The sequence below is a fragment of the Gobio gobio genome, assembly GCF_949357685.1.
Source record: "Gobio gobio genome assembly, chromosome: 9".
Classification (NCBI taxonomy): Eukaryota; Metazoa; Chordata; class Actinopteri; order Cypriniformes; family Gobionidae; genus Gobio; species Gobio gobio.
The window spans coordinates 19,364,191-19,436,279 of NC_137115.1; the positions used below are offsets into that span (position 1 = coordinate 19,364,191).

At 40.3% G+C, this 72,089-nt stretch overlaps 2 protein-coding genes across 2 annotated transcripts; both read right to left on the reverse strand.

Annotated features, from left to right (window-relative positions):
- Positions 1-20,838: 20,838 nt before the first annotated feature.
- LOC307131638 (uncharacterized protein) lies at positions 20,839-26,188 on the reverse strand. Its single transcript, XM_079825392.1, has 2 exons — positions 21,331-26,188; positions 20,839-21,147 (listed from the first exon to the last, which is right to left on the reverse strand). Exons 1-2 carry the CDS (start codon positions 21,976-21,978, stop codon positions 20,857-20,859), a joined length of 939 nt encoding a protein of 312 aa, XP_079681518.1. The 5' UTR covers positions 21,979-26,188; the 3' UTR covers positions 20,839-20,856.
- An 8,940-nt stretch (positions 26,189-35,128) lies between these two features.
- LOC307131639 (uncharacterized protein) lies at positions 35,129-56,683 on the reverse strand. The gene is made up of 9 exons (XM_079825393.1): positions 56,487-56,683; positions 49,543-49,599; positions 48,943-49,003; positions 48,672-48,734; positions 48,522-48,578; positions 48,353-48,406; positions 48,088-48,150; positions 39,132-39,258; positions 35,129-38,522 (listed from the first exon to the last, which is right to left on the reverse strand). The coding sequence occupies exons 1-9, from the start codon at positions 56,609-56,611 to the stop codon at positions 38,251-38,253; spliced, it is 879 nt and encodes a 292-aa protein (XP_079681519.1). The 5' UTR covers positions 56,612-56,683; the 3' UTR covers positions 35,129-38,250.
- Positions 56,684-72,089: the final 15,406 nt, after the last annotated feature.

A 72,089-nucleotide genomic window follows, 5' to 3' on the forward strand; every position in this document is an offset into this window, starting at 1 on the left:
GCCAGCAACTCCCTATTACCAATGTCATAATTACATTCGGCAGAAGATAAACGGTGGGACAAAAACGCGCAAGGGTGCATCTTGTCATCTGAGAGAGAGCGTTGCGATAGAACTGCACCTACCCCCACCTCTGATGCGCCGACCTCTACCACGAACTGACGTGATGGATCAGGGGCGATAAGGATGGGGGCCGAAACAAAGCGGCCTTTCAGTTTGGTAAATGCAGCTTCAGCTGCATCAGACCACCTGAACGTAGTTCTGGGAGAGGTCAAGGCGGTCAGAGGCGCGGCTAGTTGGCTGTAGTTGCGAATGAAACGCCGATAGAAGTTGGCGAACCCCAGAAACCTCTGCAGGGCCTTACGGGAATCTGGACTTGGCCACTCTACCACAGCCTTAACCTTGTCAGGGTCCATACGCATTCCCTCAGACGAGACGATGTATCCTAGGAAAGGAACAGACTGTGCATGAAAAACGCATTTCTCCGCCTTGACAAAAAGCCCATTCTCTAGCAACCTCTGAAGCACTCGTCTGACGTGCTGAACGTGTTCCTGGAGAGATGAAGAAAAAATCTATATGTCGTCCAGGTAGACATATATGAACTGGTCGACCATATCTCTCAGCACGTCATTGACGAGTGCCTGGAAGACCGCTGGGGAGTTGGATAGCCCGAACGGCATCACCAAATATTCAAAGTGCCCCCTGGGGGTATTAAAAGCGGTCTTCCACTCATCCCCCTTCCTGATGCGAACCAAATGATAAGCGTTACGTAAGTCCAGTTTTGTGAAAACGGATGCTCCCTGCAACCTCTCAAAGGCTGAAGACATCAGCGGCAAAGGATAAGTATTCTTTACCGTGATGTTATTCAGCCCTCGGTAATCAATGCAAGGTCGCAGTGAACCATCCTTCTTTCCCACAAAAAAGAACCCCGCCCCCGCTGGAGAAGAGGAAGGTCGGATGAATCTGGAGGCTAGAGAATCAGAAATGTATTTCTCCATGACCTCCCTCTCAGGAATAGAAAGAGAGTAAAGTTTGCCTTTAGGCGGAGACTTACCTGGGAGTAAATCTATAGCACAGTCATAGGGACGATGCGGAGGAAGAGAAGCAGCGCGGGACTTACTGAACACCTCCTTCAGGTCATGGTACTGGGGGGGCACGTTAGACAAATTCACCACCTCACTCTGAAAAACAGGACGAGACACAGACGAAACGGCAGACACCAGACAACACTCATAACACTTATTACTCCAGGTGGAAACTGAATTATGTCCCCAGTCGATCCTAGGGCTGTGCTGGACCAGCCAAGGATGACCGAGGACAACGGGAGCCAGGGGTGAGTCCAAGAGTAGGAATGAAATGAGTTCCGTGTGGTTGCCAGATGTAATGAGTGTCAATGGTTGTGTGGTGAATGTAATACTGGGAAGTTCTTGTCCGTTAAGTGCGTTGACCTTGATACTGTCCTGAAGTGTAGTGATGGGTATACCCAGAGTGCGTGCCAGTGAAAAATCCATAAAATTACCCTCTGCTCCGGAATCCAAAAGTGCCTGACAAACGTGTGACTGGGCTGCCCACAGCAGTCTTACCGGAAGGCGAGTAGAGGATGAGGTCTTCTCCACGGAGATCCCGCCCGACAGTAGCCTCTGGTTTACCGCCGGGCATGGTCTTTTACCGGGCATCTCTCCAGGTAATGTCCTGTACCACCGCAGTAGAGGCAAAGACCATGGGATCTCCGTCTCTCTCTCTCCTCCCGGGAAAGCCGAGCCCGACCCACCTGCATGGGCTCCAGATCAGCACTGGAACTGACCGCACCCCATCTGTTGGCTTGAGAGCACTCGACATTGGCGGCTTGAGTCCTTCCTCTCGACGACTGCTCCAGGCGACTGAGGCGACTATCCACCCTCAATGTCAGCTCGATAAGACCGTCGAGTCTCTCAGGAAGGTCCAGGGTGTAGATCTCTCTTTGGATGCGGTCAGCCAGCCCATGCAGGAACATGTCCCGCTGTGCCTCCTCGTTCCAATGGCACTCAGCGGCGAGGGTGCGGAACTCAATGGAATAGTCTGAGACCGAGCGGTTGTCCTGACGAAGATCGGCCAGCTGACGTGCTGCCTCTCTCCCCGCCACCGCTCGGTCAAACACTCGCTTCATCTCTTCTGAGAGTGCCAGGAACGAGGAACAGCAGGGTTGACGATTCTCCCACACCGCCGCTCCCCACAGCGCCGCCCGTCCGGAAAGCAGAGTTAACACGAAAGCCACCTTCGCCTCCTCGGTGTGAAAGGTCTGTGGTTGGAGCGAAAAAACCATAGAACACTTGGTCAGGAAAGGTCTACAGAAATTCGGCTCACCGTTGTAGCACTCAGGACTGGGTAGGCGTGGCTCGGGATGCCGGATCGGCTCTGCAGGTGTGGGGGGAAACGGCGGTGGGTTGGGCACAGCAGGACTGGCGAGTTGTTTGATCCTTTGGGTCAGCTCGGACACCTGTGCCACCAAGGTCTTAACCGCGTGTCCCGTGATGTTCAGATTCTCTTCCTGTTGATCCATCCTCGCAACACTTTGCGTCAGAAACTCACTCAGGTCCGATGAACTTGCTGAATCCATGTTATGGTCAGAGCGTTCTGTTACGTCCGGAACTAAAGAAATGGTCGGATTCAATAGCAAGTAAAAGATGTTTATTTTGAGTGTGACAAGAAGGTCTGGACACAGCGAAGATCCTCCAGGAAGACACACTTGGCGGCACAGGGACTCTGTGGACAGCAGCGATCTCCCGTGAGGTGAAGTGGTGAAGACGGTGATGGTGACACAACCACAGGAATCGGTGAAACACGAAGATCAAGGAGCACGGAGAACAACGGGGTGAGGAACAGGAGGGCAGGCAGGAAACAAACCGGACGACATCCAACAACGCTCTGACAATGACATGACAAACAGAGAGACAATAAATAGGGTGCGCTGATCAACCGCAGCTGGAACGCTGATCATCGCAGCAGGTGTAATCAATAATCAGCACACCCAACTTACGCACGCACAACTCATTCAATCAACCCACACACACACATTCACTCATGCGCCCACGTAAAACGTACGAGAGTGAGATAGTGAATTCATGAACCGTGACAGCCATAAAGGCACCAGTGGGTAATGGCATTACAAATGGAAATTATTATTTTTTCGAGCCACAAAATGACTCTATTTTGCCTCTTTGAATAAGAATTCTCTAATTTAACCTTAATTACTATACTAATTCTAATATAAATAATAAAAATATTAGAAGAAAAACATTTTAAGTGGTCATTAATGGACCATAATTATTGCACAAATAGTATATAGTACCAAAATATCTCAAAATATTCAATAAATAGCCTATTATTGAACTAAAATATAGAACATTTATTCAATTGAAAAATAGTGTATGGAAATAGTCAATAGTGTATGGTCACATTTGACCATCAATGTGTATGAGTGTGACCAATTAGTAGGCTAAGGAATACCTGAGGGCTAAATACAATAAAAAACATTAACATTATGTTAACAATGTTGCATCTCCATGATCACTCTCCATTATAAAACGATCCCAGACCTGCCAACCTTGAAGAAACTTTATGAGTACACCCCCCCCCCCCCCACGGGCCCCCCGCGGGCCCGATAGCCCACCGCCAATGTAAGCTCCACCGTTGTCCACCCACCAGTAAGAAATCTATGAGATACCTAACACTAAAATACATAATATACACAATATACTTTCACCAATTACGATTTATTAGTTACTCCATAACCAAATACAAGTAGACCATAAATGTTATACAGTTACTGCACACCCATCCTTGTGTTCAGGATATTATAAACAAAAAACACTGCATGAAAAGTGGGATTTTCGTCAGTATGTGACACTGTAGATTGCCATGAAACTTCAGGTTTACGACTGTGCACGGCAATTTGCAGGCAACACCGAAAACTGCTGTAAATTGTCTGAAATTGACGTGGGCCTTGCTTGGCAGTTTTCCCCCCATGACCCCCCCTCCCCTTAATTCTAGGGGATGCTTTATCATGTAAATGAACATGCTGTGAGCTACACAAATGCAAATCAGAGTAGCAGCAGGGGGAGTTTTATCTAGGTTCTGAATTTTTTTGACTAAAACAAGTTTAAAGTTTAAGTTAAAATGTTAACTTAAATTTAAGTTAAATGTACTCGTTTTAGTACACATTACTAAATTTTTAGGGCAACCAGTTTTCTCCAATTTTTTAAGTAGATTCAACTTGTCCGGGCTCACAGTGTAGATTAATTACTCTGTATGTCATTAGCAATAACCAATGTTATGTAAAAAAAATAAAAAAATACAGGACAGCAGTTCATGTCTTCAACCTTTAGAGAGGTTATGTGATGCAACAAGACAATGAACCAAAGCACACAAATAAATCAAGTAAAGCATACAGTTTACATACCAACATTAATTTTTCCACCCTGCACTGTGAATGATTTTTTTAAATGGCTATTAATCATAAATGTGAAAAGTACAAGTTTGTGTGTTTATAGTTAAGTCAGATTGTGTTTTTCTGTAATTGTCATTTAAATTGAGCTCACACAACATTTTATGAATTATCAATGCAGATTTTCAAGAGGTGGTTTCCTGGACAGGGTTTAAATTATGCCAAGAGTAGGCCTTAATCTATTTAATCGTGAGTTAAAAAATTGTTGCCTGGAACAAAGATTAAGCACAGATTACTAACACCTGGACTATGAGTCCTGAACTAAAATAAACTGGATTCATTTACAGTTTTATCTAATTGCTTACACACAATTTCTGAAAATATGGCTCCATTTCTTGTAACTCTACACACAAAACATCAGACATCTCTTGCAAAAGCAACACTTTGTGCAAAACTATTTTAACTATTTCCAAAAATGTTGTTTTTGCATATATCTAACTACACAATGCACAACTGAGGAATTTACAGTTGAACTGAAATCAGCTGAACTGAATCAACACTGAAGTCACTTGAGCTGAATATTGACACTATATTGGCTTGTTAGAGCCGGTTTACAGCAGAATTTGTTTTGAACTTGTTACTGAAGCTGCTATGAAACAATATATTTTGTTGTATGCATATTCTTTCTTTCTCAAACCTTAGTTTTGATTTCTAAGTGATCAATTTATGTATAAGTGTTTTCACACATGATCATTGGCTGTATGGGTCCTCAGTAAATGAATGTGGCATTTAAATGGCAAAAGTTATTCTTGTCTCTATAACTTATGGCTTCCTAAAGACACGTTTATGGGTAAATAAAATATTAATAATATAAATAAAATGAATATCAAAACATATTTTAAATATAATGAAGTCATTTTATTATAGCACTCATCAGATGTTCCTGGAAACAAAACAGAGACAGAACAGTATAAACAAACTATACAACAAACTAAACACCAAATTACAAAAACATTATTATGTGAAAGTGAATAAAGTGGTGTGTGTTTTCAGTTATAAATATGTGCTGTGTAAATTAGCCTATACTTTTAGAAATTATATATAGCCTAACTTTAAAAAACAAACAATAACCCATATAGATAAATTATAATAATTGTATAATATTAAGCATTTACTTAATATACATTGTAACATTAGGCTACTTTACTCTAGCACAGTAGTCAGTTAAGCAATTAATTAATATCTTATATTAATATGTATGTAGCCTAGGCTACATCTAAAGGTAAGTCTGCTTTAAAAAAAAAATATTACACTTCGACATGTACAGAATGTGCGCGTTAAGAAACACGTTCAAATGTGTCTTCTTAACATGTTAAAACTGTGCGTGAAGCGGAAAACAGGGCGTGTTGAAGGTTGAAACGATCATAAGTCACGCGTTTCGTATAAAGAGATTTGGCCCCGGGCGCGTTCCATATCAGAGCCCTAGTCCAATGAGGTGCGAGGTCGAGGTCATGGCCATGACGCGTAGAAGACGAGCTTTAAACTATTTTTTTATGTTTTTTGCTGCTTTCCTTTTTCGTGATCAACAATGACAGGACACCGTCTTCAACTCAATCTCTGCATGGACGCGACGAACTTTTTGGACTCATTTTCAGGAGGCTGTCTTCGTCTTCATAACTCTGAGGCAAACTGCAGTCGCTATGAACCAGAGCATGGGTAATGTAACGTTACGATTTAAAGAATATGCTTTTATTCAGCTGTATAAGGAAATGGATGCGTTAATAGATCCAAGCTTAAAACTGCACATTTTGTTTACACAGACTATCCTCGCCTCATAACGAAGCCGTGAGCTCTTATCTGCTTGGAGAGATTTCCGCGAGTCCAGATTTAACCGCTGATCATGACGAAATTGTGTGTAAGTAACTTCTAATGTGTTTCTCATTCCTTGTTTAATTTTACCGTGACTGTTTTTATTAATACCAGTCTCATGTAATTGTTTTCCAGCTGCCTGTAAGACGTATTATGAATAGACACGCCGGAGCTTCAGATACAAACAACCTGAAACTGCGAAGTTTAGCTCGGAGTCGATCAAGAAGAAAAGGGGTAAGATTTATTATATTAGATCCGTTTTTTGTCAATGTGAGTATTTTTCAGGTTGCTTATTGTCTTTATGGATTGTATTACAGTTGCTGGAAGCGAGAGTGTGCTGGATGAGGTGGACATTTGGAAGTGCGCGACCATTGAACTCATGTCTGATGAGGAAGACAGCTTTGTTGACGGGGTGTCTGGATGGATTGTGCGGCCACCGCCCTCTCGCAGCCTGGAGCTCGACGAACTTTACATTACGAGACATTACTGCTGCACTGTACATAGTTGTGTGTTTAACAATAAAGCTCTTTCTTTGAGTAAACCGCTGTGTTTTATAAATTAAGCCCTTTCTTTGAATGAACAGCTGTATGCTTATAAATGAAGCCCATTGTTTGAATAAACGGCACGGTCCGTATAATTTGCCCATATATTCCTTGATGGTATGAATACTTCATAGCACAATAACATTAATATAAAACAAATTATTACAACATAAATTATATATTTATTATTATTATTGGGGTTTACATTTATAATGAGCCAGGGGGACCAATAATGATTGGTTTGCAGTGATCTGCCAACCAATCACGAGGGATTTTTCTTTTTTAAATGTAGTGGCTTCAGCCAATAGTGAGTGAGTAAATTCAAGTCTGGCCGTTGACTCTCTGGTTTCGCTGCTATTCATATGCAAATTAGAGGCGTCGCACCTCCGCGGGCTCTCAGCGGGGGGGCTCTCCACCTACGTCATGGTTCGTTTACGACAATTTGTGGCACAGACGAACGCGACGTTCGCTGCCTCTAAATTGTCGAAAACTGCCGAAAATTAGGGAGATTTCCAGGAGTATACAGGCGTTTATGGGGTCGAAAATCCCACTTTTCATGCAGTGAAAGGCTGATGATGGTTAAACGTCATACAAAAATAGAACAAAAGACAAATTAAACACAAATAGTAAGATTAATAACAAACTACCGTGTTCACTAGCAAAAGTGTTTGTTTTCAAGTAGATGGCAGCAATCTTCCACTAAACTATGGCACATTTCATATTTTCACTATGAATGAAACTGAGTAGTAGATATTTTATTTGAATATGACATAAAATGTTGCTATTATATAAATAGACTATTACAAATTTACATGTACATTTAATTTAATATTTAATCAAATTAAATATGAATTTTAATTAATAAATAAAAATGTATATAATTTAACACAACTACACAAAACTACACAACTGTAGAGTAAAACATTAATACAAAACTGATATTCCATGCGTTTAAAAAAATCTGACACGATTAAGGCAAAATCACACTGTCTGGTGCCTCTCTAGACAACCCAGCACAATTGCTAGCATAAAGTTTAAGGTAAAAATAACTGCCATTCATTTACTAGTATCTTAATACTATGCAATTTGATAAACTGTTCATTCATTACATCACTTTACCTCTGTCTTTATCCCCATTTTTCATCTTCCCTGCATCAGATGGCTTTGGTCTTTTTGATACTAGGGTAGGCTATGGCAGACCATAATGCTAATTTATAATGGGTCATGTGAATTCGACCATCTGTCACAATCAGGTAACTTTTTGTCTACACCTGGTGCGAGTTAAGCACCCTCAAACGAAAGCAATGCTTTCTACATTGAATGTGGCAAGACGCGACGCGACACAACAGTTACGTTAATTAATTTATACCAGCAGGCCTAACAAAATCATACAAGAAACTAATTATGGAGCTTTGATATTACAGAAACGCCAACTCTATTCATTCACTAAAATTTGCTGAAAGTCAACAGCACAACTGTGCAACGTGCATGTTCACATTTTAATTATCCACAACAACCCCAAAACTTGCCCGCTTGCCTTGCACATCTGCTAATAAACGATGGGCAACTTTTTTCGACTATTTTTCTTACCTTATTTTTTTTTTTTTGTTGTTGCTGTGGATGTTATTGAGCTTAGAAGTTTAGCTCTTGCGTTCTTCTGAACATCTCGCGTCGCGCTGCCATTGCCCGATGCCATTTTTATATCACTCCACAATCTGTCTATGTTTTAAATGCCTATTCCCCGAGTGGTAGACTACAATGACTGGCTGTTTTAAAATATCTACGAGAAGCTAGGCCTCCATACTGACAGCTGGGCTCATAGCTTGCAGGTTTGCTTAGTGCACTGTAATAATATTTAAGAATGTATATATTTTTTTCCATTTGATTGGTTCAACCGCCACTCGCCCAAATTTTTTTTAAATATAATTTTTCGTCAAGTCAACCGCGGCTGTAACCGCCAACAGCGCATCTCTGTGAGGCGGTTCAGCCATGGCATGCAAGCCTGCAGTTATCCGGCTTGCCTAGCTTGCTTGAGGCACTGAAATGAAACGAACGCGCTCGGCGCGGGCTTGAAGCATTGTCTAGGAGGGGCGGGCATGTAAGCGGAGGGTTAAAATGAAGCGCTCTGATTGGCCGAAAGCTTTTCACTCCACTTTCACGCTGTGTCTCAGCAGCAGAATCAACGTCATAGACTGCACTGAAACCGCCGAAATGCGAGATGCAACAAAATGCGTACATAGAGAGCAGCGAATCGTACAAGCGTACCAAAGGGTCAAAATGCGTGCCGAGTACGAAAAATGCGTACATGTTGGCAGGTCTGCGATCCTGTATGGTTGACGTAATAATCAATGCACACGATGCTGTACTGTTTACCAAAACTTGCTGCAAACACCTGTAAAGTGGAGCTGTTGTGTATCAAGCCATTCAAATGTATTGACACAGCGCTAGAAGGATTGAGAGCTCCGTGAAGCACGTGACTGCGTGCGCCCCCTTGGAGATGAGAGAGCGTCGCAACTCGGTTTTTCAACACTCTGGCTTTAACTGTTATGCCTTATTAACGCCAAAACACTATTTATTGTTTGAATTTCACATTAAAACTTAAAAGAATTTAAAAGCTTAGACTTTGTTTAATATCAAAAGCAGGTTTGGCAATTTGGCGTGAGATTAAGTTGGGCAGCGTGAGAGCGTGAGACTGAGCCTGAAAGCGTGAGTGTCACGCCAAATGCGTGAGAGTTGGCAACCCTGCTTTATTTATATAGCGCTTTTAACACTGCAGATTGTTTCAAAGCAGCTTTACCGTTTTAACCCCTTAAACCCGAAGTGTACTGGCCCCGGGCAAACCCCCCGCGAAATTTTTTTGCGGGGGGGTTACTAAGCAACCACTGAATGTAATAACATAAAATATGTATCATTTTAGAATTTAATCAAATAATGTAATCATGTAATCAAATCTAGAATTTCAGCTTTTCAATGCATCTATCCATGTTGGGATACTATAAACGAGTGCTGAGTTATTAATCTAAAACGGAGTGTACCGCCCGAGGGCGCCACCTAGCTGTGAAATAAATTAATTGTCATATTTTTCAAAACTACTGCATTGATCAACACAAAATAGGTGTCATTTGAAAGCTTAGAGTCTAAACTTTACAATGAATGTAGCCCTTATGAGTATCTCCAAAGTAGTGATGAGTTATTTGATGATAAAATCATAATTTATGGAGGGGGGTGGGGGGTGGGGGGGATTATGTTCTCTAATCAATCGCATCATACAGCTCAGATAGTCATGTGTCATATGTCATTTGAAAGGTCTCATGGAGCAGAATACAACAAGCCTAATTGTTTTGGGCTTTGACTAAACTTTTAGCGAGTTTTTGTAAGTTAAGTCCTGCAAGACCCATATGTAAATAATATAGAGTCTGGGAAACTACGTCATTGCGCATTGCATTAAGGGTAGTCGCCGCCATGTTTTAGGACACGCTCAGGAGCGTACAATGATAAAAAATGCGAATCACCAGAGGAAAAAACGAATGTATTTACTTTAATACTTTTTAAGAACTCTTGCTTGCACTCACTTATAATAAATTGACTAATATTTGAATCTCTTACGTACATGAGCGCTCAGTTGTGCGGCCAGGACATTGCACATATTCATCACGTTACATACAATGAGAAATCAGACGGCCGCCTTCTATCGCACCACACATTGGTTTGTCTTTTGCAGTTTATTTTTTAATAGCCTAACTAAAAAGTCTGTATCTGATATATAAAATAGTAAATATACTTATAGCTTGATCTCAGCCAGTGGATCATTTATTCAATCAACATAGCCTATATCATATCGCCCTAATTCCTTAACGTGCATTAAAGGATAACAGATTATGGCTCGTAATGCAGCTTTGAAATGATTTGTATTTGAAAGCGCTTTAGCCTACAGTACTAAAAAGTACAAGATTTCGTTCTACTGAGAGAAGCTGAACAATGAAGCATTTCCAGACGCGTTTCATGCATTATTTATGGTGTGAGCACATTCAAGCGGTTCAGAAAATATTAATCTGTAATATATCTGTTATAAATAATAAATACAAATTATAAAGACACATTTTGGCTAAGTTGTTTATTTCCGAGTGTTTTGCTGCCTTCGCGTGCTCTCGGAATTATCGTGAAGAGTTTCCTTGGTAAAAATTGCACATGAACGCCCTCCACTTTCGAAATATGAATGGGATGAGCTCGCTATTTAATTGAGATTGAGGTGTATATACCTCAATTAAATAGCCTACATTTTGAAAATAAAAAATATAAGGCTCAAACATGCGTGTTTATTTTAGTAGGCCTACTTCCGTCAGTGAAACAACATACTACAGCCTGTAAAACATTTAAATAAATATCTGTAAATAATCGAAATATAAATATAAGTTAAATATTAGTTAAAGAAATTTTTTTTTTATATTTCCCCACAGACGTGCGTCTTATAAATGCCTTATCCCTTGCGCTGAAAGGGATGACAGAAGCAGGAAAGAAGCATCGTTTTCTAATATCTTCTTGTTTTCTCCTGATGTTCCAAAACTGATAGGCTTCTTGTAGTAAAATGTGAAGAACGAAATTATCTTCCGCAGGGTCAAGAACGTAGGCTTTGTTTGATTATGCGCTGTGAGAGAAAGCGAAACTAAAAATCTCCGACGTGTATGAAATACGCTATAGGCTACACAAAAACCTGACCAAGTCTAATATCAAGCACAAACTGTGTTAAATAAAGTAAAGTTTGAAGTAAAATGTATCTGTCCTACTCCGTTTTCTATTTTACCACAGTAAATGATGCGAATATAGCCTACTCCTAAATACATCAAATAAGGAAGAAACGTTTAATCCCCTGTGAGAGAAGTAGCCTAAATGAGGATTTGGGAAAATAAATAAGAGATTCCTTGTCCAGTAGAATAAAATGGAGTAAACATATTGTTAAATTCGTGGAAAATCGTGTGACCAGATCGCAAAACGCAAGCAAACTTAAATTTGGCTCACCACACAAAGCTTCCTCTCTCGTTCAGCCTGAATCCATATGTTTCCATGGCTGTGATGTAACATTTAATTGCGAACCTATTATTTATTTTGTAAATAAAGCTTTGTGTTTCACTCGTGTCATACTATTCACGTAAAATAGCTTCACATTCAAAACAAAAAAAAAGTGTTTTGGCCGACCACCGCCGGTGCTCCTGCTTAGTTGACGTGCAACTTTACAATGTCCTATGCGCTGATTTACTAGCCCAGAGCTGCTGGCCCCGTTTGACGTCAGCTAAATATTTTATAATATATGTTTAGTAAGCAGGATTTTGTAGTATACTTGAATAACATGAGGAAACGTTTGTCAGCTCGTGAATCTTTACTGAACAAGGCAACATCAACGTACATCTAGCTCAGTCAACACCAGTGAACATGCTGGCCAAAAACCATATATCCCCCCAACAGCCACGCCCTCCCCAGGCTCTTAGCCTCTTAAAGGAACCTCACTATTTCCATAGTCAGTCAATACATTACACCCCTTTTCCCCAGTCCACAAAGTCTGAAAATCTTCTTGGAGGGTGATGCTCTCTTACAGGGTACCTCCGAGAATGAGGGGAAGCAGACATGCCCTCAATTCCAGCTCCAGTAATGTCAACATCAGGGTTTCCCACATCTAACGCAGGCGGCGGTAACTCAAGCATTTCAGCCCCTGGGGACTCAGGTGGCTGGACAGTATAGCTATCCGGCTCAGGCCTTGATTGGTCGGACAAGGGTGCCGTCCTGTCCAGCAGCTGATCAACATGTCGTCTGTGCATTTGCCCATCACCCGCTCTGACCTTGTATGACAGGGGACCTGTGACATCCACAATGATTCCAGGCATCCACTTAGAATCTCTGGAGTAGCTTCTCATGTACACCAAATCCTTAGGTTTAAACTCTCTGACTGTGCCAGGGCATTTTTCAGCATTCAGCTCCTGTCTGCGAAGCATATCACCATCATGATCAGGGTGCAGACGATCCAGTGCAGTGGTGAGTCGCCGATTCATGAGCAACTCAGCAGGACTTTTCCCAGTTGATGAATTGGGTGTGACGTGCTGTGACAACAAGAAACGAGCGAGTCTGGTCTGCCACTCGCCCTTGGTCATGCGAGACAGGGCCTCCTTGGTTGTCTGCACCATGCGTTCAGCTTGACCATTTGAGCTTGGGTGATAAGGTGCTGTAGTGACATGTCGAATGCCGTTGCGCTCGGCAAATTCTTGGAATTCTGCAGAGGTGAACGAAGCACCATTGTCTGACACTATAACGTCGGGCAACCCATGTGTGGCAAAAAGCAGTCTCAGTGTGTTGATGACGGTCGATGATGACATGGAACTCATCAGAGACACCTCCAGCCACTTGCTATGTGCATCAACCACTATGAGGAATATTTTGCCCTGAAAAGGGCCTGCGAAGTCAATATGCAGCCGGGACCATCTTTTTGTTGTCCACTCCCAAGGGTGAACTTTTGCCTTAGGAGGTGCATGTCGTGACATCTGACAGGTTTCACATGCTTTAACAGTCTCCTCAATGTCTCGGTCCATGCCCGGCCACCACACATAACTCCTTGCGAGTCCCTTCATGTGTACAATGCCCGGGTGCGCGTCATGCAACATAGCCAGTATTTCTCTCCTCGCCAAGCAGGGAACAACCACACGGCTTCCCCATAGCAAACAGTTCTTATGTGCAGAGAGTTCATGGCGGCGCAAAAGGAATGGTTTGAACCGGCTATCCATTACATCAGCCGGCCACCCATGCAGCACCCAGCGCATTACTCGTGCCATGACAGAGTCCTTTAGTGTAAGGTTAGCAATTCGCTCAGCATGCATGGGTGCTTCTGGCACCATTTCAAGTAGCAACACTTCCAATGGTGGTGGTGTAACAGCACCAGATGCAGGCAAGGGTAAGCGACTCAGGGCGTCAGCATTGCCCATTTGTTTGCCCGGTCGGTAGCACAGCTCATAGTCGTAAGATCCAATGATCAAACTCCAACGCAGCATCCGTGGTGAAAGGATGGCAGGCATTGGCTTGGAATGGTGCAGGAGTCCCAGCAGGGGTTTGTGGTCTGTAAAAATCACAAAATGGCGGCCTGCGAGATATTGGTGGAACTTTCTGACTGCAAAAACAACTGCCAATGCTTCCTTATCAATTTGGGCATAATTCCGCTCAGTGGTGGTCATTGTTCTGGAAGCAAAGCAAATGGGTCTCTCCTGGCCGTCACATTCTATGTGGAATAATAAAGCACCAAGCCCATAGGGTGAGGCGTCGCAAACTACTGCCAAGGGTTTCTTTTCATCATAGTGCACCAGCACTTTATCCGTTTGCAGCAACTCTTTTGCCTGAGCATAGGCCATCTTGTGCTTCGTTCCCCACTGCCACGTAGCAGACTGGTCTAGAAGGCGGTGCAGGGGTTCCAGGACGGTGGCCTTATTGGGAAGAAAACAGCTGTAAAAGTTAAGCAGCCCCAAGAATGCCTGAAGTTCTGTTTTGTTCTGTGGGGGCGGAGCATTTTGGATAGCTTCCACTTTCTCACGGGTTGGCTTGATGCCATCTTTATCCACTCTAAACCCCAAGAACTCCACTTGAGTAGCAGCAAACATGCTTTTCTCTTTTTTTAGTCGCAGCCCAGCTTCAGCGAGGCACTTCAGTACGGCTTGTAGCCGTGCGTTGTGTTCTTCCATGGTTTTGCCCGAAATCAGGATGTCATCCAGGTATGGCTGGACTCCTGGAATTCCTGCGAGCAAATTGTCCATAAATCTTTGAAATATTGAAACGGCTGTTGACACCCCAAATTGCAACCGTCGAGCCCGGAAAAGCCCACGGTGAGTGCTAATAGTCAGTAAGTCGGCTGCGTCATCATCCACTGGAAGCTGCTGATAAGCTTGTTTCAAATCAAGTTTAGTGAAAACTACTCCTCCAGCTAGCTTCGAGAACAGCTCAGATGCTGTGGGTATAGGGTACACGTCAGGCTTAACAGCTGTATTCACAGTACAGCGGTAATCACCGCAAATCCTCAAACCCCCATCTTTTTTTGCTACAGCCACTATAGGTGTGGCCCACTTTGCATGGCGAACAGGTTCAAAGATTCCTTGAGCCACCAGTTTGTCCAACTCCTCGTCCAGCTGGGGCCGTAAAGCAAAAGGAACTGGGCGGGCCTTAAAGAAACGTGGAGTAATTGTGGAATCAATGTCAATAGAGATCGGGGACAGTAGAGGGTTGCGTTGGGGCAAGCACTGAACGTAACGTGGAATACGTTTTTGCACCACACACACTGAGCAGCACGGAGCGTTTTTTTGCATCATCCTCAATATCATTTGCATGAAAAAAACATTCCAGTCGTTCTGTGTATTCTTCAAAAGAGTTACTCGAGCATTCGTCAAACTCTTCAATACGGCCGAGTGTAGTCATGTTCGCTTCCAGGTGGCAATTTATTTCACTCACTTGAAAAGTCGCACCATATGAACTTATCTGCACACAGTCGGTCCGAATCCGCTCGTCGCCAATGTAGTATACTTGAATAACATGAGGAAACGTTTGTCAGCTCGTGAATCTTTACTGAACAAGGCAACATCAACGTACATCTAGCTCAGTCAACACCAGTGAACATGCTGGCCAAAAACCATATATCCCCCCAACAGCCACGCCCTCCCCAGGCTCTTAGCCTCTTAAAGGAACCTCACTATTTCCATAGTCAGTCAATACATTACAGATTTGATGGCCGCATTCCTACACTTATAAAACGGCATTCAATGTGGAAGTAATCCAAGTATTCAGAATACGTTACTCAGATTGGCGCATGTAAACTGTTTTCCCTTATTCATTGTGTCAGGCTGTCTGTTGCGATGTGTTCATCGCGTGAGTTCATATCGCGATGACGATGAAAATTCGATGTATCGTTCAGCCCTAATTGTAACTTCCTGAAATGTTCTCTGATCGTTGAAAATGCACATCCTTATTTACAGCAGATTCTCACGATTAAAAAGAGACCAAGAACACCACAATCCGTCACTCGTATCAGAAAATATCACTCATTGAATTATTACACATTATAGCCTGACAGGAGCACATATACGCTAATAAACAGTAACTTTAAAGTCGCGTTTACGCTTGTAACTTCATGAAACTTTCTCCGATCGTTAAACATGGCACAACCTTATTTGCAGAAGATTCCCACGATTAAAAAGAGACCAAGGACACCATAATCCATTGCTTCGATCACGAGATATTCCTCACAGATGATATGGTGATCAGTGCAGTTTTGCAGAATATGGCCATTTACGTTAAATAGCAGCTAGGGGGCGCCCGCGGGCGGTACACTCCGGTTTAGATGAATAACTCAGCGCTCGTCAAGAGCATATAAAAAAATGATAGATTCATTGGAAAGCTGAGATTCTAAGCTTTAAAATGATACCCAATATGTTTTATCAGCAGTTTCTCAGCATTACATTGTCCAAATGTAATAATAATTTATATTTTCTAAAAATATTAAAAGTGTTTTAACAAATAATACATACTTTTTGACTCTCCTTGCTATAGTTTGAGTTATGTGTCTTTAAATTTGTGTATTTCACTCAGAAAACAACAGTTTTGTAAATGTCAAGGACTGAACAAAAAGGCTACCTTTGTTCTAAATGCTGTAACTTTTGATTACTTTATGATATTTTATCCAGATTCAGACCACATATAGGGGAACATCACCAAAAAAGATTTTTTCTGCTGCCCTATTTCCTTCCTGAGTTATTGAATGTTAAATAAGAAATATTTGTAAAATTATTTTAAAAAATATTTTAAAATATTCCCTTTTATCAGCAGTTTCTCAGCAATATATTGTCCAAATATAATACAATTTATATTTTCTAAAAATATAAAAAGTGTTCTAACAAATGATACCTACCATTTTACTCTCCTTGCTATAGTTTTGAAGTTATGAGTCTTTAAATTTGTGTATGTCACTCAGAAAACAACAGTTTTCTAAATTTTTTCATGGTGTCAAGGACTGAACAAAAAAGGCTACTTTTGTTCTAAATGTTGTTCTAAACTTTTGATTACTTTATGCAATCGCCACACAATTTGATTACAATTTGACTCTCCTTACTATAGTTTTGGAGTTATGAGTCTTTAAAGTTGTATATGTCACTCAGACAAAAAAAACCTAAAAATACCTTCAGGGTGTAAGGGGACAGCAAAATAATGAAACAGAATTTGATTCAGCTGTATAGCCATTCCGGAGAAAACGGTGATGTCATAAGTTCATTTCAATTATCATACAGTGACAGTGTGGGGTTTAGATCAGTAATTAGAAAAGTAATTTAGTTTATATGGTTATATGGTTTAGTTTAATAATTAGATTTATTTAGATATTTATTTGAAAAAATTAAGAAAAATGTTGTTAAATTTAGTGTCCCCAACTGAGCAAGCCAAGCCAGAGGCAACAGTGGCAAGGAAACCAAAACCCCATCAGGTGACCTAATGGAGAAAAATAAACCTTGGGAGAAACCAGGCTCAGTCGGGGTGCCAGTTCTCCTCTGGCTAATTAACAAACAGCGTATGATTATTATTCTGGCAACTTTACAGGTCAGAGGTCATAATAGATTGGAATATTCGAAAGATCAGAGGCAACACACCGGAGACGGGTTTATTGAGGATAATGTGTTGATTAAATAATTATTAAAGTGCAATATTCGAAGGATCGGAGGCAAACACGCCAGAGACGGGTTTATTGAGGATGCCGTGTCGACGAGATGGCCTGGGGATACCTTGGATGGCCTGGGGTTAAGCAGATAAATGTCAAATTTTCATTTTTGGGTGAACTATCCCTTTAAAACTACATCTTTGTACCTTTTTCACCATTAAAAGGTGAATATTAGTACCTTAGAGTAGCAATATGTACCTTAATGTACTATTATGAACATTTAAGGGGTAAAAAATGCACAAAATTGTCCTTTTAAGGGTACTGCCCCAGTGACAAGCTTTTGTACCCCTTAAGCCCGGGACACACTGCACGATTTTCAGCTGTCCCAGATGAAAGATTGCCATAGTGAAACAATCGTGGCGATTTCTGTGATCGTGGCTTCTAATCGGTGGTCCTATGTCGTACAATGAGAGAGGTTCAAAGACAGCCGTTGTCACAGTCTTGAGACCAAAGATAGCCAACAATTTTCTGAAAGTGTCATAAATTCAGCATGATCACTGCACAGTGTGTTTGCTGCTACGACCTACGTTTACTGACCAGCCAATAAAAATGCGACATGAAATCAACGCGACATAGCGCTAAAACTTAAAACTGCTTACCTCAAGCTCTTTTCCCTTTCCCTTTCTCTTTCTCTGCTTCCTCTTTTTTCAGCACACATAAAAACTACAACTGCCAAAGTGTAATTCATCATGGTCTTTTTGTTTACCACTATCGCATGCTGATGACATTTTATTCTTCTATAGAAACTTGCATTGTAGCCTACGAGTCAATAGGTGTCATCATTGTACAGTCTACATGCATGTCGTACCCAAGTTTAAAAGATCCATGTCGCACAGTGGGATTTATGATGATTTTAGGATTGCTAAAATCGTGCAGTGTGTCCCGGGCTTAAAGGTACAGTTTTTGCTATTTTTTTCTGAGAGAGCATGTAAGGTCCGTGAAATTGAATTACCTGAAGTTATTACTGTACACAGAATATTCAGCTCGTACTCCCAGAATTACAATCACATTGACTATATCTACTTCTGACGGCGTTACTATAATTGAGCTCACTGATGCGGTTTTCTTCCGAACAGGCTCTCTGTCAGTCGGACCTGCAACCCTTTTTTTTTTCTCTGGTTGGTTGGTGTGTGTGTGTGCAGGCGTGCATGCCATGCATGTTGTGGTACACATAACTGATGATGATTGGTGGGTGGGAGACAAGGTTGAGGTTGATAGGTTGAGTTCACACACACACACACACACACACCTATGACACACGCACACGCATATGCGCAGTCACACACACCATGAGTCAGAGCGATGGCAAGTCCAACGATTTCAAAGGTGCTTTCGCAAACTGGAAGTATAAGCGCTACTTTTCCCTCGTTGAGGTGAAAGGTAAGAATGTTTATGTAACGTGCAACTTATGCCCAGGAATAAAGAGTCTGGCAAGTTGGTGGCAAGTAATTCTAATCTAATGAAGCACCTCACATCACATGCCGCCACGAAATTAGTGGTTAAAAACCCAGGTGATAACGTGAGCTCCACTACCAAAAGGGTAGTATAGTACTGATAATATTTTCAATATTTACACTATATATAGGCCTACTGATAATATTTACAATAATGTATTGAATTTGATAGGTGTCTCTCACATTGTCCCACAGCAACATTACAATAGTGTACATCAGTGATTCTCAAACTTTTTATACCAAGTACCACCTCAGAAAATATTTGGCTCTCCAAGTACCACCATAATGACCAACATTAAAATACAGTAGCATAGTAGGCCTAACTATTCAACTACATCTCTGCACAGTTCAAAAACGAGGCAGTTTATAAATATTATTAATAGGTATATTTATTTTTGTCAGCCAATGTAACATTGTAAATACACAGTTTGTACATTAACACATACATTAACAGGTAAATAAAATAATGATTACATTAAAATGTGTTGTATCTAAAAATTTTATTAAAACTGTAATGTACTTAAATGTAAAAAAAAACTTTACTCAAATAAAGATTAAATTAAAATGTATTGTTTTAACATTAATTTATATTTAAAGTCAAAATTAAATATTTGTTTTGAGTTTGTCACACCACAGAAACATGTGTTATTAAATGTGTGTCAAATTTAAATTATAAAAAAAGCCAAGCAAAATCTTGAAAAAATAAGCAGAATACTCTGATCTCAAACACTGTCTGCGCTGAAACCACGCCCACTAGCGGGAACGTAGCAGTAAGCATACAAGACAACTGGGCAGTGGCACATACTGCAACGATGGCACCAGATGTTGGCGGGATGGGCAGATGAAGTCCTGTGTCGGTCCGGCAGTGGGTTATCAGTGAATCCCAGTTGTCTCCGATGAACGTTTGTAAAACTATCCAGTGTAAAACGATCACTGCAGAGGCAGGTGTTGGTGGTGTTCAAGGACTGTTCACAAAATTTATCCACATCTTCTTGATATCAGCGATTTTGTTTTATAAGCTTTTTATATCTTTTACAATTAGGTAATATGCATTTACGTGATGAAGGCATAACTAGCTAGCTAACTGTAGGCTGTAGTAACTAATGGTAGTGACAGCAACACGCGATTGAACGGGCGAACTGATGCGAATGCCCTCTAACATTAGTTTTTATAATTTTAGGGGAGGGGCCAGGCTCAGTGGCTCCAGTGCGTCATCGAGCCACCATTTTAGTACTACACAGTTCACAGTCTTTGTAACGTGTTTCAGCAATACATTTCTAACATTTATAATGTGTTTAGAAAAGAAACAAATTTTAGAATCGCCTTTATAGCGACTTTAATTTAGTGATTCCTCTGCGTACCACTAGAGGGAGCCTGAGTACCACTAGTGGTATGCGTACCACACTTTGAGAACCACTGGTGTACCTTAATGTACAATGTTTTATAATAATATTTTATTCTATTTAGTGTCCAATTCATTCATTTAACATATTTAATATTGGGGGCATCCAAGTTATTTGACATATTTGAACATTTGAAGAAAAAAAAAGTAACACAGTAGTTACTTTTCCTGGTAATTAGTTACTTTTATAATGATGTAACTCAGTTACTAACTCAGTTACTATTTGTAACAAGTAACTAGTAACTATAACTAATTACTTTTTTAAAGTAACGTGCCCAACACTGCAGACTTGTGCAGTGGATTTTATGGTTGACACTGGGTCTTCCGTATCTATCCTGCCTTACAGCACTTTTACATGCCATTTCAGTAATGTTGTGCTGCCGCAATCCACAGCCAGGCTGTAATGATATGACGGAGAAGATTCAGTTGCAAGTAAAAAGTATTTATTAAAGGAAGCAGGTCAGAGATAGTGAGAGATGGTGGTGGAATGAGGGAATTGGCCCTTGGCAGCACAGGGACACTGAGGACAGCCCTGACCTCCGGTGGAGAATGAAGGTGATGGCGATGATGAAGGTAATCCGGGAAATGGAGACGATGATCAATACCGGAAACCAGGAAGAGAGAGAGAGAACACGAGCGACTGAAGCACTGGACGAAAGACGAACACACAGGCACTGGTAACTGGCAGGAAACACACAGGAGACAGGCAGGAACACACGGGAACATCCAAGAACGCTCTGACAAAGAAAGGAGATAACAGAGAGACTAAATAGGGTGTGCTGATCAGCAGCAGCTCCCGCGCTGATCGGCGACAGCTGATGAACAGATCATCAGCTCTCTCTCCACACCAGAGGAGAGAGGGTGAATTCCTAAACCGTGACAGTACCCCTCCCCCTAGAGGCGCTCCCAGAAGAACTTACCTGTTGATTGTAATCATCAATAAGGGAGTGATCCAGAATGTCCCTAGCAGGAACCCAACTTCTCTCCTCCGGACCGTAACCCTCCCAGTGCACCAGGTACTGGAAACCGTGTCCCCTCCGTCTCGAGTCCAGAATACGATTGACCGAATACGTAGGTTCCCTGTCAACAAGTTGCGGCGGTGGGGGAACCGGCGGATTAAGGTGAGAACGAAAAACAGGTTTTAATTTGGAGACATGAAAGGTGGGGTGAATTTTCCTATAAGCCGGAGGTAGTTTGAGGCGGACTGTCACCAGACTAATGATCTTGGTGACAGTGAACGGGCCAATGAATTTGGGGTCTAGCTTATTAAACACGGAGCGGAGCGAAATGTTCTTGGTAGAAAGCCACAGTTTTTGACCCACAACGTATATGTGAGGCCTTGACCGGTGGCGATCGGCTTTAGCCTTAGTGCGCGCCCCCACCTGGAGCATAGTCTCATGGTCTCTGGCCCATGTGCGGTGGCACCTCTGGACAAAGGCGTGAGCGGAGGGGACCGCGACTTCAGAATCCAGACTCTGAAAAATTGGTGGCTGGTAGCCTAGACTACACTTAAACTGAGAGAGGCCTGTGGATGACACTGGCAACGAGTTATGTGCGTACTCAACCATAGAAAGTTGTTGGCTCCAGGATGAAGGACTCTTGGACTGCAAACATCGCAACACTCTCTCCAAATCTTGGTTGGCTCACTCAGTCTGACTATTGCTCTGAGGATGGTAACCCGAAGACAGACTGACTGTGGCTCCTAGTAATCTACAAAACTATTGCCAGAATTTGGACACAAATTGGGAACCCCTGTCGGAGACCACGTCCATCAGGAGGCCATGTATACGAAAGATGTGATCTACAACAGACACCGCTCCTTAGCTGAGGGTAATTTGGGCAAGGGGATAAAATGAGCTGCTTTCGAGAACTGGTCCACTACGGTTAAAACAACCGTTATACCATTAGAGGGCGGGAGGGCGGTGACAAAATCTAGCGCTATGTGGGACCAGGGTCTCGAAGGGACAGACAGCGGATGGAGTAACCCATCAGGAGTTCGGTTAGACGTCTTGCCAATGGCACAAACTGAGCAAGCCAAAACAAAACTGCGAATGTTGTGAGCCATTAATGGCCACCAGAATCGTTGCTTTATTAAACAACTAGTCCGGTTTACTCCTGGGTGACAAGCGATGTTGGAGCAGTGACCCCATCGAATAACTTCGGACCGTAACTCCTCCGGTACAAACAATCGACTCGGTGGACTGCCGGGCGGAGGCGTTACCCCTTCTAAGGCCAACCTGAATTTCGATTCGACCTCCCATGTGAGTGTGGAGACAGCTATCCTCTCAGGCAAAATGCACTCGGGAGTAACCGGGCATTCGGATGGATCAAAAATGCTAGATAAAGAATCGGTTTGATGTTCTTGGACCCGGGGCGGTACGAGAGAGAAAAGTCAAAAAGTCCGAAAAAAGTGCCCACCGAGCCTGCCTGGAGTTGAGTCTTTTAGCACAGTGTTTCCCAACCTTTTTTCAGTCATGGCACCCTTTGAAAATGTTCTCCATTTTGTGGCAACCCCTCACATACATTACGCTAGGGATATAACGGTACAGATTGCTCACAGTTCGGTTTGTATCACGGTTTTAGGTTCACGGTTTTGGTACGGTTCAGTATTTGCTATGTTCAGGGAAAAAAGGACTAGCCTACTGTCAAATAAAAATAAAGAAAATAATAAGAACAAATAATTTAAATACAAGCAGCAGCACAAATAAATACTATTGAGCAAAGATACTAATAAAATAAACTATGCTTTTCAGGTTTTTCAGGTACGTCTAACATTAGTTTTCAGGTACAGAAATTGATCAAATGTAAAATAACATTGCATATTTGACAGTATAAATTAAAGATTAATCCTATTAAACTTACAAAAGCTATTCAATCAAGAGCAGTGAGTGATGTCCTTGTCTTTTGTTGTTTGACATTAAACAGACAGCAGTAAAGGCTACTGCCCCTTTAAGACCTAATGCACGGATATGCGTCGTCTTTCTCGAGTGTTTAAAGTTTACTTAAGGCATATACAGATTATGTCTGCTAGAATACTCATCAAGATGGACATGTTGACATACTTTTTTGTGTGAGTTTGTCCGTTCAAGAGCAAGACTTGAAAGAGAACTCAATATTTGTGTGCTGTGAGACATATGCGCGCTTTCAGATGAGTGCACAGAGACAAATTTTCTCACAGCGCGCGCGACTTTCGGAACTCATTCGCGTCTTCTGGCACTACTACACCCGGGTGATGACGGCGAAAATTACTGGTCATATTCGAACATACGGCAGCATTCGTATGCATTGAACAAAGTTTACAAAGAGATAATTATTTAAAAAATTTGAACAAAAAATTTTTTTTTAAGGACTTTTACACGACACCCCTGCTCTCGCCACGGCAACCTGGTTGGGAAACACTGTTGTGGCGGGGGGGGCGTGGTTCCGCGAGGTCTGCACGGGTGGAGAGAGTGAGGAGAGGAGCGGTGAGTAAGCAGGTCAAGTGCATGATGATAAACACCTGTGTCTGATTGCAGTGATTGGTGCGGAGAGACCGGATAAAGCCGCTCCCCACACAGTGTTCGAGGAGAGAGACGGACTGAGGGCTCGTGGAGTGAAGTTGGATCTGAGAGAGAGTTGACCCTGATGTGCTGACTACAGAGACAAGTTTACAGTTACTGAGTATATAGTTGTGAAGAGAGAGCGCGTGGTGTCAGTTTGTATTGTTTTGAGTTGAATAAAATATCCACGAGTCCCAGTCCACAGCCAACCCTGCCTTCTTCCTTCCACCCTCATACGAACGTTGTTACACTGGTGCCTGCCCCACAAGACGGCACAATGGGTCGGTCCAGTGCTACCGTCCCATGTCGCTGAACTCGGCCATCCGACTGGCGGAGGACCAGATGGTGGCGTGCCAGGGGGTCGGCGAACCCCTGCCAGCTGTCTCTCTCCCCTCTTCTTTTGTCTCCCCTAATTTTCTCCCTCTCTCGCCCTCTCCTGCGAGACCTGTCCCTTCTCCTAGGTCCCGCTCTCTTATCCTTATTTTTCCGTGTTAAAGGATAGGTTGTATCGAGTAACCCAAGATACTCAAACAAAACAGGATACAACACAGTTATTGTTACCACAGAGCCGTTGGGAAATGCTTTTCCAGGCGGCTCATTATAATCCCGTGCTGGACATTTGGGGCAAACAAGCACATTGAATCGTTTAATGGCCCGATTCTTTTGGCCGGGCATTCACGAGAATGTGCGCAGATGGTGTGCCGCTTGTCCCACTGGCCGCTCCAAAAGCGCCTTTGTGCCCTCTACCTCTCGTGCAGGCCCCCTTCGAAAGCATTGGTATGGACCTCATCGGGCCATTGGAACGATCCGCACGGGGACACCGGTTTGCATTAGTCATAGTGGACTATGCAACCCGGTACCCTGAAGCAGTAACCCTCCGCACCATTTCAGCGAAAAGTGTGGTGACCATGATTCGTAAGTTTGTTCACGAAGACTCCAAAAATTGGGATAAATGGCTGGAACCCCTGTTATTTGCTGTGAGAGAGGTCCCACAAACCTCCACAGGGTTTTCCCCGTTCGAGTTACTGTATGGGCGTCAGCCCCGGGGGGTGCTTAACGTCATGCGGGAAACTTGGGAGGAGGGGCCGTCTGAAAGCAAGAACGAAATTCAGTATGTCCTGGACCTGAGAGCAAAACTCCACACTCTGGCGCGGCTGTCAATGGAGAATTTGCTACAGACCCAGGACACACATAGCCGGTTGTATAACAGGGGAACCAGGTTGCGAGAATTTGCATCAGGAGATAAGGTACTTGTATTATTGCCCACCTCTAGCTCAAAATTGCTCGCCAAGTGGCAAGGATCGTTTGAGGTCACACAACGAGTGGGAGATCTCAATTATGAGGTGGTTAGAACGGATAGGAACGGGGCACATCAGATATACCATCTTAATCTTCTTAAAAAATGGAAGGAGGCAGGTGCAGTGTTGCTGGCGACGGTGGTAACCAATGAGGATGATCTGGGGCCGGAAGCGAGTGTCAAATGCCAATTCGTCACCCTGGCCCCAGGGGGCGATCACCTCTCACCATCCCAGCTCACTGACATTGCCAGGTTGCAGGCAGATTTTGCGGATGTGTTCTCGTCTCTACCCGGTCGGACTGACCTCATACGGCACCATATTGAGACAGAGCTGGGCGTGGTGGTTCGCAGCCGGCTGTATAGGCTACCTGAACACAAAAAAAAGTAGTTCAGACGGAATTAGAAGCCATGCTAGACTTGGGGGTAATAGAAGAATCCCACAGCGATTGGGCGAGCCCGATAGTTTTGGTTCCGAAAACGGACGTCTCAATCCGGTTCTGTGTGGATTATCGCAAGGTGAACGCTGTGTCGAAATTCGATGCTTATCCAATGCCGAGGGTTGACGAGTTGCTTGATCGGCTAGGTTCGGCTCGCTTTTATTCGACACCGGATTTAACAAAAGGATATTGGCAGATCCCCTTAACTCCATTATCCAAAGAAAAAATGGCTTTCACAACGCCGTTCGGGTTACACCAATTTGTCACGCTTCCGTTCGGGTTGTTCGGGGCACCCGCCACCTTTCAGCATACACCTGGCGTACACCCAAAACCACGGTGACTTTGAGATTTATCAATATGGACGTTGGCGTACGGCACGCTCAAATCCTACGCCAGCTCAGGAGGTGGTGTACGCACGTTTTGAGTTAGTGCGAAAATGCGCAGAAAAACAATTCCTAACACCACAAAACGCACTGACAAAGATATGCTATATTATGACCCACTGTAAAACAACAACAGCAACAACAACAACTAAAGCCCTATTCACACGGGATAAGTATGCTATTATCTGGGGACCTCGTGTGATTTAGAAATTACTCCCCCACATCTGAATTTTGCATGGCGCATTCGCACGGGATAAGCTGTGATTTTACTTGAATTTACTGACTTATCTCCCGGATATGATGTAAAGACTTGAAAATGTTTTTTCGTTGTAGATATAGCTGTATGAAATTATAAACAGTCATATCGATATCATTTTGATTGTTTTATAGTATTAAAAATAATTTAGTTCAGATAGAGAAGAGACGCAAATAAAAACGTAACTGAGCAATATAATAACAATATACGACGGAAGATTCAGTTTCAAAGCTACATGTAAAAGTGCCCATTTAAGCAAGTTGTCATTGTACTGTTCTGTTTTTGTGTTTTACGTTAAGAATAATATTAAACACACCATTCAAGCAATTTACTCCCAAATTGGTGCTCATTCTAAAGTGAAAGTATAATCCGCGCGGCCGCACAGGACTTCATAACGGTGCGCATTATATGCAGCCTAGCTCCATTCTTCGTGAAAGATAAAGATAGAAATGCGCACAGGACACAGAAACCTTGCAAAAATGATATACGATCCGCCTAATCCCGGCCAAATCACAGAGATGCCGATTCGCACGGGACTAATGTTATCACGGGACCTCGGTGTTTGGCGAAATATGGTAGGTAATTTGCGGGGGAATATTTACTTTACATATTACAGACATGGCCGAAACACACGGGATTAAGATCACAGACATTCTCTGCAATTATTACAAATCACCAGAGGTCCCCACATAATAGGCTACTAATCCCGTGCGAATAGGGATATAGTTATAAACTTCAATGTTTAATTTGTGTGACTTTACCAAAGCATTTGATTTGTAGGCATATGTATTCCTCCAGTTGCAAGCCTGTGCGCTTTACCTGACGTTTCAGGCCCGGCAGCTGCGCACGGACTGGGACTGAAAATAATTCAGACTGACAAAATAATAAAAATGACATTCTTCTTCTTTTAAATAATAATAAAATAAATAATAATAATAACAACATTCTTCTTCTTAATAACAATAAGCGTCATTAATAATACAAATCATAATAATAATAATAAGAATCTTACAAATTGTCATGCAATTATTAATGTGAATGAATGGTACTCCACATCACATCATCATCACTATTGTACACCCCAATACATGTGACGTGATACGAAATTAAATGCTAATTATTTCAAAACACGTGCTGTGAAATAATGAATTGTGATAGGTTTCTCATCCAAACAGCTATTTAAAGGGGTGGTAAACCACGATTTCACTATTCTAACTTTAGCTAACGTGTAATGTTGCTGCTTGAGCATAAACAACATCTGCAAAGTTACAACGTTCAAAGTTTAAAGCAAAGGGAGATATTTGCTTTTAAAGAAATCAGTTTCTAAGGACTACAGCAAACGGCCGCTAGGGACTACTACACATTCACCCAGGTTTTGCTGACATCACCAGGCCCAATATTTACATAAACCCCTCCTCCGGGGAATATGAAATAAGGGGGGGGTGAGGCCATTTTGTACCGCGGCGCTGTTGTGGTATAGTAGGCTGGAGTGTTGTTGCCGTGATGCCAAGGAAACGCTGTTATTTTCATCCGGATTGCAGGTCTGGGGTACTTGCTCTGTTCAGCCTTCATAGGGACGGGGGTGCGTTGCAGAACGTTTAAAATAAAACATGTTATATGCACGTGTGTTTGAGTCAGCGGGGAATCAGGCACGCGCAGGGCTCCCTGCAGCACATCCACGGAGGAGAACATCCACCGTCTTCGCGATTTCAATGCCAGATTTGCACAACGTCAGCTGCGTGAAAAAAACACTGCCGGTGCGTGGATGCATGACGCGCGCGCTGCACATTTCACGGAGGACAACACAAACTTCCAAAACTTCGCGAGTTCAATACAGGATATGCACAACGGCTTGTCCTGAAAGCTGGATTTACAAACAGAAGCTGTTTACGGGCCACAACCTGTAAGTCTGATTTATTTTTCATCGATGTGTTTTCCTGTAATAGGTTGTAGCAAGGAAGTAAACAGATGACAACGCTGTTCTGCAAACCAGTCTGTTAAATGCTCATTCATACTTAACGTTATCCGACGAACACCTATCGTTACAAACACTAACGTTAAAATCTCAACAGCGAACCTGGCATTAGTGTAAATGATTCTTTGATTAGAGCTTTTATGTATTGTTTATCTACAGGCATGCTAAACATGGTTCTGTGTGTGATTTGGCTAACTTACTAGTTTAAGCCAGTGCTTAGTGTTTGTTTTGGGTTAGTTATTGTGACAGATATTTGGCTATAATCGTTCTAAAAATACAAAAGTTAAAGTGCCATTCAGTAGCGATCATTATAGATCCGCAGTCTTTACTCTTGAGGACTGAACAGGTTCTGCTCGATCATCTTCACTCAAATGTTCTGGGTCTGATTCGGGCTCAGATTGGTATGGTTTTATTGACGCCGTTGTTTCTAACACTGACCAAAGCACAGCCTCCGATAAAGGTAAGGGGCGTGACGTTTCCGACATACGTGCACTAGGCGTTTAGCGAATCACAACACACTGGGCCAGCTAACCAATCTGAGCCCATCGCGTATTTTTGAGGGACTGGCTTCATACAACCCGGAAAGCATCAGACCGTTTTACAAGGAGGGACAGAGCAGTGTAGAATAAAGGTCAAATATATGAAAAATAAGGCAATTTTTTTTAAAACGAAGCATGAACACATGTTACAGTGCACCCCACAAACACAGTCAAGCCTTCAAAAGAATGTGTTTTACCACCCCTTTAAACTGGATTTCCACCGTACACCTTTTTGTGGGCGCCTTTAATCCCACTCTTTAAAGGGGTGGTAAAACACATTCTTTTGAAGGCTTGATTGTGTTTGTGGGGTGCACTGTAACGTGTTCATGCTTCGTTTTTAAAAAAATTGCATTATTTTTCATATATTTGACCTTTATTCTACACTGCTCTGTCCCTCCTTGTAAAACGGTCTGATGCTTTCCGGGTTCTATGAAGTCAGTCCCTCAAAAATACGCAATGGGCTCAGATTGGTTAGCTGGCCCAGTGTGTTGTGATTCGCTAACCGCAGTGCACGTTTATCGGAAACGCCACGCCCCTTACCTTTACCGGTAGACTGTGCTTTGAGTAGTATTAGAAACAATGGCGTCAATAAAACCATACCAATCTGAGCCCGAATCAGACCCAGAACATTTTAGTGAAGATAATCGAGCAGAACCTGTTCAACCTGTTCAGTCCTAAAGAGTAAAGACTGCAGATCTATAGTGATCGCTACTGAATGGCACTTTTGTATTTTTAGAACGATTATAGCCAAATATCTGTGGCAAGAACTATTAACCCAAAACGAACACTAAACACTGGCTTTACTAGTAGCCAAATCACACACAGAACCATGTTTAGCATGCCTGTAGATAAACAATACATACAAGCTCTAATCAAATAATAATTTACACTAATGCCAAGTTCGCTGTTGAGATTTTAACGTTAGTGTTTGTAACGTTAGGTGTTAGTCGGATAACGTTAAGTGAATGAGCATTTAACAGACTGGTTTGCAGAACAGCGTTGTCATCTGTTTACTTCCTTGCTACAATGTACAATTAACGTATTACAGGAAAACACATTGATGAAAAATCAATCAGACTTACAAGTTGTGGCCCGTAAACAGCTTCTGTTTGTAAATCCAGCTTTCAGGACAAACCGTGGTGCGAATCCTGTATTGAACTCGCGAAGATTGTGGATGTTTTCCTCCGTGAAATGTGCAGCGCGCGCGTCGTGCATCCACGTGTGACAAGTGTTCCTAACTCATCTAATTTATAATGGGTCTACTATAGTCTGTTATAATAATGGTTATATTAGAATACAGTTCAAGGTTGTCACTGTTAGACGAGTAATGTTGAAAAGTGGAATGCAGAAAATACTGATCCTTCTGTTGGTTGATTATTCGTCGATCTATTGGTAATGCCTCAGGGTTTCTGTAGGGGGATTGCATGCGCGCGCCTCTCTTCCTCATTCAATACAGACGAGTGAAGGCGAGAGCTGCGTCATGTGTGTTTCTTAAACCTTCTCCCGTTACTTTTCCCCTTTTTAAGGTAAATACCAATCACAAAGCAATGTAGATATTAACATTTGTGTATAATACATTTCGTTATGGTATTATGGTTTTATACGGGTAAAATAGACATTTTTGCGCTGTTTAAAGAGTTTCGTGCTAACTGCAAAGATGTGTAGTTTTATGCTAGCATTTGGAGACCTCGTGGCTTCGTTGTGACCGAGTCTCGACACATATGAGTGTTTACTGTGTCGTTTGTGTTTAAGCTAATCACTACTACATATATGTACACATATTTCTGCTGTAAAGTTATTTTGTATTTACGTGATCACTACAAGGGTGAATCTATGTGATGCTGAGATACTGAATATTGCCGAATGATGTTAAAAGTACAATTAATATTTGTGTTACTTGAGAAATCATTTAAAAGGGAGTATTAAAATGTATTTTGATAACTTTGTTTAAAACAACGAATATTTCATATGGTAATTAAGTTAAAAAGATAATTTAGAAAACAGTAAAAGGTCGTGTCTGTGGTTGATGTTGGAGGCTGGAATGTATGTTTTCTTGTATACATTGTTCAAAAGCATTCAATACAGACGAGTGAAGGCGAGAGCTGCGTCATGTGTGTTTCTTAAACCTTCTCCCGTTTCTTTTCCCCTTTTTAAGGGTACAACACACGCACTGGCAGTGTGTGTCTCGCGCAGCTGACGTTGTACAAATCCGGCATTGAACTCGCGAAGATTGTGGATGTTTTCCTCCGTGAAATGTGCAGAGGGAGGCGCGCCCGTCGTGCATGATTCATTTTCCAGTCTTCTCCTCCACCTGTCTGTCTCGTGCTTTATGATGGGCAGCATATATCAGAGACCTGTTCCCCTCTGCCTCAAACACATGCATATAACATGCTGTATGTTAAACGCCCATCCCCAGACCTGCAATCCGGATGAAAATAACAGTGTTTCGTCGGCATTGCAGCAACACCACTCCAGCCTATACCACTATACCACAACAACAGCGATACAAAATGGCCTCACCCCCCCTTATTTAATATTCACGGAGGAAGGGTTTATGTAAATATTGAGGCTGGTGATGTCACCAACCCTGGAGGAATGTCTGTAGTCTCCTACTGGCCGTTTGCTGTAGTCGTTAAAAATGGATTTCTTTAAAAGCAAATATCTCCCTTTGCTTTAAACTTTGAACGTTGTAACTTTGCAGATGTTGTTTATGCTCAAGCAGCAACATTACACTCTAGCTAAAGTTAGAATAGTGAAATCGTGGTTTACCACCCCTTTAAACTCCCAAATAAAACAATTTAGTTTTTTTTCCACTTCCCTGGTGGTGATGGTCTGGATCTCCATGTCGCTGAAGTTTCGCTTCTTTGCCGTCTTCCGTGTGTCCATGGCGTAAAATTAGGGCGTGGGGGAGGCAGAGACTTGAATATATAGGGGCGTGTTATTCTAATGACGATCGTTTTCAGCCGCGGCATTTATCAAGGGCAGGTTTTGCGTACGCCTGGATTTCAGAGGTGCGCCAGCTTCATAAATCAGGCGGTGAGAGGAGTGTAAGCATAATCTTACGCCAACATATATGCCTGTTTCTACGCAAGATTGATAAATGAGGGCCACTGTGTGTAAATGCAGTCAGATCAGTTACACCTTAAATTGCTGCTGCAATTGCGTTTACACAATCTGCTGTATTATGATCATTATCACACCCAGGTCCCCTGGGGCAATCTCTTTAAATTATGCTGTTTATACAAGCCAGATCTGTGTTTAGAGCATCAGGTAATTTGGTATTTATGGTGCCATTTGAACTCTTGACCATTTGGATCTCTGTGGTGTGTAACCCCTGTAGAGTGAATGCCTTAAGTTAACACAACACAACTTTCATTACATTCCCAGTAAAATAACTTCCCCAATCAGGTCCCATGTAATCTGACACTCCCAGAGAGGAATTTGCTAACACTTGCGGGTTTCATGGCAATGGAAAACTTGTACCTCCCCTTTCTCATTGGGTTGCAGATCAATGAAATTTAAATTGTTAGGCCTCAACTGAATTCAGCCTATTCAAGTTACAGCAATCAGGTTAATCATTTAACTGGGCATTGTAATTTTTTTCATTTAAATTCTTGCACAAATAGAAGGTAAAGAAGTTCTTTCTCTTCATGTTTTCCATTTCAGTTTTCTTCCTTAACAGTTCTTTCTTTACTATCTATATTCTCCTTCCCATCATTTCAACACTAATCGTGCACTTGCCGTCTTGTTCCCTGCTTGCACATCCCATCTTTTTACATTCTAATCCTTATTATACTTTCCCAACATTCTTTCCTCTTCTAAATAATGCTGAATCATCATGAGATTAAAAACCATTCCTGGCCATTATAATATAATTCACATTATAATCATAATATAAATCATATTATATTAAAATAGTATGAATTAAAAAATAATTTTATTATTTCTCTGCTGAGTCATTTGTCCAGAATAATTTGTTATCATCTCACTGATCTTTTAGATTGGCCCTGCAGCTACTGCTGTGCTGGCCTGATCATTGCGTGCACCGCAACAAGACCAAACTGGAAACCAGTTATAAACTTAGATGCTGTGGATGTTCAATAAACTGCAAACACTGAGAGCACGGGTCAAATAATTGCTCAATTCAAAGATTTTTGTGACTACACAATATAGAATTGGGCACAATTTTCTTGTTTTGGGCTGAGAAGTTATCAATTGCATTCTTTGGAGAATCTATTTGCATATGAAAAGGCAAGGCAAGGCAAGTTTATTTGTATAGCACATTTCATACACAGTGGCAATTCAAAGTGCTTTACAGATAAATGAAGTTAAAATAGTCATAAGTGAATAAAATAAAAATATATATAGTATAATAGTTATAATGGGAATTAAAAGGAAATAAAAATAAAGATGAAATCCCCTATCTGGGGTGGAAGAAAATGGAGAGTAAGGTTTACTTTAAAAATATTTGTCAGATAACTGTGCGTTTAGACAGTACCCTTACAGACAAATCTTCTTGGCCTAACTTGAGGGCGTTCTCTAGATGTTTTACCCGCCAGAGCAGATCTAAACGGGTATTCCTCACACCGGAGGGAGTACTCAAAAAATATTTGTCAGGTAACTGTGCATTTAAACATTACCCTTACAGACAAATCTTCCTGGACAGGAACACCAGGGCTATCTCTTCTTTGTTTGACCATCAGAGCAGATCTACACGGTCCTTCCTCTTACCACCAAGGCTATACAGATCTATCCGTCAGAGCAGATCTAAACGGATCGTCCTCGCACCGGAGGGATTTCGATTTATCGCTCCCCCGTCTCTCAACCTCTTCCACCCAGACAGCCTTAACAAAATAAAAAATAATACAAAATTAAAAGTATAATTAAAAACTAAAAATAAAACAGGGTTAAGTTGAAACACATAATTAAAGTGAAAGAAAGGTTTCACTTTAAAAACATAAAAAAAAAAACACATTAAAAACTTTATGTGTAAAGTTTAAAAACACATAAAAAAAGAAAGGTTTGACAAACACAGGTCTGATGGAGAAAGACAAAGATTCTCTTTGGTCTGTTAATTTTCTCAGTCTCTTCTGAGACATTAATAAACACACAAAAGTGCAGTGATTGCAAAGTCTGAAATAAGACCATTGTATAACGCTATATTTTATAAGACATTTATAATTGTGACATCAGACCTAAACCAGTTTTGTCCACCTTCACATTTTACACACAAAGGATTGCAGTAAGATCTTTCCAATTATATTTTAGCTCATCTACTCACAAGATTTCATTCACAAGTATTTTTCTTTGTTGCGTTGTTGCAGCAAAGCAAATAAACAAATGTAACTGGACATTTTCCCTCAGAATTTAGGGTTTTAATTTACAGACCTCTTTTGAGTACAGAAATAAAATTTCCTCTGCGTAGGCAAACAAGGAGAATTTTAAAGCAAGGGATATCATTTCTACTCTACGCTGTTGCTTTCATGTCTCTGATAAGCAATATGGTTGTCTAATTTTCACGCCCCATCGGATTTATACTGTATTCAGTACTATACACTCCCAACATTTCTAAAAGGCAAATAAGAATGGACTTACCATACCAGCTGAAGAAAGAGAAGAAGATCAAACCTCTCGCTTGTTGCAATCCCAATATTTATCTGAAAAGACACTCGCCACCGGGATATCACGGAGGACAGGTCACCACTTGTAAACTTCCATCCATTAGCCCAAAAACCGGATTCTAACGGCTTGGTCAAAAGGAATTCTGCTTGTAAGCCTTGTCAGCATTTCGGTGAAGTTCTCTTAATTTATTGATATCTCATTTCAAATCTGACTCCATGAATAATTTTATCTGACTCCAAAAGTGTGTTACGTTTAGAGTTTATCAGCTGATTTTACGATTAATTGCGATTTAATTTAGATCTTTGATTTTTCCTAGTATCACTTATTTTCATATATTCGTTCCACCATGGGACCTGGAGCCGCACAGAGGCTAGTGTCGCGATTCACTAGCGCTCACGACACAAATGAGTCAGTTCTGATATTACAGAGGATTGCAGAGTGAACTATTTTAACTTTAAGTGAGTCCCACATGTTTACTCATAACAAAAAGTGTAATTTGATTAATAGCCACGAAAGCTGCAACTTATAATACCAGCGACAGTCATGCTTGGCTCGATGCTCCCGTTATGGAGTCCTCAGTTTGATCTGTCCCAACAGAGAGATTTGTGGTAGCTCCTACTTACTCCGCATGCGACACTACTAAAATAATGATTTCAGAAAGATACAGAATAAATCAAGATTAGCATTTATTTTGGCCAGACAAGAAAATAATTAAGCAAGAATCCATGGTACACAACTGGTCAGCGTAAAAACATAACCACAATCGCAAAGTAATATGAAAATAATTTCAAAGAGTCATCATGTCTGGCACAATACATGCAGTGTGTGTTAGTGTCTCAAAGACACTGACACAGACTGCATGGGGGTTCTGGCTACAGAATGTTCCCCCTGACAGCTATGTTACCCTCCCTTAAATACCCCAACTAGAACAAAAGGGTTGTAAATATTTGCAACACAAACACCTGGTTTTGGGGGAGAGGATCAGATATCTTTGAAGAGACCACTCAAAAAGGAGAACAGAATTCTCATTAGTTTTCAACCTTTCTAATACTACTAGTGACTGCAGTGAAACTGAGACCTATAAAACAATAGATTTACAAGATACATCATCATTGGTATTTCTGCATTTGTTGACTTGAAAACAGGGCAAGGAGAGGGCAAAATGGGGAGGGGGGAGAAATGTTTGATCAGGGCGGTGTCCCACAGTTTCTGTGAGATCTTCTCTCAAGATTAGTTACTTTTATTGTTCTATTGCTGGGGTTTGGATCTCAGCTTTTGTCTTAGCACCAAAACCGATCCTTACACCTCCAACGCTAACTTTACAGCCAACAACTCTCTGTTAACAATGTCATAATTACATTCGGCAGGTGACAAAAGGTTGGAAAAAAACGCGCAAGGGTGTATCTTGTCTTCTGAGGAAGAACGTAACCGCTTTAACCGCTCAGCCTTAACCGCTTAACCTGCGCCCCTATTTTTGAGAATTCTTTGGAAACGATATACCCAAATGAAAATGTCTGCAGCTCTTAAACTATATGGTCTATATTCATAAATCTGGTCTCATTTTAAACTAGACACTTGAAATGTTGCTACCCAAAAGTCATAATAACTCAAAGTAATATGGGAACAGAGTAATATACATGTAAATATACATGTAAGTGAAAAAAAATAGTTAAGAGCCTGAAAATAACTTAAATATAAAACTGAATGTCTAATCATTTCATGATTCAAATATGAGGATGATTCTCTCAGTAATGTAGCTTCTGTAAGCTTTTATGTCAAGAAAAGTCTAGGCGTCCTTTCAAAAAGGCCATTTATTTCAGAACATTTGCAATTGTAAAGAGTAGTTTTTCATTAAAATAAATCTGCAATAAACTGCAATAAACTGCTAATTATAATGGATAAACAGTTACTGAAAAATTAAAGCAACTATTTACAGAGATTACAAAGTGTAAAAAAACTCATTTAGCTGATATGAAGTGTCAGTCAGAGTCTGCGCCCTCCACTGCAGTTTCTGCCTAAACACTGGCAGGCGCCATAGACAGCGTGCCGGTGTTATGAAAGCCTAAGCAGTAAGCACTAGTAGTATTCACCAAATCCTACTTACATAAACTGCGCAAGATAATGCCTTTTGATTGGTTACTAAGTCCATCAATCAAACCTTTGTTGGAAAGGCATTGGCTAGGCACCGAGTGCCTTTATCCAACGAAAACCATGGGCGCAATGATTGACAGCTCACCAAGCCTGTAAGGCGTTTCCTCTATATGATGCATCACAGGAGAGACTCTGATTGAAGGAGAGAGATGAGGGAGGATTCATATTAAGTGGAAGAGACTATTCTTGCAGGGGAAGTTTGCCAGAAACGGATTAGAATCGATATTTCATTGAAAATGGACATGATTGATTACGCTGACTCAAAACTCTCTTGCAAACAACGGAGGATTTTTTGTTTTTTCCCTATTTTTTCGTTGTTTTTGATTAAGGCGAGACACGGCAGGTGAAAACATCGTTTTTTCATGCAGTGGTCAATTTTGAGATTTTGGGCCAGTTTGCTCCCTTAACATGTAAGCTTTCATGTCAAAATAAAAAAAATGTCAACATTACACATTAAGGTGGTTATTTCATTATATTTTGTCACCGTACGCCTTTAGATTTCTACCCGAAATCATCAAAAGTTATTCTAGCGCGATCTCTCGTGCCGTCTCCATTCACAGAAACATGTCATGCTTGGTATCATTATAAAGCTCTCAGTCTCACAGACAGCGCTGTCTAATCTAAATATGGACATTTCCTTTGTAGAACTAACCTACCACGAAAGTTTGCAGCCGAAAACCACATCTGATTGGTCGATGTGAATATCTCACGCGCTGCCGCTTGCTTGTGTATTCTCCACCTGAGAGAAAGTGCAGACAACGCTGAAATCGGCTCATAAACGCTCACAGAAAAGACCAAGTAGCAAGAGCTAGTAAAAAGAAAGTAAACAACAACAGATTAGATGACAAAACCCAGTCAGAATTAGATTCAAATAGTTATAGATGGACCAATAAAACAAACAGGGACAGTTCGTCTGCAGTTTTTGTGACTGGTGTTAAGGTAGTTCTGGTGTTGTTTGTTAAGGTAGTTCTCTTAAGGTAGATCTCTAATAGCTATTGCTATTAATAATGTATTCATTTATCAATTTCCACGTGTTTTAAATATTATACACTACTGATATTAATTAACTGAATATATATTTTGTTTGTAGGTTGGGGGTTTTATAGTAATGTATGCAGTTATACAGTATAAAACTTTAAAGGCCGTTTTCTCAAAATTAGTTTTTTCTCACACTCAGAGTCCGATATATCCACTTCAGTAGCACCTACAAGCACCAACTTTTGCAGTCTTATACTGAACTATATTCTGAAGGCTTTTACAGAGGGATTTGTTGATATATAATTCCTATCCTGAGTTATAGGTCCTTTAACTCCAAAAAAAAGTATGACTTTTTTGATACTTTTGGAAAAGTATGCAAATGAGCGTATATTTAAGTATATAAGGCCTCATTTGCATATTAAAACATTAATTTACACAAAACTTGTAATTCATTTTTTTCTTATGTTTATGCCAGTAATAAACTGGAGAAGTTTCACAGTGATATCTTGTAATTAAAAAAATTCCCTATTCACCTGCAGTGTCTCGCCTTAAAAAGTGGGATGCATTTTGAAGAGTGGACCCAAATGTATGCGGGTGTTTATTGGATTCATCCGATCTGATCTGAACGACAGGAGATGAAAGATGAGTACCGCTAATATTATGCTAATGTTTACATGGCCGGTCCTTTAGCATTTCATTTAACCCTTTCCTCTCTGGTGTATTTATTGCAAAAACAATAAGTGTTGTTATCAAAAACTTGAGTGTTTTAGCTTTCAAATGATGCATAGTTTGTGATAGTTGATTGAATATTTTGTATAAAACAAAAGTAAATAAAAGTACAGACACGCCCACTTCCGTCAACCTCCCCGCCCACGAAGGGGATCCATCAGGATTGTCAGGATCCATACGCACTCCCTCAGAAGAGACGATGTACCCTAGGAAAGGAACAGACTGTGCATGAAAAGCGCATTTCTCCGCCTTGACAAAAAGCCCATTCTCTAGTAACCTCTGAAGCACTCATCTGACATGTTGAATGTGTTTCTGGAGAGACAAAGAAAAAATCAATATGTCATCCAGGTAGACATATATGAACTGATCAACCATGTCTCTCAACACATCATTGACGAGTGCTTGGAAAACCGCTGGGGAGTTGGATAGCCCGAACGGCATAACCATGTATTCAAAATGGCCCCTGGGGATGTTAAACACGGTTTTCCACTCATCCCCCTTCCTGATGCGAACCAAATGATCGGCGTTACGTAAATCCAATTTTGTGAAGACGGATGCTCCCTGCAACCTCTCGAAAGCTGAAGGCAACAATGGCAAAGGATAAGTATTCTTTACTGTGATGTTGTTCAGCTCTCAGTAGTCAATACAAGGTCGCAGAGAACCATCCTTCTTACCCACAAAAAAACCCCCCGCCCCCGCAGGAGAAGAGGAAGGGCAGATGAATCCAGAGGCTAGAGAATCAGAAATATATTTCTCCAAGGCCTCCCTTTCCGGAGCAGAAAGTGAGTAAAGTTTGCCTCTAGGCAGAGACTTACCTGGGAGTAAATCTATAGCACAGTCATAGGAACGATGCGGAGGGAGAGAAGCAGCGCGGGACTTACTGAACACTTCCTTCAGGTCAAGGTACTCAGAGGGCACGTTAGACAAATTCACCGCCTCCCTCTGAAAAACAGAACGAGACACAGATGAACAGGCAGACACAAGCAAGACTCGTAACACTTATTGCTCCAGGATGAAACAGAATTGTGTCCCCAGTCAACCCTCGGGCTATGCTGGACCAGCCAAGGGTGATCGAGGACGATGGGGGCTAGAGGTGAGTCCAGGAGCAGAAATGAAATTTGTTCAGTATGATTGCCAGATGTAATGAGTGTCAGATGATTCGTTTTGAGAGTGATGGCAGGGAGTTCCTGACCGTTGAGTGCACTGACAGAGATGGTGTCTGATAGGTACGCCGAGTGTACGAGCCAGAGTCCATGAAGTTACCTTCCGCCCCTGAATCCAGAAGTCCTTGACAGATGTGGGAGCGGGCTGCCCACAGCAGTCTTACCGGAAGGAGAGTAGAGGATGAGGTCTTATCCACAGAGATCCCGTCTGACAGTAGCCTCCTTTTTACCGCCGGGCTTGGTCATTTACTGGACAGTTGTTCAGGAAGTGGCCAGCTCCGCCACAGTAGAGGCAAAGACCCCGGAATCTCCGTCTCTCTCTCTCCTCCCGGGAAAGCCGAGCTCAACCCATCTGAATGGGCTCGGGATCGAAGACGGGACTGACCGCATCACAGCCGCTGGCCTGAGGGCATTCGACGTTCCCAGAATGGGGAACCCTCCTGGATAGTTGTTCCAGACGGCTAAGACGAGCGACCACCCTCAAAGCCAGCTCAATAAGCCTGTCGAGTTTACAGGGCAGGTCCAGGGTAAAAATCTCCCTCTGGATGCGGTCAGCTAGCCCATGCAGGAACATGGGCTAGCCTCCTCGTTCCAGTGGCACTCGGCAGCCAGGGTTCGGAAGTCAATAGAGTAGTCAGAGACCGAGCGGTTACCTTGACGGAGGTCAGCGAGTTGGCGAGCAGCCTCCCTTCCTGCCACCGCCCGGTCAAAGACGCGTTTCATCTCCTCCGAGAGTGCCTGGAACGAGGAACAGCAGCGATGTTGGTTTTCCCACACCGCCGTTCCCCACAGAGCCGCCCATCCTGAGAGTAGCGTAAGAACAAAGGCCACCTTCGACGCCTCCGTGCTGAAAGTCTGGGGTTGTAAGGCAAAGAACATGGAACATTTCGTCAGAAAAGCTCTACAGTAATTAGCCTCACCTGCATATAGGGAGAATAAATAGGGTGTGCTGATCGGCGACAGCTGATGAACAGATCGTCAGCAAAAACAATCAAGTCCTGACCCTTAAATCATCACACCTGTGTGCCAAAAGTTTGCCGTCTGCCACTCTCTGTTCTCAATTCTGTGTCAAAGGAATTAAATCGCTTGCAAGCAGCTGAGGTGATAGAACACAGCAACACCTCTGCATAGGAGTCAGTGATGCGCGGGTCAATGTATAAACAACCCGCACCCGACCGACGTTTTCAACTAACCCGCCCGCAACTCGGACCGCAAAAAAAAAAGAAGAAAATATTGTACCCGACCCGCTTCCTGACCCGCATTTTTTAAAAGTAGTAAATGCTCATCGTAGCTCATTGGGGCATTGAGAAAATGTTTCAGGCCCTGACGTGGTGTGCTCAGAGGTGCAGCAGCGAGAGCAGGAAGTTCTTGCGGCGGCCCATCATTTTCCATTTCAGCTCCAGATGCATATTATTGATGAACGCGATGTTTATGTTTCGACCCGGCTTGAAGAATTCATCAGCCCACATTTGGAAAACATTTGGAAAAGTGTGAAAGCCCTTAGGAGCGCAAACTGTTATTTTTCTGAATGCTGTATGATATAGCCTAGTGTTATGTAATACAGGCTTGATTTATTCATTTATTTCGTTTAATTTTCTTAACAATTAAGATGCTGCATGTGTTTATCCAGTCTAATCGAAGTGTGCGTCTCTCCCCCGACTTTCCCAACAAAAATCCCGCCCCCTCTCAGAAAATACATAAAACTGACTTTAAATGCGTTTAAAAGTAGCCTATTAAAATGGTACAATGGCATTGCTCAGTTCAACGTTTTGGGAAATCGGGCATTTTGTCCCGCGTCAGCATTTATTCAAAAGTTAATAACGCTCAACATTCAAAAGGTAAATAAGGATTTATTGACGATCCGACCGACCGTGACCCGAATATCATTAAAAATATTTTTGGATGACTCGTAACCGCGGGTAACCGCGGGTGGCCGCGGGCACCCGCTCATTTTGGATCAACCCGCGCATCACTGATAGGAGTCACCAATTGTTGTCACGCAGAAAAAGGGATTTCCATTTTCAATTAAAAGTAGACAATATATATAATCTCTTCTTCCAGGGAAACCTGGTCAAGACGGCAGCACATACAGTTTCATACATATCCACAAAAAATCATAGTCATACAAAACAATTAATAAACATACAGTCAAGAAAAACACTTGTTAAAAGCACTTTGTAAAATACATTTAAAAGTACTCAGAGGCGGCAGTATCTCTAATTTAACTATATTTTGCAGATCATTCCAAGCCCAGGGAGCATGAAAAGGCATGTTTTCCAAATTCAGAGTATACCTTTGGAACTTTTAATCGAATATACGATAGGGATCTAGTACAGTAACTATTTGTATAAAACGTTAGAAGTTTTGAAATATGAGAGGGCAATTTTCCTAGGAGTGCCTTCGCAATGAACATGTACATATGCAGTTTCCTCCTATGGTGTAAAGATGTCCACGCCAATGATTCATATAGTAAGCAGTGATGAGTACATAAATCTGCACCACTAACAAAGCGTAACGCTGCATGATAAACCAAATCCAATTTCCTTAATAAAGATGAAGCCGCATGCAAATAATAAAAGTCACCATAATCAATTACAGATATAAAGGTACTCTCCACGATTTTCTTTCTAGCCTCATAAGGAAAGCAGTTTTTTACACGATAAAAGAACCCCAATTTTGGTTTAAGCTTCTTCAGCAATTTATCAATATGTACATTAAAAGCAAGTTTTTCATCTAACCATATACCTAAATATTTGTTGGAACAAACTCTTTCAATAGTTGTACCATCTAAGGTGGATATCACCACATCCGTTAAATTATGAGTACGGCTAAAAATCATATATTTTGTCTTTTTTGAGTTTAACGCTAGTTTCATCTGTGCCAATGAATGTTGTATAATGTTAAATGCATTCTGTAAATTTAGTAACGCTTGATTTAAAGATGACGCTGCAGTATAAATGATTGTCATCAGCGTACAGATGTATGTTAGCAGAAGCCACTCCAAAGCCTAAATCATTAATAAAAATGGAAAACACCCTGAGGAACTCCTTTCTTTACTTGATGAAACGATGAACTATAATTTTCTAAACAAACACATTGAGTGCGCTCTAAAAAATAGTTTTCAAACCATTTTAGAGAAGCCTTACCAAAACCTATAGACCTAAGTTTCTGTAACAGTAAATTATGGTCAACAGATTCAAAAGCTTTCGAGAGGTCCACAAATAACGCTGCACAGGACTTTTTGCTATCCAAGGAGTTTATAATATCGTTTGTGACTAGCACAGCTGCAGTAATAGTGCTATGACCTCCTCTAAAACCCGATTGGTAATCATTAAGAATCTTGTTATCAGTTAAATTTTTTTTTAATTGATCGTTTATCAATGATTCAAATACTTTAGATAGAACTGGTAATCTGGACGATAATTATTAAGACCTGAGGGGTCTCCACCTTTTAATAATGGAATGACTGATGCTGATTTCAAATTTTTTGGTATAATATTAGAAAGTAAACTTAGATTAAAGATCGAGGCAATTGGCCCTGCCACAATACGAGCAGCCATTTTTTAAAAATAGGGCTCAATTTTATCTACTCCCACTGATTTTTTAATGTCTAGTTTCTCTAGAGCATTGTAAACCTGAGAAGTTGTGATGGGAGAAAAATTAAACACTTCAGGACAATGTTCATCAAGTTCAGCAGAATTTCCAGAAGTATCAAAATTAATAGAATCAGAATTAGAAACAGCAGAAAAATAATTATTAAAAGTCTCTGCAATATCAGCTCTACCCTTAACTACATGTAGCAGGGTGAGCAAGTTTCCTCCCCTGTATTTAGTGTGACAGCCTATCAGCATTCGAGGCCTGTCTATTTTAAGACCGTGTATCCGCTACCTGAGGGTGCGTCATTGTAAGCTCCGCCCCATGGCGAGGGAGCGCCACCATTCAGTGAGGAATTGTTTGGTCTGCACTGCAGCTCTGCGGTGATATGCAGGCTGTTGTTATTTGCAGGTAAGATAAATCCGATTGTTTATCAGTGTTAATATGGTGGTTGTGGTAACTCTCGTTTAACCCATTCTAGTATTTTGTACTGTAAATGCGTGTGAGCAGCGGCGACTTGTGCTGTGAGTAATTGTACAGCTATGCGTTTTCGTGACGATCACTCGGTACGTATAAGTTATCCTTTCAAACTAATATTTTAATCCGGTGAGCTAATCAACTGTTGTTTTAGCAGGAGAATCAGTTCCTTCCCATATGGAAAAGGTTTGCTAAAAAAACGTGTGATTCTTATATGTTCCAACAGAATATTGTAAGGGACATATGCTGCAAAAAATGCATATATAAATTGCATAATATTAATGTATGTTTAATCATATATGTCCTACATACAACTAAAGGCATATAGTTTTTCATGAACTAAAAACATAGGAAAATAATGCAAATTTAATATGAATGTCCAGCGTATTAAGACTTGTATAAAACAGTGCAGTTTAGCAGTATCAGGCTGTACTTAACTCATGCTCATGTCCTAAATTGAGCCCCTATAATTAAACATGGTCATATACTGTATCTATCTTAGATAAAACACATTTAAACTACACACCAGCACACATTTTAATTATAAAATTATTTATTAGTGTATTCTACAGTTTCATATTTCATATATCAACAGTTTTCATTTTAAATCTTGCATCACCAGATTTTTTATGTTCATTTGTGACAATTTCTCTAAACTTTAGTACTAATTACTAAGTTACGTTACAACAGTTCTATTCTTAACCTACAAACATAAATCTTTCCAAAATGTGAAGTGATTAGTATGCATATCACCACCAGTACATGTCACATATACAACAATTTATTCCAGCCAATTTTAAACATTTTAATCACGATTCATGAAACATATTTGACTCAATTCATTTGCAATAATATGTTCTGATTGGTTCACAAACAACAGACCCAGACTGTTCACAGTTTATGTAAATACACGGCCTCACAATGTCATTGCTGTCAACTGTTCTTTCAAATCCTGTAGGAAAATGAACAGTCCGCATAAAGGTCAGTGATATTTTGACAGCAGATCCTCGAACCAGCTTCTGCACTGTGCAATTTCCAAATTTGCCAACTGCATACAAGTGATCTTGGTCATCACTGACACAAAGAAAGTGTGAAACCTTGAAAATACTGCCATCTTTCAATATCACAACCGAGTTGTTCCTTTTCTTTGTCTTTGTGTATGTTTGGCTGTGAATTACCTCTCCGTTGACAATTATTCTGTTGTAGTACCTGCCAATAGAGGTCTCAGGTACATCTAGCAATGCATGCAATGCATTCATGTCATTTTCAGACACTTGCCTGATCTTTGGCACTCCAAGTGCAGTCACGCTATCATATGTAGCATAGTTCCTTACATGACGTTTACCAGAGGTCATTTCAGTGTAGAAAGATTTAATTTCTGGTGAGACATCATTGGATAAGCAGGCCTTAGCTATGCGTGGCAATGCCCGAGACCATGCTACTCTTTTGCAAAGCTGCTGAGGCACTGCATTACTGCTTTTGACTTGCTTGAGCAAGTAGCCATTATAGCTCTCAAACATGAAAGCAGACTGGGCCCAGAGTGGACCCAAATTCTCCACAGTCTTAGTCAAATGCAGAAGTGAATGCATATTGTAGGTCATCTGATCTTCACCGTACAAAGATTGACCTGATTTAACATAAAGCTCAAGAGCCTCATGAGCATGGTCAATATCCTCTTGGCTAATGTCTGAACCTAGCAAAATGCTCACACCCTCGACAAGTAGAGCCCAGTGGCAAAGATACTTGTGTGGAAGTATCCCCTTCAGGACTGGCAAACTGTAATATAAAAGCCAGTTCTGCCATTCGTGAGCTTTCCAAAACCTTCGCTCTACAATAGATCGTGGAATTCTGGAGAAAATGCTTGGAGGCTTGATTGCTAAAAGATTTGCATCCACTGTTGCAGTGTTTAAACCAATATACCATGGTTTACTATAGCTTTTAGAATCAAACCATAAAGTGGCTATTTGCCGGCAAACCCCCAGCAACACACAATGCATGTAATCAGGGACCATGCCATTGATCAGGTCAAAATCTGGCAAGTCCAAAATTGGAGATGGCCCTTTTATGCCCAAAAAACTCTGTTCATTATTTTTGGCAATCTCACCTATTTGCACAGTTGTGTCATGATCTCTAAGGTCTGGCATCTCCCCTAAACAAGGATACACTCGCACAGTCCCATTGCCTTTTCTCACTTGAACACCTGGATGAAGACAGTGCCCACACCCATACTCTCCATTAAACTGTTTGAAATTTTGCAGTAAAGGTCGTGCAACAGCATCACATATGGCACATAATGCATAAACCTTTGTCATTTTGATTGAGTTATCTACTGGATCCTGCCACTGAAGACCTGTTTGTCCAAGACTTTTGCATTCCTCCACAAAAGGTTTGAGGAAGCTCGTCATTTGTGGTTTTGATGACCCAAACCACAAGGCACATAGTATGACATTTTTATCTCTTTCATCTGGGGGTAATTCATTAACAGAGCATAGTAAGGGCCATATGCTGTATTTAGATGACTTGAACACTGGCACTCCGTCACAATTGAATGACAGGGAAAAGAATGGATCACTAACTGATTTCAGATATTTGTACAACTTCCCATCTGAAATATCTGTTATTCCATCTCTGTTTTGGTCATTGTAAATATTTTGAACAGGCTCATTCTCCAAAAGAGCTTTAAGTTGATGCCTCAAAGGTATACAAATAAAAAAATTACCCAACTCTAAACTTTGTCTCACAGTTTGGTTTGATGAGCAAATCTGACATTTTAATTCACCGTCCTTTGACACTGAGAGGCCAATGTAAGAGCTGCAAATACCACAATAATGATGGTATTCTGATTTGTCTACGTAATCTTTAAACTCCTTCTCTAGCATGTACTTGCTACTTGGGATGCTTAGAGGGTCCCCACTACATAACCTTAACAGCTTCAGTAGGTCCTCCATTAAAGCGCCTGTTACATTGTGCTTCATGGAAAATGCGAGGATGTTCAGCCAACTGGCATCTGTGACATGGTCATTCGAGGGACCTGAAGACGCATGGTTCGATTGGTTGGTATTCTGTAACAAATAAGAAATAATCCAAATATGAGTGATCATAAGCGAAGTGAGTACCAAAAGAAATGTTTTACTCTAAATGTTGATATTCTTGTTCAACAATATGGCAAACTGTTTTGACTTTTATTAATAACCAGGAAGTTCATCAATATTAAATCTAGTGGTCACAACCCACCCCAACATCTGCTTGTATGCTCCTTTCACTTTTACAGACAGAATAAAACATTACATTTTAGCATTGCTGTAGGGCTTAAATTTATATTGGTGTCTTTTAGTAGGTATAACATTACTTTTTCTGAGAAGCCATCTCCATTGGCCACAGAGGAATATTGTATTATTACATATGATTATTATCCATGCATAATATTTCACTGACACTAGCTAATGTAACATGTTAAAATACATTTACAGGTATCAAGAATTAACATTTCAACTAGTGAAATTGAGTTATTGATAACAGAAATATATATATTTACTAGTAACAAAGTATCACTATACATTTTTTATTACAATTGCATTTCGGATATGTGAAATTGGAATCAATAATTTATATCAACAACTGATTTTGAATGGCAGCCTATGGTGACATTTAACTAGTGAAAATTCAATTGAACATATCAAGAATTATCTGCACCAATTTACCTTAACTCGCTTGTTCAGACATACACACCCTCCAGGAGTTTGCGTTCTACCAGTGAACGACGCCTTGTGGTGCCATACCAGAGAGGCATGAAATCACTGTCACGGACCTTTTCCTGGACTGCCCCCACCTGGTGGAATGACCTGCCTATCTCAATTCGAGCAGCCGAGTCTATAGCCATTTTCAAAAAACATCTAAAGACGCATCTCTTCCAGCAGCACCTGACCAATCAAGAATAGCACTTAACATTCTATTCATTTTTCTGTCTGTCTAATTTATTTATAAAAAAAAAAAAAAAAAAAAAAAAATCCTGTGTGTTCTGTGTTAGATTAACTGAGACTTGTTACAGCACTTGCATACTGTAGCCTCTGACTGTTGTAGTTGCTTCTATTGCTCTCATTTGTAAGTCGCTTTGGATAAAAGCGTCTGCTAAATGACTAAATGTAAATGTAAATGTAAGAATTATAGTTTTTACTATTTGCAATTCTAGTCTTTATATTTAGAACTTGTATTTTTGCGAGTAATGACGTCATAGTTGATATCAAGAATTAAAAATGTTCTAGTTGAAATCTAATTACTGATATCAAGAATGAGCATTTTTACTATTGAAAATTTAATTATTGATATCAAGAATTCATATCCTGTGAATGATTAAAAAATCTAAACTGTTATCAACAATGAATTATGCTACGTACTGATTTAAGCATCTGATCTCAAATTAAGCTATCTCTACACATTTAGGGACAATTGTTATACACATGTACGCAACACAATTTAAACCAAAATGACATACACCATTCCTTATTTACATATAGTATGAGGTAAATGACTTATTTACCAGTATTTCTGAAGAGGTTCCCTCTTCTGCAGTCTCTGGTGAATGTGACATAGGGCTGTCATCCTGAAAAGATCAAGACTTTTTAATATATATATATATGTTTACCTGTATTTCTTTGGACATAACCTGCCCTGTCCTCAGCGGTACATTGACCTGGATGTACTAAATGACAAAATTAACTAATAAATGTTTATGTGAAAGAGAAGGTTAATTAAGAAAAAACGTTTGAAGTATTAAGAGTTATTTTAAAAGGAAGAAATCTTACATTAGTGTCTGGTGATTGTGACTGTTCTTTCCTTTCTGGGAGGGGTAACATTTCCTAAAATAAGACAATAAATCAACTCATAAAAATCAAAAGAATAGCCTTTGGTCATCCTCAGTATCCATATGCCTTACTGACAGCTGGAGGACATTTAAACAAAACTTTTCCTCACCTGTTTTTCTATGGATGGCAAATCTCTTGTGGTCTCTTCTTGTAATAATATATGGTCCTGAAAGAGGAGAAAACATTATTCATTTATGTGAAAGAAAAAACAATAGGCCCATATCAATAGATTAATGTAATTTACTCCAATCATTTCTACCTGTAGATCTATATATGTGAGGGTGGATTCTTCAGTCCCTTTTGGTGAATGTAAAACATCATCCTAATATAGGGCAGAAAGAAATATACAAAAGAGGAAGACAACAGGACAATCATTTTTAATGCGGATAAAGTTGACTTATTTCTTTTAAAAAGACGAGAAACCCTTAAATTTAATTGTAACTAATAAAACTTGCATCAATTTACAATTGCCCCCATTTTTTTTAATTGTAGCCTCACTTGTGTGATTTATTTTCTGACTTAGTACTTACATCATTATTGGCACTCTGGAAATGTACCTCCTCCAAGTCATGCAGACAGTTTTCAATGTTCCTGTACAGTTTCAGACACAACATAATATAAGAGAGACAGATTTACACCTCTACACTACTTATTAGTCTAGATCTGTGGTTCTCAACCTTTTTTTAATAACAACCCCTGAGAATGATAATCAGATTAAGGCTAGTGTTCACAACCCAACCCACAATTTACCTGTATGCTCCTTTAACTTTTACTGACAGAATAAAAAATTATATTTTAGCATTGCTGTTGTGCTTTAAGTTATATTGTTGTCTTGACATGGAAACCACAGATGAATATATTGTTATTATGACATAAAATTATTAGCTGTGCCTGTGCATAATAATTTACTGACAGTACTAATGCCAGGCTGCTAATTTATAGAATGCCTGTAATAATAATCAACAATAATTGTTTGGCAATGTGTTACAACATTTTAATCAAATAACCTTAAAACTATATAACTAAACATTATTTGTAAAATTATGTTAAACAATAAGCATAATGCATATTTATTAATATATTATATCATATTTAATACACACATTTTTAGGGAAAAAAACTAGGTTTACCTTCTTTTCCACCTGGTCCGAGTACGAATAGGAATCATTCTTTCTTCTCCTCCGTGGCTGTTAAAGCAATACAATTTTCGTTTCGGCATTTTGCATTAGCCTATTTTCTGAACACATGTAGCCTATATACCTACATGTAGGCAAGTGAATTAGGTCCATGTGAATCGGTAAAATACGCCGATTGATTGATGTTTGAACTGCTGCGCGGGATCCAATAGAAATCCAGCTGAGCTCACTGATTAATATAAGCTCCCAGAGAGCGCGCGCGGGCCATTGCTCAAGTTTCAACAGAGTTTTTAGATCAAGTAAACGTGGATTTCTAGCGTCACCCGAAGACGTGTGTTGATTCAGGTTGGTTAATTTAGTAATTTCTAAGCAAAGTAACAAGTTGGTTTGTTCAAATTTGTTAGCCTAAGACTTGCAAGAGTTAAGGTTAACTTAACGTAGGAGCTTATACAGCCAGCCACAACTTTGAAATTGCCCTTTCTTCGTGGTAACGTTAACTGAATGTATTTTGGTTTATGAATTGGTATTAGGCTATACCATTAACATTAGACGACTTTTACTTTTTTATATTATTAGGGCTGTCAAGCCATTAAGTTTTGAATCTATTTAATTACACAAATCTACCTTTTGGTCAGGTGCAGGTGGGCTAATTGAGTTAAAATATTTTAATCGTGTTATTTTCTCACAATTAACGTTAATTAATCAGATTACTGCGTTAAATCGACAGCCTTAATTATCTATTGTAATGATCTTTCACAAATCTGCAGATAACTTGCATGTAGCTGACATTTAGCTGGCCTAGCAATATGTCTGTGTCTGGCAAACTGTTATTACACAGCAAAAATGATGTCCATGACGCTACAATCTGACTTACAAGACACAAAAATGTGATCTTCCCATGTGACCTCTGATGAAACAACCTTATATGCCTTAAATAACCTTATCTATCTAAATTCGCTAAAAGCCTAACTCTTTTAATGCCCAAGGTGTGATGAGAAAGTTTGCAGTGGTCCAATGGGTCAGTGGGGAGGATGCAGGGATGTACAGCGAGGTGAAAACCGAAGCCATACGTAAATATGATGACACCATGATGGATGATGATGGATACCAGCAAACTGACTATTCAGCTGCTGTGGAATGGCAGAAATGGAAAAAGCCAAAACATGGCTGGCCAGTGTATGCTGCCTCTATCAAGTTTGTGAGCAGTAAGTAGATCTATCTTATGCATTTTTTTTTTTTTTACCGTGTCTGGTCCAATAAATAATGTGAAGCTGTTATGATGTGTGAAGTTACGACTACTATCACACAATAATATACACACAAATTATTAAGTGCACTAAATATTGTTTTCTTTACTGTAAAGTGCCTTAATCTGATCTATCCTCCAACTTTGACATTTTCATTTTCAGGCAATCGATTTCATACTAATTCTAAAATTAGGGAATTTCTACGGTTGGAGTCTGACGAAATGAACAACCCAATGCCTAAGAAAAGGCCCTCAGTCCCGCCGTCAAGATATACAGATTCAGATGAAACTGATGTTGAGCATACACCGGTAAGACTGTTTGTATTCTACTGTCACTGAATGAATTTCATGCACATAATCACACACCATTTACTTAAGTACCAATTTACATAATACATTTGAAATATTTGCAGAATAATATTTGCTTAATAAACAAAGAGATCTGGTATTAAATCTAGGCTAAGTCCTATTGTTATTTAGAACATTAAACCAACAGTGACAAAAAGCCTATGCAAGGGAAGTCAAGTCAACTTCATTTATATAGCGCTTTTAACAGTATGAATTGTTTCAAAGCAGCTTTACAGTGATAATATGAAATTAAAGTAACATGGATTGTTTAGGCTTTACAGCTGCTCTGGGGCCTGTACCATGATGATAGTTGAACAAACTCAGAGTTACAGGATTAGTTTCGAGTTGACAAAACCAAACCAATACAACCAGGCTTTTTTGGTACCATGATGCTGATCATCAACTTTCTCTGTCAACTCAGGCTTTATCCTGCATTTAGGAGTTTAGGTGTGACATCAGTAGGGAACAGCCAATCACATGCTGAGAAATAGTGAAACTGCGATTCATTTCTCACGAGAGAAGCGAAATACACTTAATAAATAAAAGTATTAAAATATTAAATATTTAAACAAATTTACAGCAAGAAGAAAGTTGTCTATAAGAGGACAGCTAAAGGTAAAGGTCTTGCCACTGTAAATCAGTACAAGTAAAAAATGTTGAAGTTATTTTATACAGTTGATAAAGGTATATAGAGAAATGAACATGTAGTCATTTTACATCTTCATCTATTGAATCTAAAGCGTATTTATATTACCTTTATATATGTATACATTTAAACTCTGCGTAATAATAATAATAGATGAACTAAAATTGTACCTGTGATTGTTTAAGGGTATAATAATTACATAAATAATACTTAAATCATACAAATATATTATTCAAAATTAGCATGACTAAAAGCCAGACGATTTTGTCTTTAAAAAATCATTTGCTATGTAGTGACCTTTAATTTGGAGTAGAAGTGTGTCACTTTGCTCATGGATTGGTCAAATTTCAGTCTGAGATCTTGAATCCAGAACATGACCAGCCCAGGAGCAGGTTAGCCGTGCAGCGTAACACACCGGCAACGAACACCGATTAAATCCGAGCTACTTTCATAGTAACTAAAACCCAGGGTTGGCGGAAACTAAACTGAAACATAGCTGGCTAGTCACCTAAACCGGCTTAGTGGTATAGGCCCCCAGAATAAAGTTATTGTCCAGCTAAAGTTAGTTTTGATTGACTGATTCACTTACAGTACATGCAAAGATCATTAGTTATTAACGACAACGTTTTAACAGAAAACCCTTAACACGCTCTGGCTGCCCATCTGCACGAGATCGCACTCCCGGAAATAGGTTCCAAGGTGCAAGCGATTATTTGTTATTTATGCTCAAACATACGCAACCTATGCACAAACACCGACGTCGTGGACATGTGTACAAGGCAAGATAACCTTGTTTTTGCACCTGACTATGTCCAAAATATGCATGCCATTAAGAACTCTGGTAACACTTTATTTTAATAGTCCAGAATTATGCATTAATTAAGCATTAAGCAAGTACACTAGTAATTAATGATTAACAAATAGTAAGGACATATTACCCATTATTAAACATTTGAAGGATGGAATGTACATGGAATGTTTATGTAACATGCACGCAGAAAAAAAAAACTATCCACTTTATCCACGTCCAATTTGTAACTGTAACTAATTACTTTTTTAAAGTAAGATGACCAACACTGGTAGTAATGTCCTCACACTCTGTTATGTTTACTAAACAATTTGAAGCTTGTAACTGCTAGTTCTATATTAATAAATTGCAAAAATAAAAAATAATCATTCTTGTTAGGTCACATTGCAGAATAACTGATAAACAAACCAATAGTGTAAATAAGGGATTTGCAGCGGAGCCAATATCTGTATTTGTAACAATCTCAAAATTATTCTTATCTGTATTCAGATACATCTGGAACTGGGCAGGGCTTTAATTTGATTTAAGTAATTTCCAGAACTTGAAAAGTATTGAGAACATGCCCTCAGATGTTCATTCACGTTTATTCTGTTACTATTATGATAGGGGAACAGATGATCACGCTCACTCGCTCCTGGAGCTGTCGTTCTAACCACACAACTTTGCTATGCAGTTTGCGAATGTTCATTGGAGCGATGTTTTCGGGAAACAACGACTTGTTGAACAATGCTGATAATGACAGAACTTGCGACAATAGTTAGCTAGCGATACTTTCTGGAAACGCACCCCTGGCCAGGAATTTTATGTCAGTCTGTTTACATTTACAGAGGTAAGAAGACAAATATGTATCATCTCCATCTCTCGTTTCTTGTTCCTTGACAGACCCAAAAGAAAAGGAAAATGATTCCCCAAAAACAGAAAAATGTTGCCCAAATGGTTGTGGATAAGTACCGAGACACCACCGGCTGCACACGAAGTCAGAGCTGAAGAAGAAGCTGGCTCAAAACCTCACAACACCCTCCCCCTGTCGGTGATTGGTTGGAAAACTATTTGTTTTGGTTTTGAGTGGTTGGTGAAACCATTTGTTTTTGTGTGCAGATCTCAGAGCCTAGGCTGCCTACAGAGACGTGGTTTTTGACGGCATGCTTATGGGGCGGGCAGCTAGCGGATCGTTAGGAAAGATTAGATGAATGTGATAAAAATATTTTTGGGCCTGAAATCACTGATACCACCATTAAGACTTTAAATTATTGTTGAACTACCATTCTGTTTCAATATTATTATTTAACTTGGTATGTACAGTTAAGACAAAAATAATAATAACTGGTAATAGTTCATAATTATATTTATATGACAAGAAACCTGAAACATTCAACCTCTGTAACATGCATGAGCATATGTACACAAAGGAGTTAGTTGAGTAGGTAAATAGGTATAAGCTATTTCTTTATAATTATTTTTTATTTTATTTTTTTCTAGAGCTACCAAATATGATAAATGACGTGAAAATGGCCCTGAAGTCTCAGTGTTCATCAATGTCGTCATCAGTGAGCTCTGACCTTGAAGGTGGACAATGTTTGCCACAGCGTAATGCAGAGCCCTTCCCACCGAAAGGAGTGTCTAAAGAACAGGTAGTGTAGTAGTTTATTCTGGGCAATAAAGACTGCACTTTTCAATAAACCATTTGGTAATCAGTATCTATATAAAACTATTGCAACACTGCATAATTAATTGTTTTCATACTCTTCATAAAAACAGGTGGAAATTTCTCCTGGATCCAATGTATTTGTTGATAGATTGGCTTGGGCTGTGGCCCAGAATGCAAACTCTGCCTCCTGTTTTGTGAGAACGCTCCTGACTGCAGTGTTCCCAATTGATGTGCTACTTGTGAGCAATCTTCGAGGAACATCCAGGGATTCTGGGCCACAATGCCAGGCTCTTGATAAATTGAAAGTTGAAGCTATCTACAGTAAGTTTAAAATCAGTTCAGAGTATTGTAATTATTTAGAAGTGAGTATTAGATCCATATTATATTGCTGCACTACAGGGTTCAACCCTAAAACTGGCAATGTGATCTGGGAGTAACATAGTTTTTGTTGTCTTTTTTGGGGCGTAAGAATTATTTTTTCATCAAATCCTTTTATCATTTATCACAGCCTGGTCTGTCTTGAGTATGCTGGTCACATGATTTGTTTAAAATGTTTTGAGATTAGTCAGCCTGACCTAAATCCAACATGGCTGCCAGTGGTGCAGGACATTCAGATTTTGAAGAAAGTAAATGTATATTAAACTTACTTTTCTTTTGAAAGAAAAATAATACTAACACTGCTAACATTAATTATGAACATTATCTTAAGGTGCTGAAAAAGAACATTTATAAAAATGTTGTTCATGTTGTTATTTAGCACTTTTTGAAATATATGTTACTCCAGAGTCACATTGCCGGTGTTGGGTATAAAAAAAAGGACTAAGTCATTAATCTGTTTTTCCACTGCATGTTTAAAACAATTATATCCTATTCTATCTAATGTTGACAAAGTATATATCATTTGAAAGCTTACAAACTCAGAATTCATCCTGTTGAAATTGACATTGGACGTTGCTTTACCATAGAAACAGTACTCTAAATTATTTTATCTGGCTCCTCCACTTTTGAACATCATGTTTCATAATTTCTGATCAAAATCTTTTCTAATCTTGACAAAACACATAGCCTATTGTCAGAAAGATCTGAGTCTCAAGGTTCCATGTTTTGTGACAGAAGTGATATTTGGACAGAAATGTATTAATTTGTTATGGCTGAATGCATACATGTGGTATAGTTAGATATTGTGCCTAAACAAAATCTCATGGGATATCAACTTCAAATTTGGAACACAACTTGGTTAGATATATGGATTTGATTTTATATCAATTTTAGTGAGAAAAAAAAGGTAAAATATATATTTTATATAAAAGAAAAAGTATTAGTATTAGTATTTTTGATTTACTTTAAACTTCCATAAGTTTTCCATACTTTCATTGAAGTGATTTCACTTCATTAATAAGCTACTGAGTGTTTTCTTTAAAACAAGACCAAACTTGGGTCTAAAGCATTCTTGAATTACAACCATTTAAGTTTGAATAGTGCATTCTCAAAAGAGGGTGTGAGAGTTAAGTGTAAAAGTACCATTTTTGTGATAAAGCAAGGCTTTCCAATGATATATAATTTGTTAACATTAAATGCGGTGAAGTTTAGGATATAATTGTTTTAAAGGGGATATATCATGCTAAATGCAATTTTTTAGCCCTTAAATGCATTTTGTTGTATATTTGGAGTGTTTAGAAGTACAGAAAAGATTAAATTATTCTCCCCAGGTGCTTCGTTGATATCTTTTTATTCTGTTTTGGTCATATTTTTCAACCGGTTCAGATTTTTCTGTTATCTATGATGTTTTTTGAACTAATACGTCACAGTATTTGCAGTGGAACTGCCAAATAAGGACATTGACTTCCGGCCCATCACTTCGAGCAATCCACCATTATTATTTCTTGCTTCAATTTTGTAGTCCAAGCTAAAGGGTGCAGAAGTTATGAGAGGGTAAGTTAAAATGTTCGGTTGTTGGATGTAGTTACCCACACGCTTCATTACACCGTCTAATGTAGATGAACTGCCGCGCTTGTGGCGCATGTTTAACTGAAAGAACGAGCAGAGAGAGAGAGAGAGACCCGGTCGCGTGCGCGCTCGCACTCTCTCTCTCGGAGCCCGGCGAAAGTGTAAACAAGACTTCACCGTCTCTAAACTAGACGCTGTCTTGCTCTCTCTCCCTCGCACATATTAATCAAAATAAATCGACACGGTGGTAAAAGGTTGGAAGACCAAAGTTTCATGTGTAAATACAGTAACATACCATTGCAATACATCCATATGAAGACGTTGTTCTGCAGGTTCGTCGTCTTCATTTTCATCTCGCTCCGGCTCCGACTCTGGCTCGAACATGTAAGGCTGGCTGGACAAGTCTTCCGTTGTTGACATTTTGTTAATAACGTGTGAATAAAAAGTTTCTGTGCCGCTAGATAATCCTATCTCTGCTACCAGACTACAAAAATGGCCGAACGGGGTGGAGTTGAACCTCTGCAACCGGGAGAGGGGTGGGGTATGAAGTGTCTCAATATTATTTAAAGAGACCGCACAAAAACGAGTTGCTCAGAAGCACATCAGAATAGGGGTAAAAAAAAAGGGGCCTGTGGAGCTATAATAATGAGGAATTCAGACTCAAGCATTGCAGTTCCGCTTTATATAGACTACAAATGTATGATTTATATGTAAAAAGGAACAATTTAAAAGCATGATATGTCTCCTTTAATCATGCAGTGGCAAAACAGATTAATGAATTGGTCCCTTTTTTATACCCAAAACAGGCAATGTGACTTACAGGTCACACAACTCATACAATCCAAAATATATAAAATATTTCAAAAATTATTTTTTATATGTTTTACTTAAGTCCAGATGATATAAAAAATGACATGAAATTTTGCTTTTCATTTTCCACCCTTTCCTTTTTTAAGGGTTAATTAGGGGTTCATCCACCAAGTGCTTAAACCTTAAGTAGCTTGCTCAGGGCCACAATAGTGGCAATCCCTATCAAACACAACTTTCTGGGGTTCCATTTGGAAGCTAAAAAATATAATTTTATTTGGAACCCTAAACACTAGACCACACCCATGCTGCTGCTGATTTATCTAACTTGATATGTTGTCATGAACTGTGGGCCACCTTGCTTCCTAACAACATCTATGTTTTGCTTTTTATTAATTTGTCTCACAGGAGCAACGTTGCAAAAGTGGCCTCATGTGGTGCCCTCCAGCATTGGTGCAGCCATCAATGCCAAACTTACTGAAATCAGAGTGAAGAAGAAAACACAAAAACATCCAGAAACCTTAATGCTCTTTGATGACTGATGACCATGACAATGTGTAGAAGGTATTTTGTTTTTGATATTTTTTGTGTTTTTTTTTTTTTTTTTCTGAGCAAAGTTCAGTGTGCTATCAAGGTGGAATTCTTAATTACTCATGTGGAGTATAATTTGATTTGTGTGTTGTTACTTTGATTTTATTGAAATAAAAGTGTTTCCATAGCAAATTTGTGCAAGTCATTGACTAAAATCAAATATGATTAGTATATGCAAGTCATTGACTAAAATCAAATATGATTAGTATATGCAAGTCATTGACTGAAATCATATATGATTAATATATGCAGAGGTGTAGTATTATTGAATGAAAATCATGTATTGTAATTATATTATAAATATAGAAATATTATAGTAGTAGTATGAGGAATTAGGTGGAAACATATAAAACTCAAAGAGCAGGCACACCATTTCCCTATAAAACAAAACATGAAATCTTTATAAAATACATATAAACAAATTACACAATATATATATAAATCCTATATGACTTATATTGGACTAGCATATGATTCAATATAAGAACTTTAAATGATTTGTATATGAAAATCATGTTTTTTCTACTAATACCATATACCATTGCATACTTTTTTCATGTAAAAGTCATATAAGACTTCTTACAGTATTCACATATAATGCAAAATTCCCATACAAGTTGTATGTGTGCTATTTAGTATGAAAGTGGCCATAATCGGTCTGATTTTGTATAGGACATGTATTGTCCTTACATGAAACACAGAAGGTAATTCTATCCGATTTAAGTAAGGAAGATATATGGTTGCTGTATATGAACCATGCAGGTTTTTTTCATATGGGTTCACGGACACTCAGCTTAAATGAGGATGTTGGGGTGATTGTCTCCTGCATGAAACGCGTTTGGGACAGCGCTGCTGTTTTCTTGCTACTACAAGTTATGCTGTTACCACAGCTTCATTGTCTACTGTCACTGTTGCTGTGAGTTGCGCCTCTTTTGGAAGTTTGAGCGGCTCTGTTGGCCGATCCGGTTTCGCCGACCGACACCTGTTTGATTCTAGTGGCTATACATTAACTGTGTGTATTCAAGTTGAGGTATGTTTTATTTATTGTTTTTTGTTTATCATTTACTCTGGTGTTGTAACCAGATTACCGGATGCCTGAGTGAATGTAAGTGTGTTGAATTTGTCTTTAATTTAATTTGTGACATTTTTTAATTTGGATTATTTGTTATATTTTTGGTTCCTGTTGATTGTTTTCTTCTGTTGTTTTCTTCTGTTTGGTTACAGGGGTGGGGGGTTCTGGAGAGTGAGGTTCAGCTGCCATAGTGTGGTGTTTACACCGAGTGCTGTGTTTTCTTGAATCAAATCTTCACGTGTGGCATGGGCGTGTGTATTGTATCACGGGGAACCATCTAATTGGACAGCTGGCCACCCTCCAGATACCTCCGCTGCTGGTCATTTTGTGTTATTTGTTTATTTTTGTATGGTGTGCCAGATACAGATTGGTGCACGTTATGGCATAGCCAATTTTGCTCAAGTTTATTTATTCACCTTTGATACAAAAAAGTTGTTACTCCCTTTTTCTATAAACGACCTACGTCTCTTCACCCATTCTTTATAAAAAAGATAACGAACCTGTGCGCCCATAGGGCGTGATTTCACCGGTTTTCCGGGGTGGCGTAGTCGACCTGTGTAGGTGCCAATCATTAATATTAGATAACAAGTGTGTCAGATTGGTCCTGTGTTCTGCTTCTCTTTTCTCCTCCCATGTCATCTTAGACTTCCCCCTCGGGTTGCCACATACAGTTTGGTTAACAACTACATAATCTGGAACTTTACTTGATAGACTAAGTCGACGTAGTAGATTTAACTAACTTCCAGAACTTTGTAGGATTATTTAAATTTTCATTTACCATAGCAAGATAATATTTGCGTTTTGCATTTTTTATTGCTTTAGTACATTTATTTCGTAGTGCTCTATAAAAACTCCAATCTAATAAATCATTTGTTTTCTTTGCCTTAGCCCAGGCAATGTTTGTCTAATAAGGGAAGAGACCACATCACTAAACCAAGGGTTAGGGCTGCTCGATTATGGAAAAAATCATAATCACGATTATTTTGGTCAATATTGAAATCACGATTATGTAACACGATTATTTCACATGACTTTGGGAATATGTTGCATTTATTAAAAATACACCTTTCAACAATTCAATTGAAATTGTAACATTTGTTGTACTTTTTGAACTATTAAAATAAATAATATAACATATATTCAAATCAAAGTATAAAAGTATTCACGTAAAAATGATAACCACAAATAAATAAGATCAACAGTATGGTTCGGCTAGATATGCTTTTCAGGTACGTCTAACATTAGTTTTCAGGTACAGAAATGTATCAAAAGTAAAATAACATTGCATATTTAAGTGCATAAATTAAAGATTAATTCTATTAAACTTACAAAAGCTATTCAATCAAGAGCGGTGAGTGATGTCCTTGTCTTTTGTTGTTTGACATTAAACAGACAGCAGTAAAGGCTACTGCCCCTTTAAGAGGATATGCGTCGTCTTTCTCGACTGTATAAAGTTCACTTAAGGCATATACAGACTATGTCTGCTAGGATACTCATCAAGATGGACATGTTGACATACGTTTTGTGTGAGTTTGTCCGTTCAAGAGCAAGACTTCAAAGAGAACTCAATATTTGCGCGCTGTGAGACGCACATTTTCTCACAGCGCGCGCGTCTTCTCATTCGCGTCTTCTGGCACTAAACCCGGGTGAAGACGGCGAAATGGCAGCACTCGCATGCATTGAAAGTTTACAAAGAGAGAATTATTTGAAAAATATGAAGGAAAAAAAGGACGTTTACACGGCATCCCTGCTCTCGTCAGTTTTTGTTTCTTTATTAGATTGTCATAGGTCACTCTGTGTTTTTTCAAGTGGTTAAACAAATTCGTGATGTTCCCTTGCGTTGCAGACACTACCAAATACCATGTAGCAAATCTTGCACGTAGCATGTTTCTGCTCGTCGTCTGATTCCTCGAAGCCAAACTGTTCCCAGACAACGGAGTTGGTTTTGCCTTTTTTGCTCACCAAACGCTGCTGTAACTGCCCTCCTTCTGCCATCTTTACTCGCGCCGAGTTTTTAAATTCCAGCGGATGAGATGCACACGAGTCACGGGACTCACGAACTGAGAGAGATTGTGGCTTCGGGAGGGGCGGATGTGCGCGTGCGCGATTCATTCAGAACGCAAGACAAAATAAGACTGTTCTTGCAAAACTGAACATGGCAAAATAATCGTTTTTTCTCGATTGTACTATTTTGGTGATCGTTGGGAGGCAAAATCGAAATCGAAATCGAAATTCGATTAATTGCACAGCCCTACCAAGGGTTATCTTTACCACTTATCCTAAAATGTTTAAAAGGTACATGTTTATCACAAATAGTTAGTAACACATCTTTAAAGTAATCCCAGGCTAAATTTACATCTGGTATGTATGAAACAACACCCAGATCACTATTTTAAAGATCATGCATAAAGGCTTGTTCGTTAAAATTAAAAAAAAATTTTTTATGAATATGACGTGGTGAACTCTTTGGGATTTTGCAGTTTCTCACACAAACAACTGCACTGTGATCACTGATGTCATTACAAAAAACACCAACTGCTGTAAACGTATGGGAAGCATTAGTTAAAATTAAGTCCAATAAAGTAGATCTATCCAAATCCTTTTGATTAATTCGAGTTGCTGAATTAATCAGTTGTACCGGGCAGAGAGAGTCACAAATCTCTTTAAATGATTCCAACAAAGATGATAGCCAATCCCAATTCAGATCACCCAGTACAATTAATTCGGATTTACTCCACTCATGGAAAAAGTCTGCAAGTAAAGTACCGATTTCACTTGAAGAAGATGAGGGAGGACAATAGCATCCAACCACAGTAATGTCTGAGCCAGGTGACATATTTAATTTTAGCGCCAATAATTCAAATCCTTTTGGTTTGCTGAATGACTGAATACAAGAACAATTTAAATTGTCTTTCACATAAATTGTAACTCCTCCTCCTTTCTTAGCACAATCAGATCTAAATATATTATATGCATCAATATTAATCATATCGTTTGTGATTGATGCTTTTAACCATGTCTCAGTAAAAACCATTATATCTGCATCAGTCATATCAGCCCATACTCTCATAGAGTCCATTTTGTTAATCAAACTGCGCACATTGAGATGAAGAAACCGTAATCCTTTGGCAGATTTACACTCGTCAGGTGTTTGAAGTTGAGTTATCACTGGTCCAGGATTGGGATGAACATTTCCCGACAATAGAAGCAGAAGGTAAACTAACCATTTTCTCCGCGCCAATGATATAATCCTTCTGGACAATTGGCGACGCATAGGGTGAAAGATTCCCATTTCCCCTCGACCACAAACAACGCAAACCTCGCGAAACTGCTCCGGTTGAGCCTAGTAACTTAGGGGGAAAATCTCTCCAGAGTAGCCGAATCCCCCGCGCATGGTCCGTAAGCAGTTCCGACGTGGTCCCGGCATGCGGGGCAGGCCACTGAGTCCACAACACAGGCGTCGTTGTCTCCCAATCACTCCTGCCGTTCTCCCCAATACAGTCCTTCATGGCTGAATACACACCTGTCCCAGGCGTCCATGACATCAGGCCGCAGCACAAGTACATCCATAGGATCAGCTGCCGCATTTTTTATCTTTAGACAATAACACGCGATAATATAGGCTACTAAACACAACTAAAAGATGATAAAATTACAAAAAGTGCTTTTAAACTAATTAAAAAAAGAAAAAAACAAGCCGCCATCTTGAATGCTTATAAAGAGATATCTGTCATGTCTTTGTGGCAAGTATTCGCTGAGTTACAGTTCATTTTCAGGCGCATTTCAGAGTGGACTTCCCAGGAAGACAGACGGGAGAGCATGCATCCTGTTTGTTTTCTTTATTTAGCAAAAGCACAACATTTAGTTTTAATTTTTAGTGTACATAAATAAAAGTCGACACTTTAAGCTTTGTAAAGACATATCTTTCATGTCTGTAAGGGCCAAAATGATTGAGTTTTTCCAAGTTGTTTTACACAGTCATGAGGAAAAATCTAACAAACCGCGCAGGCCCATTTGTCGGGCTCAGAGGGTTTGTCGGGCTCAGAGCAATCAATAGTAATTCCTGATGATGCAGTGGAAACAGGATACACATCCAACCACTTTGAGTGAACATCAATGAGAAACAAAAACATGTGACCAAGGAATGGACCTGCATAATTCATTCCCATGGTTTCTCTGGCCCCTCCCAGGGGTGAAGTTGTGCAGTGGCTGGAGCTTTCCTGTGTTCCTGACATGTTGAACAGCTTTTTGCCAAAGCCTCAATGTTGTCATCTAGCTTCGGCCACCAGAAATAACTCCTCGCCAGCGCTTTCATGTGAGAGATGATTGTCCTGATCCTGCTCCTGATCGATTGCTCCTGTCTCCTGTCTGCCTGTTTGCCTCCTGCCTGTGTGTAGCTCTGTACAGCCTTGCTTGCGTTTTAATCTCTATTTTGATATATCTTCTTTGTTCTACTGCTAAATATAACTTACTCATCACCATACATTATTTAAATATTGCCTATCACGTTAAATTTGACATCACTAGCATTTAATCTAAACAACCATCACACGTTAGCATTTCGCTAGCCTGTTAGCTTGTCATCTCTGCACCCGGGTCTCCTGTTTTCTGAGTTCATTAGTTGGATTAGTAAATAGTGTCCAGCAAACAATTGTGGTAAGTTTGATTAATCAACAAACACGATAAGTCATGTCATCTCCTGTCATTGTTACTTGCACCACATGCTGCATGTTTAGTATAGGCTTCTCCGCTGGCGAACAGGGCTTCACATGTGATAAATGTATGGAGATAGTTAAGCTGACAGAAACACGCTTCCATACTTTATCTGAGAGTAGTGAGGATGTAACAGCTTTAGGATTTGGATGCGAATAGCTTAGTGAACTCTGTACATTCTTCGGTTCCGGCTGCAGGGCCCCCACAGCAGGAAAACTGGGTAACGGTGAGACGGCATAGTCGCAGATCAAAAAATCACTTTTCCGTTCCGGTTAGAACATCAAACAGGTTCTCCCCTCTCAATGAAGCACCCACTGAGTATCCTGTTGAAAGTGCCCTAGTTTTTGGTGATTCTATTACACGGAACGTGAAAATAGAGACACCAGCCACCATAGTCACATGTTTACCGGGAGCCAAAGCGCCTGACATCAAAGCAAATTTAAAAGTGCTGGCTAAAGCTCATCGTAAATTCTCTAAGATTATTATTCACGTCGGCACTAATGATGTTCGACTTCGCCAGTCGGAGATCACCAAAATTAACATTAAAGAGGTGTGTGAACTCGCTAGTAGGATGTCAGAGGCTGTTTATTGTTCTGGACCACTCCCTGTAAAAAGGAGTGATGAGATAGTTAGCAGACTATCATTTTTGGGGCAGACCTGACCTGTTGAAGAAGGATGGCATCCATCCCTCCTGGGGTCGTTCCGCTCTTCTCTCTAGTAATTTGGCACATAGTCTTAGAGCTAAACCTTGACTCACTAGGGCCCAGGTTAGGAAGCAGACAAACTGGCTAAACCGACCATCTGCTAGCTGTCTCACGTCACCGGAGTCAGATAAATCCCAGCACATAGAGACTCTTTCACCTAGATATTATCATATAGAGACTGTGTCTGTTCCCCGAATTAGTAAATACAAAAAAAACATCAAAACCATTCAACAGTAAAAATTTAATTGATGTCCAACAAATAAACAACAGATATAATACAGATGAACAATTGATAAAGCTTGGGTTGCTGAATATTCGATCCCTTTCCCCAAAAGCGCTTATTGTTAATGATATCATTACAGATAATAATTTAGATGTGCTGTGTTTGACAGATGTGGTAACAGACTACATTACTTTAAATGAGTCCACCCCCCAAGATTATTGTTATAAACATGAGCTACTGAAAGGTAAAGGGGGAGGGGTTGCTGTAATTTACAATAATATCTTCAGTATTACTCAGAAGTCTAGTTTCAAATATAATTCCTTCGAAGTTTTGGTGCTTTATTTAACGTTATGTAGTGTACATGATAAACCCCGTTTAACATTTTTGTTAGCTACTGTATACAGGCCACCAGGGCATAATACAGACTTTATCAAAGAATTTTAGAGTTAGTACTGGCCGTAGATAAAGTACTAATTGTTGGTGATTTTAATATCCATGTAGACAATGAAAAAGATGCATTGGGATTAGCATTTAAAGACATTCTAAACTCTATTGGAGTTAGGCAACATGTGTCAGGACCCACTCATCATCATAATCATACTTTAGACCTAATATTGTCACATGGAATAAATGTTGATACCGTTGAAATTCTGCAGCAGAGCGATGACATCTCAGATCATTACCTAGTATCATGTTTACTTAATTTAGCTAAGGCTGCAAAGCCGTCCCCTCGCTTCAAAAATGGCAGGACAATCACTGCCGCCGCTAAAGATTGCTTTTTAAATAATCTTCCTCATCAGTATCATCTCCTCAGCGTCCCAGATAGCTTAGAAGAACTCGATGTTGCAACAGAAACTATTGACTCTCTCTTTTCCAGTACTTTAGACACAGTTGCTCCCCTGCGCTTAAAGAAGATTAAAGAAAATAGTCCAACGCCATGGTACAACGAGCACACTCAGGCCCTTAAAACAGCAGCCAGAAAAATGGAGCGCAGCTGGAAGAAAACAAAACTAGAGGTCTTTCGTAATTCGTGGAAAGAGCACATGATCGCATACAGAAAGGCTGTAAAAACTGCTAGATCTGCTTATTTCTCGACTCTCTTGGAAGAAAACAAACACAACCCTAGGTATTTATTCGATACAGTGGCTAAATTAACCAAAAATAAAGCTTCAACTTCTGATGTTTGTAAACAGCACAGCAGTAATGACTTTATGAACTTCTTTACATGTAAGATTGATAATATTAGGAAGAAAATTTGAACCATGCAGTCTTCTACTACAGTATCACATCAGACAGAGCATTGTAGTTTCACTGAGGAAAAATTACACTCATTCACTGCTATAGGAGAAGAAGAATTGGCTAAACTCGTTAAATCATTAAAATCAACAACATGTATGCTCGACCCTATACCGACTAGGCTATTAAAAGAGATGCTACCAGAGGTCATAGATCCTCTTCTTAATATCATTAATTCATCTTTATCATTAGGATATGTACCGAAAACTTTTAAGTTGGCTATTATTAAACCACTTATTAAAAAAACGCAACTTGATCCTACAGAATTAGTCAATTATAGACCAATCTCAAATCTACCCTTTCTGTCAAAAATACTTGAAAAGGCAGTGTCTTCACAATTATGTTCCTTTTTACAACCCCAAATCAGAAAAAATTGGGACAGTATGGAAAACACACAAAAAAAAGAAGTGATTTCTAAATTTACTTTGACTTATATTTCATTGCAGACAATATGAACACAAAATATTTAATGTTTTGTCTGGTCAACTTCATGTCATTTGTAAATATGCATCCTTTCCTGTCATTCAGACCTGCAACACATTTCAAAAAAAGTTGGGACAGGAGCAATTTAGGGCTAGTAATGAGGCAAAATGGTTAAATAATGATGTGATATGAAACAGGTGATGTCAACAGGTGATTGTAATTATGATTGGTACAAAAGCAGCATCCAAGAAAGGTCTAATCCTTTAGGAGCAAAGATGGGCAGAGGATCGCCAGTTTGCCAACAAATACGTGAGAAAATTATTGAAATGTTTAAAAACAATGTTCCTCAAAGAAAGATAGGAAGAGATTTGGATATTTCACATTCAACAGTGCATAACATAATTAAAAGATTCAAGGAATCTGGAGGAATTTCAGTGCGTAAAGGACAAGGGCGCAAGCCTAACCTGAACAACCGTGATCTCCGATCCCTCAGGCGGCACTGCATTAAGAATCGTCATTCATCTATAAGCGATATCACCACATGGGCTCAGGACTACTTTGGCAAACCTTTGTCAAGTACCACAATACGTAGTTACATCCACAAATGCCAGTTAAAACTGTACTGTGCCAAAAGGAAGCCCTATGTTAACAGTGTCCAGAAGCGCCGTCGACTTCTCTGGGCTCGGAGGCATCTAGGATGGACCATCACACAGTGGAAACGTGTACTGTGGTCAGATGAATCAGTATTTCAGGTATTTTTTGGGAGGAATGGATGCCGTGTGCTCCGGACCAAAGAAGAAAAGGATCATCCAGACTGTTACCAGCAAAAAGTCCAAAAGCCAGGGTCTGTCATGGTATGGGGTTGTGTCAGTGCCCTTGGCAAAGGTAACTTGCACTTCTGTGATGGCACCATTAATGCTGAAAAGTACATAGAGATTTTGGAGCATAATATGCTGCCTTCAAGAAGACATCTTTTCCAGGGACGTCCATGCATATTTCAACAAGACAATGCAAAACCACATTCTGCACACATTACAAAGTCCTGGCTGCGGAGGAAGAGGGTACGGGTACTTGACTGGCCTGCCTGCAGTCCCGACCTGTCTCCAATAGAGAATGTGTGCTTCAAAATGCGACAACGAAGACCCCGTACTGTTGCCCACCTTAAGACTTGTTTGCAGGAAGAATGGGACAAAATTACACCTGAAACACTTCATCACTTGGTGTCTTCAGTCCCTAAACGTCTTTTAAGTGTTGTGAAAAGGAATGGCAACATTACAAAGTGGTAAATGCTTTACTGTCCCAACTTTTTTGAAATGTGTTGCAGGTCTGAATGACAGGAAAGGATGCATATTTACAAATTACATGAAGTTGACCAGACAAAACATGAAATATTTTGTGTTCATATTGTCTGCAATGAAATACAAGTCAAAGTAAATTTAGAAATAACTTCTTTTTTTATTTATTAGTCAATGCAGTAAAGTGCAATGACACTGTTATCGGGATCCCCCTTAAGGGGCCCCCTCTCAGAAGTCGCTGACAGCAGCCAGCCAACCCCGCGATCTCCGCAGCCGGCAAAATACAAAATCTCTTCGGATTTGAAGAGGAATTTTATGCTTCAGGAAGCCAGAAAAGAAAAAAGAGAAAGAAAGAGAAAGGAAGAGGAGGATAAGAAAAAACAAGATAGTGGTATGTGATAAATTACACTGGATAAAATAGCTCTACTTGTCTTGTACAAAAATGGTGTGAGTTTGCAGCAGGTAGGCTAGCAAAAATATGTTTATGTTAGCTATCGTTACCTGCCTGACGGCAAATGCTGCTTGTAACGAACAGTTAGTGCAACTTTTTTTTCGAACAGACGGAATTACATGAGTTCCCTTTCGTTCAGTCACTACGACGTACGTTAGTGACTAACGAATGGGGGTTTCGCTTAGAAGCCAATCATCTTCGAGTATTCAACAGCGCCCAATGGCAGTGCCAATGCCATGGGCATGCGGAATTTGCATGCGTAACTCCGCCCCACCTCGTGGGTATATAAGGAAGTACGCTGGCAACATCGCATTATGTTTCTGCTTTGGAGCCAAGAGGATCTCTTCACTCCTACAAGCCTGAATTCTGAAGTCTTCTCTTCAGTCTTCGAGACCAGCGGTTCTCCAGGGTGTTGGTGTTACGGCGCGTTCCAGCGATCTCATGCTTACGGCACTCTGCAGAGCTTTCCTCTCACAAAAAGAGCTTGCGCGTGGCACGTCTTTTTCAAGACGGTTCGCCCGTGCATTTCCGGGTGCGATCGATCTCCGTTGCTGTCTTTGGGCACATTCACTGCTCGATGTGTTTGGGCTTCAGCACGTTCGGGCAGTGTTTGTGGATGCGTCATGTTCCCACTGCGGGAACGTGACCATCGCGATGTTGCGGTCGAGACTCAGTGATCTCCGTGAGGAGAGAGAGTCCCCTCTGCCACACCCCAATCTACCGTCTCCGAGAGAGGTGGTACTTTGGCTGGTGGCCAGGGTGACCTGAGTGCGGTGCCGTGGTATTAAGAACCCCGACGATCATTCCTCGGGCCACGCCCCCTCTCGCACATTGCTTAAACCCGCGAGTGTTGGACTGAAACAGCGGCCCGTCTCTGACGCCTCGTTCGTTTCGTTCACGCTCCAGATAGCAGTGAGATGTCGATCGCCGCATCCCAAGGTGGGCTGGAGTCCTTTGGGGATGACGATTAGGAGTTGTGCTCCGCCTCCGGGTGTGTCAGCGCTGCCTGATCCGACCTAAGGTTGACAGCCATGTTATCTCAGGCAGCCGCGAGTCTCGCGCTGGTGTGGAACTCCGCCCAGTCGCGAGTGCTCGTGGTTGCGCGATTGGTTTTTGGGGACGGCACCCGACAGCTGTTGGGCCCCGCCCCCAATACCTTTCGCTCCCGAGGTGCATGAGGAGATCATGCGGTCCCGGAAGTCCCCGTGCTTCCCGCGATCGTTTGGTGGCCTCCTCCACCTTCTCTGCCCTTGATGGGGCCGCGGCCTAGGGTACACTGGGGCCCCCTCACCCCCACTGTTGAACTCTCTGTTGTGCACTACGGTGTCCACAGAGGGCTTGACGTGGCGTGGTGTGGCTGTCCTAAGCACCCTCCCAAAGCCTGTGGGCTCGTCTACTTCGGTGGCGTGGTCCTGCTGTAGCGACTATGAGTCAGATAAAATAATAACTCAACGGGGAACTGAATTAAAATGAAAGACTCGAATGACACTATGTAGTATAAATAATTCAGAATTAATGTTTACACCTTAACTTATTCGTCCGCCGATATGTAAGGACTTAAAGGGGGCTCTGTTAAAGGGAAACATGTATATTTAGCTCAAATGAATGAATTCATAGGGAATTTTGAGAGTCTATTTTACAGCCGAGCAAATGACTCTTCTAGCGTTCATTTGAACGGGCCGTAAATATCAACTCTGCAGCGGATATTAATATCCGAACAATAGTGAAACACTATTTAACAGCCAGGTAACTTAGATCGGCAGTTCAAGACATTAAATTGATAAGCACATAACACAAGAACAGTTATCTTTGAATACAAACGGAACTTTATTGATTAATCTAACACATCAATCTAATATCTAACATAAACACACACACTCGCACATTCACACGTTGCAGAAAGGAAGAAGGTGAGGAAAGAATAAGTTCTAAGAGAGAGAAATTATGAAATCCTAAGCAATCTATGCATTTATGAAACATGACCTGAAGAAACCATTGATCAGTAATTTAACCTCCTATCGTTTCTTAGGCAGGGTTATTACATTTGATCTAATGCACCAGTTCAGCTTGGAATCAAAAAGGCGTTACTTGCGTTCGTGTTTCGCGTGTCGTCTGACAAAGGGGAAATTCCCTTCTCCTGGCTGGACAGGGATTTTCCCGGATCTTTGATTCGCTGAAGGTCTGGTTGACGTCTGGGGAAGCCGAACACGTGGGGTGTTGGCGGCTGGATGAAAGTCTTGTGGGCGTTGTTTGAAGTTGGAGCGCGCTGTTAGAAACTCGTTGTTGAGAGACTTTTACGGCGAAACTTTAACAGACCCGAGACTTAGCGGAAATAAAATAAACTTTAAGTAAAAGAAAGGAAAGTGAGAGAAAAGCAGATGGCCTGAATGAAATCGTTGTTAACCCATTTTCTCTGATGTTGGTCTGTCACGATCGTCAGATCGTCTCCTGGACTCTCTCTGGTCATACTGCTAGGACTGAGCTCATCTCTGAACTGCGAACAGGCCGCGAACCAGCTCGAACCGAACTGGAACCGAACTTGAGCTGGACTCTGCACTGCTTCTGGTCTGAACTGTACAGAACTGTAGGGAACAGAACTGTGAACAGAACTGAGAACTGAACTTGAGAACAGAACTGAGAACTGAACTTGAGAACAGAACTGAGAACTGAACTTGAGAACAGAACTGAACTTTTCGTTCGTGTTCTGAGACTAAACTCAAACATTTGCCCATCCCCTGGATGGGTTCTGGCCAATTAGGCTTCAGGGGTGACTGTGTCTCCACCCCTCCCACAAAATTAGGTTATCTCTAGAATTTAGTTTCCTGCTCTTAAGCAGAGAGTAAATTTAGACCTAATTTCTTACTATAAGGACATGATCAATTCTATAAAGATTTCATTCAGCTCATCTGTTGGATTATACCCATACGAACGCACCGGTACCAAACACGATGCTTTTTCATCCACTCATTCAATAGTTACATAATTGCATGAATTGTGAGTAATATACATGCATGATAGTCATGTGTATTAGTTGTAAACACACTAACAAGTTATGTCGAAGGCTATTTGAATGAAAGTCCAATAATCAGTTATTTGATGTACTCCATAAGCTAACAGTTTCTGTGAGCTTACTCTGAGTTTTAGCTGTCACGTGGAGTTCATTTGCTGGTCATGCAAAGACAGAGGTCTGGTTGTTTCTTTGTCTTGTGACAACCACGAGCCTTTTGTCCTCTTTTAACTGAGTTTGGTGGCGAGTCCATAGGAAGTCAGAACTAGTAGCTTCGGGCAGAAACAAGCCCCCCCATCTCCCTCGTGATCGATGGTCGATTTCCGGGAGATCTGGAGCTGAATTGTGCTTTGTTGAAAAGGATGTTAATTTGATCGAATCATTGGAAGATTAACTCATCTATATGTCTGCGTCCATAATTGCTACATATCCCCCCTCGTTAGGCGATGTGTTGGGATGAAGACATCGGCGAACGCTGTAGAAGCACAAGGAGAAGAAGCAGACACAATACACAACAAACAACAAGACAACACCTCCATGATTGGCCACTGTACTGGTGCAGGGCCTTAGATTATTCGAGTACTAACAGTTTTAAACTTTAAACTTAAGGTTAACTTGAAGTTTACGTTTTAACGTTCCTCGGTTTATCGTGTCGACGTAATGTAGTTTAACTTTGGTGTTGTTCTAATTTGGTTCGGTACGGTGACTCTTTGACCAAATTCTGTGTTTAACCTTTGTTTTGTTTGTTTTCTTCACTTCTAAATCGTACTAGGTTGAGACCGTTGTACCTTTCTTCATGACGTGGTGACATCATTTGTGGTACAAATGAGGTGACCTCTTAATCATGGAGCTCTCTAGCTCACATTGGTTCAAAGGTGGCCTGCCGATATTAGGCGTGGTGCATCAATCCCTATATCGTGACCTTGACCCTTATGGGGTAGACAGGCATTGTACCTAATAAAAGAAGAAGGAGAGGGAAGGAAGAGGTGAAACAAAACAAAACAGTTGAGTGTCTCTAGGTCTTGCCTACAACTACTCGTGCAGCTAAGGTGTCGTGTACCCTAACTTAATGAGAGGTGTTCTACTTGTTGGGTAGATTGTGCAATGTTTCCTATGATGAGTGTAGCCGGGTCCATGCTAAGCTAGTTTCTGAAGCTAGTTTCTACCTGTGGGAAGAACATGTTTGCTGAATGTTTTCCCTGGCAGATGTGGTTAACTTCTGTATGTTCGCGAGTATGTAAGTTATGTAGTGTATGTAACGTTAGTGGGTGTATGGTCAGATCTGTTCTAGTCTGTTTTTGGTCCCCCCTTTCCTG

Coding starts and splice junctions, on each gene's coding strand:
- LOC307131638 (XM_079825392.1), bottom strand. CDS start 21,978: ATGGTTGAGTACGCACATAACTCGTTGCCAGTGTCATCCACAGGCCTC. Junction 21,148..21,330: donor TTGATGATTACAATCAACAG/GTAAGTTCTTCT, acceptor TTTCTTTGTCAG/AGCGTTCTTGGATGTTCCCG.
- LOC307131639 (XM_079825393.1), bottom strand. CDS start 56,611: ATGTCAACAACGGAAGACTTGTCCAGCCAGCCTTACATGTTCGAGCCA. Junction 49,004..49,542: donor CGGACCAGGTGGAAAAGAAG/GTAAACCTAGTT, acceptor GAAACTGTACAG/GAACATTGAAAACTGTCTGC. Junction 48,579..48,671: donor TCACATATATAGATCTACAG/GTAGAAATGATT, acceptor CTCCTCTTTCAG/GACCATATATTATTACAAGA.